At 33.4% G+C, this 62,085-nt stretch overlaps 7 protein-coding genes across 10 annotated transcripts in view; 3 read left to right on the top strand and 4 right to left on the bottom strand.

The window, feature by feature from the left end:
* LOC108812668 (protein argonaute 5) overlaps positions 1–1,811 on the top strand; it is a 5,155-nt gene extending 3,344 nt beyond the window's left edge. Inside the window, exons 14-20 of the mRNA XM_018584993.2 lie at positions 28–165; positions 251–393; positions 489–551; positions 631–830; positions 931–1,004; positions 1,092–1,186; positions 1,270–1,811. Of these exons, the coding sequence (XP_018440495.1) occupies positions 28–165; positions 251–393; positions 489–551; positions 631–830; positions 931–1,004; positions 1,092–1,186; positions 1,270–1,477 (921 nt within the window). The 3' untranslated portion in view covers positions 1,478–1,811. The remainder of the gene's footprint in view (positions 1–27; positions 166–250; positions 394–488; positions 552–630; positions 831–930; positions 1,005–1,091; positions 1,187–1,269) is intronic.
* A 5,337-nt stretch (positions 1,812–7,148) lies between these two features.
* LOC108810305 (protein RGF1 INDUCIBLE TRANSCRIPTION FACTOR 1-like) lies at positions 7,149–8,695 on the top strand. 2 transcript variants are annotated; one of them, XM_018582424.2, is made up of 4 exons: positions 7,149–7,347; positions 7,466–7,649; positions 7,729–7,971; positions 8,332–8,695. In XM_018582424.2, the coding sequence occupies exons 2-4, from the start codon at positions 7,476–7,478 to the stop codon at positions 8,482–8,484; spliced, it is 570 nt and encodes a 189-aa protein (XP_018437926.1). In that variant the 5' UTR covers positions 7,149–7,347; positions 7,466–7,475; the 3' UTR covers positions 8,485–8,695. The 2 variants fall into 2 exon arrangements, with proteins under 2 accessions (XP_018437926.1, XP_018437925.1); XM_018582423.2 differs by having other exon boundaries at positions 7,150–7,347; positions 7,456–7,649.
* Positions 8,696–12,463: 3,768 nt separating this feature from the next.
* On the bottom strand, positions 12,464–16,678 carry LOC108811610 (uncharacterized). Of its 2 annotated transcripts, none has more exons than XM_018583674.2 (8): positions 16,520–16,678; positions 15,058–16,104; positions 14,769–14,887; positions 13,706–14,623; positions 13,316–13,625; positions 13,067–13,232; positions 12,869–12,974; positions 12,464–12,785 (listed from the first exon to the last, which is right to left on the bottom strand). In XM_018583674.2, exons 2-8 carry the CDS (start codon positions 15,829–15,831, stop codon positions 12,668–12,670), a joined length of 2,511 nt encoding a protein of 836 aa, XP_018439176.1. In that variant the 5' UTR covers positions 15,832–16,104; positions 16,520–16,678; the 3' UTR covers positions 12,464–12,667. The 2 variants fall into 2 exon arrangements, with proteins under 2 accessions (XP_018439176.1, XP_018439177.1); XM_018583675.2 differs by having other exon boundaries at positions 16,516–16,672.
* A 6,555-nt stretch (positions 16,679–23,233) lies between these two features.
* Positions 23,234–24,043, bottom strand: LOC108811611 (cyclin-dependent kinases regulatory subunit 2). Its single transcript, XM_018583677.2, has 3 exons — positions 23,823–24,043; positions 23,662–23,722; positions 23,234–23,548 (listed from the first exon to the last, which is right to left on the bottom strand). The coding sequence occupies exons 1-3, from the start codon at positions 23,873–23,875 to the stop codon at positions 23,414–23,416; spliced, it is 249 nt and encodes an 82-aa protein (XP_018439179.1). The 5' UTR covers positions 23,876–24,043; the 3' UTR covers positions 23,234–23,413.
* A 267-nt stretch (positions 24,044–24,310) lies between these two features.
* LOC108811609 (uncharacterized) lies at positions 24,311–30,192 on the bottom strand. 2 transcript variants are annotated; one of them, XM_018583673.2, is made up of 19 exons: positions 29,028–30,192; positions 28,848–28,934; positions 28,567–28,768; positions 28,366–28,480; positions 27,992–28,042; positions 27,760–27,843; positions 27,548–27,629; positions 27,407–27,466; positions 27,267–27,319; positions 26,708–26,874; positions 26,374–26,587; positions 26,060–26,117; positions 25,912–25,968; positions 25,555–25,815; positions 25,393–25,457; positions 25,249–25,305; positions 25,058–25,151; positions 24,832–24,972; positions 24,311–24,736 (listed from the first exon to the last, which is right to left on the bottom strand). In XM_018583673.2, exons 1-19 carry the CDS (start codon positions 30,021–30,023, stop codon positions 24,626–24,628), a joined length of 2,955 nt encoding a protein of 984 aa, XP_018439175.1. In that variant the 5' UTR covers positions 30,024–30,192; the 3' UTR covers positions 24,311–24,625. The 2 variants fall into 2 exon arrangements, with proteins under 2 accessions (XP_018439175.1, XP_018439174.1); XM_018583672.2 differs by having other exon boundaries at positions 27,992–28,084; positions 29,028–30,191.
* A 998-nt stretch (positions 30,193–31,190) lies between these two features.
* On the bottom strand, positions 31,191–39,432 carry LOC108813280 (uncharacterized). The gene is made up of 38 exons (XM_018585798.2): positions 39,168–39,432; positions 38,808–38,936; positions 38,563–38,670; positions 37,946–38,062; positions 37,699–37,849; positions 37,360–37,607; positions 37,105–37,269; positions 36,948–37,021; positions 36,748–36,865; positions 36,567–36,650; positions 36,381–36,476; positions 36,177–36,278; positions 36,011–36,079; positions 35,815–35,910; positions 35,621–35,728; positions 35,420–35,533; positions 35,202–35,285; positions 34,988–35,116; positions 34,708–34,906; positions 34,476–34,619; positions 34,350–34,393; positions 34,183–34,266; positions 34,033–34,101; positions 33,869–33,945; positions 33,710–33,779; positions 33,435–33,584; positions 33,256–33,321; positions 33,002–33,146; positions 32,823–32,887; positions 32,686–32,751; positions 32,452–32,545; positions 32,306–32,342; positions 32,158–32,215; positions 31,922–32,032; positions 31,756–31,823; positions 31,610–31,676; positions 31,463–31,531; positions 31,191–31,373 (listed from the first exon to the last, which is right to left on the bottom strand). The coding sequence occupies exons 1-38, from the start codon at positions 39,201–39,203 to the stop codon at positions 31,284–31,286; spliced, it is 3,801 nt and encodes a 1,266-aa protein (XP_018441300.1). The 5' UTR covers positions 39,204–39,432; the 3' UTR covers positions 31,191–31,283.
* Positions 39,433–44,965: 5,533 nt separating this feature from the next.
* Positions 44,966–47,461, top strand: LOC108812666 (ruBisCO large subunit-binding protein subunit alpha, chloroplastic). The gene is made up of 5 exons (XM_018584991.2): positions 44,966–45,124; positions 45,345–45,525; positions 45,607–45,728; positions 45,798–46,910; positions 46,994–47,461. Exons 1-5 carry the CDS (start codon positions 45,071–45,073, stop codon positions 47,279–47,281), a joined length of 1,758 nt encoding a protein of 585 aa, XP_018440493.1. The 5' UTR covers positions 44,966–45,070; the 3' UTR covers positions 47,282–47,461.
* Positions 47,462–62,085: the final 14,624 nt, after the last annotated feature.

Consider the following 62,085-nt stretch of genomic DNA (forward strand, 5'->3'; position numbering starts at 1 on the left):
TTTAAAAGGGTTATTACTGTATTACAGACTGGGGGTCGGAACACAGTTCTTGATGATGCTATAAGAAGAAGAATTCCCCTGATCAGTGACCGACCGACCATAATCTTTGGTGCTGACGTGACTCACCCTCAAGCGGGAGAGGACTCAAGTCCTTCTATTGCTGCGGTATATCTTTCATTACTTTTACTTTTATCTCACTATCTTTGCTGATTCAGCTTATAAGTTTGTCTTTGTAATCTTGTAACCAAAGGTTGTGGCATCGATGGACTGGCCTGAGATAACCAAGTATCGTGGACTGGTGTCTGCTCAGACCCATAGGGAAGAAATCATCGAGGACCTGTATAAGCTGGTGCAGGATCCTCAGCGAGGGCTAGTCCACGCTGGCATGATAAGGTAAGAACTGAAGCTCTCCCATCTTGTTCTTGTTTGCTTCGATTTTCCAGCTCCACAAAACAACACTAAAGGAACATTGTATTTTCTGAATGCAGGGAACATCTCATCGCATTCAAGAATGCGACAGGTCAAAAACCTCAGAGGATCATATTCTATCGGTAAGTCTGTATTGATTGGGTTTCGGATGTTAATAATCTATATATGTATTTTGATAATCGTTTTTATCTTTCTATGCAGCGATGGTGTAAGTGAAGGACAGTTTAGTCAGGTGCTGTTGCATGAGATGACTGCTATACGCAAGGCCTGTGCCTCTCTCGAAAATGGCTATCTTCCGCGTGTAACGTTTGTGGTGGTCCAGAAAAGACACCACACACGTTTGTTTCCTGCTCAACACGGAAACCGTGATACTACTGATAGAAGTGGCAACATTCAGCCAGGTTTCTCACCATACTCTGCTCTTTATCAGCTTTTATTCGTTTTGATCATGTCAACATATACAATATTGAAACGTTTTTTTTTTTTTGCATCTTCTTATAGGGACCGTCGTGGATACTAAAATCTGTCATCCAACTGAATTCGATTTCTTTTTAAACAGCCACGCTGGCATTCAGGTAACCGAGACTTTCCGCTGCTAGTGAAATTATCTTTAGCCCAGTCTTCATCGTTAGGAACTATAAGTTGCTTTTGTTTGGTTTTAGGGAACAAGCAGGCCTGCACATTACCATGTGCTTGTGGACGAAAACGGTTTCACTGCCGATGGTTTACAAATGCTCACCAACAACCTTTGTTACACGTAAGGAACAACAACATGCATTTTGCCTTTGACATAATAATAATAGTAGAGACATTGTCTAAAAGATTGGTCTCAAACCGCAGGTTTGCGAGGTGCACGAGATCTGTCTCGATTGTGCCACCGGCTTACTATGCCCACCTGGCTGCGTTCAGGGCTCGTTACTACATGGAAAGTGAGACCTCTGATGGGGGTTCAAGCAAGAGCAGGAACACAACCGCAAGCACGAGTGCTGTTGTCTCGCGTCTACCAGCCATCAAAGATAACGTCAAGGATGTTATGTTCTACTGCTGATGAAGCACCACTTTCTTGGCTACTAGCCCAACCGAAAGGAATGATAAATAATGAACTCTCTTACCTTTCGGTTTTGGTTTTTTTAACTCGTCTTTTGGGGTTTAGCTGTGAATATTTTGAATTATGCGGCTAATATTTTCTCTCGGAACTTTTATGCGTTTTGGTTCCACGACAATGATCTGACTTCAAGTTTGTCGTTGTGGAAAAAAAGGAAAAGGGTTTAGCTATGGTTTTTCTGACTCGGAAGTTTCATGTGCTTTGTTCTGCGTTAGTTTTCTACTAAACTATTAATCCGAGATATCAGTTTATAATCAGTGAATCACCTTTATTTTAAGTATGCTTGTTTTGTTCCCGTTGTCCTCTAAAGCTCTTAAATTTGTTGGTAATCTGATTTTGAATAAAATCAGGGTCTGATTAGCAGAGTTTAATGATTAAATTCAGGATCGGTTAATTGGTTTGGTGGCTCCTTTACGATGGCTACTATCTCTTATTAATCATTCTGTTTTTGTTCGAACATGTTCTTAAGACGTGTAAACTTTTGCAAAGTGAGTGACAACATGCCTAATTCTATTGTTGAATAATCCTCTAATCTTATACTCATGTAACTGACCTCAAAAGTTATTTTCTTTAGTTACACAGGAAGATGATCAACATTTTTTCCTTCAGTTTATATGCAAGACTCCTATCCTCCGCTAGCTTCTTCTTTCTTTTCTCAGCGAACTAAAATTGGGACAACCAAGTGGACCACGTGATGAACATATTTAAGACACAAGTATTTACACTGATAATCACTCATAGGATAGGTAAATATAAGAGATAGACTTTGTGACATTAACATTAATAAAATCACACATCGGTAGTTGGAAAAATAATTAAGTAATATATAAAGGGTTAGGGCCAATCCAATAATTGCCAATTGATTTTAAGTTAGAATCCTATAATTAACCCGAATCTAATATGGTATTAGAGCGGTCGATCCTTGTGGATCAAAATTAAATTAAAAAGAACCCACTCGATGTTGGGCCACTTCGTGGATGGTATTCCCACAATTGTCCACGCATGTGCGTGAGGGGGAGTTGATGAATAAAGTCTCATATCGGTAGTTGGAGAAATAATTAAGTGATATCCCTGTTTTAAAATGCGCCGCCTAAAGTCGCCTACTCGCCGGAAATTCGCTGGGCGGACTGAAGCTGCCGGGATTAGGTTGAAATCGGCTAAAAAATCGGGTAGTGTGAAAAAAAAATTGTTTTTCTTCGCTTAAACTGTACATATCGAAAAATATTGCATAGGTTTATCAATATTTAATATAGATATCTGTTTTGCCCTTCATTAAAACTGAATAAAAAAAATGACAAAAAATAAGGAGTGGAGATTTGAACCCAGGCATACAACAAGGATTACAAAGACGCTGGCCACTGGACCACTTTAGGCTTTTGATATTCTCTCAAGTTATGCTATATTTATACCGATAATTTAAATAAAACTGTAAAAATTCTGTCCCGCGTAATTTTTGCATACTCTCCGATTTTCTCGTTAGGCACTAGACCCGATCCGACCGCCCGACTAGTGCCTAACGAGTTTTTGAACAAGGAGTAATATATAAAAGGTTAGGGTCAATCTACTAATTGCCAATTGGTTTTAAGTTGAAAACTCATAATTAACCTGAATCTAATATGACACGGACACCGAACATGTCAACAAACGTTAAAACTACTATATAAACACTTATGTATTAAAACAAATATTAGATAATTACGTTTTACAAATAATAATAATAAACCAGTATATTCTTGATCATTAACACTATCCAAATATTTGTTGTTTTACGGATGCAGAGATGGCGGAAGCTTGTAATGATGGTATAGCATTTAACAAAGGTAATTATGAATATTGTCGTATATCATATCGGTAACTATCACATTAGCTTCAGTCAAAACTATCACATTACCTCGGATGATATTTACTAGTATTGATTTTAATTTTTGACTATACAAAATAATGGTAATCAAATGCCAGAGGATTCAACTTCTCCAACTGATAAATTTGTAACTAGAGAATATATTTAAAGATTGAATAAGCTGAGCTGTTCTGCATTCATTCTTAATCCCAAATAGAGCAGAATTTCTAAAAGAGTTGAGCTGGTATGAGATAACTACAGGGATCAAAATTTGGAAAGAGTAGAGCTGGTAGGGATCGAATAGCAATAATAGAATTGTTGTTAACAAATTAATTACGAAGTAGGGACCCATGAGAAAGTAGAAGATACTCTACGACCAAAGCGACAAGTGCATAATCGTCAATTCGCATGATGTTTTGAATTGTTAGTATTTTACAAAACTGTGAAAAAATAATTGAGCATCCACCGTCCCCTTTGGTTCCTATAAAAAATAGTAAGTCTCCTCACTCCACTCTTAGGTTGTACAATTTATATATGAATAAATTCTATAATAAAATTGCTAATATAAGGAAAATATTATTTTTGTTACTAAAATTCTTTTTAAGTTTTTTTTATAAATTTAATGAAAACCAAATTTTGACTAAAAATAATTAAATAAGTAAATAAAAATTAAAATATTTTTTTTGAATAGGACTCCGAAAATCTCAGGATCGGCTCTACCAACAAGTAACGAGTTTACAAACACACCCATTGGGTTTACAGTTACTTTATAATTAATTATGTAATCATTCGAAACTCAATTATTATAAACAATACTCTTCCGTAATTGAGTTTCGGTCTTACTTCAGTAATCCCTTTTTGTTCTTCATAACTTAACTTGGTGCTCAAACTTTTTTTTTCTAGGTTTTGCGACTTTTTTTCTCTTCTTTGTCGTTGTTGCTTCATCTTTGTTTTTTCTTTGGTTTTAATCTTCTTTGATCATCATTTGTTCACCATAGTCCTTTTTGTGTTCTCTTGACCATCAACTCGTTCTTCTCTAACCTCAGTCTTCTTGGTTTTCCAAAACCTTAACCGTTGTCTTTTTTGCCTTTGTTTGTTTGATTTTATCTAACCATCAACTTGGCCTAAACCGTAGTGTCTTTGGTTTCTCGATATCAACTAGCACAAATTTGATTTTAAATTCTCCTTAGTCAAATCCTTAAAGCATCAGTTTCATAACTAACTTTCTTAATTTTTCTTTTGATGGAAACTCGGTCCATTCTCCTTCTCAACCTCTACACTTTTTTTGGTGACTCTCGTTCACCATACAAGCAATTCTCTTACTTTCTTTTTTGTTGCAACTGACACTTTCTTGTCAATTGTTTCTTTTTTGATATAGAAACTCTTAGGATTCTTTTTCCCGCTAGTCTTCTACATGTCTCCTTCAAATTTCATGTGACTAATACAAGACATGTTAAAATAATAGATTGGCTATTTTTATAGAACATTAAAAATAAACTAAAGTTAATGCGAACCGAATCAAAAAAAAAATCGTCTTATTTTAATTTCATATATTCATAAAATATTTAATAAGAAAAATATTTCAAAACATAAATAATTTTCCTAAAAGAAATACTGTTTTTAAAAATTATAAATATTCTAAACCAAAGCAATATAGACTAAATATACATTAATCACTTTGAAAAGATTTATTATTAATAATAAAATATTACAAACTTTTTTAAAGAAAAACAGGATCTTATATATATATATATATATATATATATATCTATATATATCATGGGTGAAAGTGTGAATAAATCATTCGACTGCGTATATTCAAAATTACTTACATCACCAACACTGAATATATTTGATATCTAAAAATCTGTCCATAACCGCAATAAGAATCTAATTTAATTTGTTACATCATAATATATTTAGAGGAGAACAATAGTTTTAGTATACTTAGAAAGATACCGTAGACAAGAATGGAAAACTTTTTTCATAAGCCAAAAGATCAATAAATTTACAAAGAATGCAACAAGAATCACTTACAAGAAAAAAAGATTTGATTGTATAAGTTAGATAGTTTTCTAATGGATATTACATGTATCTAAAAGAAAAGTTTGGTCTTTGGATACATGTAAATGCAATCTCCAAAAGCCGAACTCTATCTTTCTCTGATATGTTTAGATCAAGATTACATGTATCCAAAGAAACAATCTCTATATATCTTTCTCTCCAGTTTAGAAAGTGCTAGTATAGAATCCAATAGAAATATCAATCGACAATAGGCAAAAGAACTCTGTTACTAAATGATGTTGAACATACCCAAGATCAATCTATAAGAAAGTGAATGGATAGATCCCCAGATAAAAAAAAACGCCAAGCACAAACATTGGTTGAATTAAACTCAAAGTTCAATATTCTCAGAAAACAGAAACTTTCAAGTATGCTTTGAATAATCAGAGAGACATACTCATCTTTTGTATATACTCCTTCCGTTCGGTAATATATACTTGAAGTTTAAGTGTTTTCTTTGTATCAATATATTTGACGTTTACAGAATTTCAAACAAATAATGACAACATATTACTTTGTTTACTGATAATGATATGAAATCAATTTTAACATTAAACACCAATTGAAAAAGGTTAAATAGAGATTTCATCATTTTTGCGACTGGTGATCTTTTTGGAAATATGAAGAACTAATAGGAAATGAACGTATATGAATAAAATGGTAGGAATGAAAAGGAATGTTTGTTCTTTATCAAATTTAACAAAAAATGATTTTGTTATATATTTCTGTTCTAAAAAGGAATAAGGTAGAATAAGAAAGAAAAATTATTCCTTGTGAATGGTGATTTTTTATGAATGGTAAATGATTCAATGTTCCCCTTCGTTCTTTGACCACCATCTTGGACTAGTGATTTTTTTAGGAACAAGAAGAACGAAAAGAAAAGAATATATAGGAAAAAAATATTAGGAATGAAAAAGAATGCTTGTTTCTTATCAAATTTAACAAATAATAATTTTGTTCTATATTCTTCGACAAAACAAAAGACTGAGAATGAATGAATAGAAAAAAAATATTCATTGTGAAAGGTGGATTTTGTTTAGGAATGATAAGGAGTTCAATATTCTTCTTCATTTAACGGTCATCATTCGAAGCCAATATTCATTTACGTGCAACGATGTGGAACGTCAAATCGTCAGATAATAACGAGCATAGAGTATAATTTATATAGTTATTTATATGTATTAAGTTTTCATCACTGCACCATTTTAATTAATTTTTAAAATTCTATGTACTTTTAAAACTTACTATCAAAATTTATTAAATTGTGCATATAATAACCATAATTTTATTATCTATATACATGTTAATTTTTAGCTTGTTAATATTACTTATCTACTTATTTATATATTAAGCTTTCAGTAATATCATTATAATAATTTAATTATATATAAAAATTAGTTATTGCAAAAGTCCAACTTGGGACAAAATTTAATCATTTTCTGAACTAAATGATTTTTTTTATTTAACTAAAACTGTTACATGTACTGTATCATTATTGTGGAAAAAAGAGATAATTTTCTAAGCATGGCATTAGACTCATTTCTTAATGTTTTCAAACCAACTGTTTTTTTGTCAATCAATCCAACAGTTTAAAATCAACTTTAACCTAATATAGGCTCTATCCTTTCTTCCTCTCCCCCCAAAACTATTACTTTTTAATATATATAAAAATTAATAAGCAAAAGATGCAGAGTATCTGCCACTCCTAAATAAGAAGAAATAAAAAAATCTTCATTTCCAATAATACTATAAAATGATATCTTTTTTTCTCTTTTTTTTTTGAGATCTTTTTTTTCTCTTTTAGTCTTAAAATCTGATTTTCCCTGCTCTTGTCGCTAAAACAAATGATCGACCATCTTTCTTTCTCTCTCTCTACATCTTTTCTTCTCTCCTGATCATTTTCATTAAGGTAATGCAAAATAGCACGAGTATATACATGTTCCTCGTTAGTTATTACATTGCTCATAGAATGTTGTCTGGATCTTCCCATTTACTTTAACCTATTTTTTATTTGAAGAACTAAACAGGAGAGATAAAATGGAGGAGCCGAAATGGTTGGAAGCTCTCTTAAGAACAAACTACTTCAACATTTGCCCTCGACACTGCGAGACACCGCGAAATGAATGCAACATGTTCTGTCTCTCCTGTCAAAACGCTGCGTTTTGCATCTACTGCCGAACCTCCCTCCACATTGATCATCCCGTCCTTCAGGTTCACCACATTGCATACCTATATCATTATCCACTCTTCACCATTGTTATTAATGATTGAGCTAACGATGATTCTACAGATAAGAAGATCGTCGTATCATAATGTGGTTAGAGTATCGGAGATAGAGAAGGTATTGGACATAAGAGGAGTCCAAAATTATGTCATCAATAGCGCGAGGGTTCTCTTCCTGAACGAGAGACCTCAGCCTAAGAATTCTTCTCATGGCGCCACGTCATCCACCACCAAAACCATTTCCTACTTCTGCGAGACTTGTTGCAGAACGCTTCTTGATCCAGTTCGCTTCTGTTCCTTGGGTTGCAAGGTATGTTTACCAACAATTTTGCTGTATATGCACAAATTTCATTTTTATAACCGGGTAAATCATGAACCGGAAAACCTATCAATTGGCATATCTATAGAAAACGGGATGCATGGTTATTATTTTTTGCCAATACAGAGTCAACAAATGTAACTGACACTCTACCAACTAGACACAACTACTAATGTTTTAAAATTTATTTGTTGTCTCGGGAATGAGATATGATATAACGTTTAATTACTGGTGCGGTAAATTGATAGTTTATGTTCGAACTTCAAGCATATTAGATAAGGTATCTTAAGATATATGTATACGTTACATTTTGAACAAGGTAAATGTATAATGTGATCATAAAAATGTCAGGCTGAAGGAATGAGGAAGAATAAGGAAGAGGAAGAAGAGAGATTGCGTAAAGAAAGACAACAAGAAACGCACAAAGGCACGCATCCTCCAACTCATACTTCTAATTCTAGGCGACGTAAAGGCACTCCACATAGAGCTCCTTTTGCCTCCTAATTTAATCACTCTTTTTCAAGAAATAAAAAACATAAACTTTCCTTTGATTTTAATTTATCTAATACAATTTAATGGTCCACCCAAATTAGCATAGCATATGCGTATTGGGTGGGTGTTTATATATTCTCCAATTTGTACAAAGTCCAGCTCACTTCTCACAATCATCTCACATGGGAACAACAATTTGTATAAAATAAAATCGTAAAACTCACCTTTTTGTCAACAATTTTATTTACCATATTTCGGATGAGTTGATATATTATTTTTATAATCCATCCTAAGTCTTTACTTTAAATAAGATTATATAAATGGAGAGTTAAACCCAATAACTCTTTGATAAAGGAAGGAATAACATGAAAATCAGGCAAACCAACTAGCTAGATTATTCGATAGGAGAATGTCGGTGGAGAACTGGAGATATTTGTACTATTTGTCGGAGTAATGATGATAAAATTACTAATAAATGTGGTAGTTTGAAGTTACCTGTCGCTATTTGCGTTGCTACTAATTTTACTTTAGCCTAAATTTTGTTAACTTGTATGTTTTATAGAAGAGTCACTATTTGTGGAGTTTGGGGCTCAATAATTGTGTATTTAAAAAGCTGTTAAGAGGGACATGAATGTGTATATGTTTTGTATAGACACATGAAATGTCTCTCTGCTTGTTTCTGAACATTGATGTTCTAAGCTGCTATATAATTAAAATAATTTGTTGTATGCGTTAGTTATTCGAAAGGTACAGTTACTTAAAAAGATATGAAACATATACTTAAAATTAAACAATTTTTATTGACAAAATTAGGGATGGGCGTTCAAGAGCTTCAATTCGGTTTGACTGAAACATTTGAAAGTGATTTGTTTGGGTTGAGGAAAATATTCCTGAACTGAACCAAACAGAATTTTAGATGGGTTAGCCAAAACTCAAAAGCTTAATTAATCTGGTTAATTTTCTATAAAGTACTGGTGTCAAAATGAAACAGCTTTTCAGTTACAAGAACTGTGACAAAAAAAAAGTTACAAGAATTTTCTTACCTTTTCAGTGACAAGAGTTGTGACATCTCAAGTTTAAAAATTTGTGACAAAAAAAGTTTAAAAGGATTTTCTTACCTTTTCAGTTACTTATTCAAAACCTTTGAGAGTTAAACATAACTAAACTAGAATAGTTGAAGATATCTATTAAGAAATTTTCATTATCTTCTAGCTACAAACATAAACAAACAAACTTTCAGTTGATTAATTTTAATATTAAATATTTTATTATTTATTTAATTGCAAAACTGACTTACACTGATGGTCATTTACAATAAAGTTTCTTCTCCTCTCCTACTTCTTGTCATATTTTGGTGAATTCATGTGACCGTCAAAAGATTTCCAGAGAAGTTTATTATAAGTAGACTTCACAAGAAATATTTATAAAAAAATAAATTACTGCAAAAATTTTGGTCAAATAAAAAGTAATTTGTTTATCATAAGAAACTTTTAGAAAATAAGTACTCAATTTTTTGGCTACAAAGAAAAATTAGCATATTTCTATAAAAATCTTTTAAAAACACATAAAACTAACATATGCATTGTACATAAAACTTTTAAAGAAGGTTTTTATGTAAACATACCTGAAAAACATTGAATATCATATTTAAATCTGGTAAGATTTGTTTCTTAACTTCTTCAATCAATCACACAAAACTTCTCTACTAGGTTTATAATTTTAATGATTCTAATAACCTTATAAATTTTTAAATAGAAGGACTTTTGGGAGGAAATGAAAGATAAATAATTGTATGATAAAATTAAGATATAAAGAGTAGATGTCGATTTTAAATACATTTAGAGCTTGAAATTTAGTGTTCATGTTAGTTGGTATGTTGTTAATAATAGCAAAGCAATATTGTGAATAAAAGATGAAAATGTGGATGATTTAGTAAAATAAACATTTTCAAAAAGTAATATTAAATAACTTGAACTTTACTGTGAACAAGACAAATCAAAGAAATTGAAAATAGGTCAATTTAGTGTTTAACCACAAATTTTATGTCATCTGTGTAAGAAGCACCAAAATTAAACGATATCTTAAAAATATAAATATACAAATTATATTATAGTTTTATCAAAATATTTTTTAAACTATTATTAAATAATTATTATAAATTAATATTAATTTGATTTGGTTTATCTATAAAATAAAAAAAAATATAATAATATGCAATTTAGCATTATTAAAATGAAAGTAAATAAATATAGTTAAACAAATTAATTTATTGATTAATTTGTAAATTATATAAATAATTAAAGTATACATACACACGAATAGAAAAAAATGTTTTATAAAAAAATTTTATAACAAGAAATATTTGATTAACGATATAATAAGTATGATTTATTAAGTATATTTAAAATTAGACATTGATATTAAATAAATATATTTATTTGGTAAAATTAAAATATTAAAATTAGCTAATATTTATGTTATTTTATAATATACAGGAACGAGTTACTATTGTTATTTTTACGATTATAAAATTTACGGTTTATTTCTTTAACTATGGAACATATTATTTGAATGTGTGACCATTTTACCAAACATATTAATCTATCTTTTAAAAAAAATTGTTAAGAAAACACATTTTATCTTGGTCACATTTTATGTGATGTTTTAGGTTATTTCACATAGATTAAGAAAACACATGTTCTTTTATCTTGGTAACATAAAAATACATTAAATAAAACTACTTTAACCAATAATAAAAAATACAGTATTTTGTAATTGGTCATAAAATTCAAATCATATTAAATTCTACCTAGATTAGTGAGAACATCATTTAAAATGGGACAAAATAAAAATCCTAAAACATCACTTAAAGTGAGATGGAGGGAGTATATTTTTTTACATTTTCAATACATGTTTTATCAAATAATTGTAAATTTTTAAAAAAATAATTGTAATTATTGAAATTTTGTTGGTTTAAAACTGTGGAAAAAAATAATTTCAAAAAACTATGCAAATTTAGTGTATTTTTTTAATATCTGTAAAAATCCTAGAATATGTACGAGGGAGTAAAATTTATAAAAACAGTCTCGTTTTTTTTTAATGCTTCCCTTCGTCCTAGTAATGGAGAGCAAGAAGCAACTCCCCAATATCCTTCAGCTCATAACAACCATCCAAAACGCCACGTCATATCTATCACCATCATCATCTACGCCACCGTCACAGTTGGCGTCACGGCCGCGTTGGTCACTTGACTCCTCCATGGCTCTCACTATCTTCTCTTTGATTGCTCTCTTATTCATGGCTGTCTTCTCCGTCTTCATCCTCCACGATGTCGCGACGTCGGCATTTTAATCTCCGGAGGGGACTTGATTCTGAGACCCTACGATCACTGCGGGTGTACCGTTACACGAAATGAGAGAAGCACTGGATCGAGGATTGCATCATCTGCTTGAGTAACTACGAAGAAGGTGAAACCGTTAAAGTGATACCACGCTGTGGTCGTGGCTTCGCTCACACGTCACTTGTCCTTTCTGCCGCAGCAGCTAGGTGTTGCCGGATCAGGAATCGGCAGAGAGCAGCTGTAGATCAACGGCTGAAGATGATGACACGTGTACTGGTATCGGCTCTTGTGTAAGGAGGCGTAGTGGCTATTCGAGTTTGGGACCGGACTGGAACGGTCGTTGAGTCTCTGACATGTGTGTGTTTCCAAGCGTGTTGATATTTATTGTCGGTTTATCCTTTTATTATTTTCCTTTCATTTTGTTTTTTTTTTAAGTGTGAGTTCGTATTTACACCAGCAACACGACAGTTATTTTTAACTCGTCGCAGTAACTTCATATGTTTGGATGCCATATTTCTTCATAAGGTATTTTTCCTACCTAACGTTTGGCTTTGCTTCGAGGCAATGTTGCTGTAAATTAAAGGCACTATATATTCTTTTCGATTTTGTAAGCAAATGAGTTTGAGAATGAAACTAAGGCTATATGACATATACGCTGTAACAATATCTATTGAATCTTGTGTATAAACATAGTTAAGAAGTGTGTGAGCCAAGTGAATCAGAGTTATATCTAAAGCTATATAAATCACGAGAAAGATAAAAGACATTTGGTATCAGTAAAACCCAGAATCTGATAAGCAATCTGAAGCAGAGTTTGGAGCCAAATGCTAGGACCGAAAGAGAGAGAGAAAGAGGTCAGAGTATAGAGTAAGCACGAACTGCCTCAACCACAGGGGCTTGACACATGGGACATTTTCCTCCAGCCTCCACTAGCTTCTTTGCACACTTCTCGCAAGTGTTCATATGTCCGCATCTGTTATTTTTTTTATTCATTGAAAAAAAAATCAAATAGGGAAGATGCATATTAAAAAAAAAAAAAGATGGTGGTAAACGTACCTGTACAATAAGGAATCAATGTTACTCTCGCAGCAAATGCAGCAGATCCCTTTCCTTACGTATTCCCATTTTGACTCGTAGCTCTCAGCCTCCTTGGATGATGAACCTGTGAATTGATTTTGGAACATTATTTAACAATTTAGATCAATGTTGTACTGTGAATATATATATGTAAAAATCATAGGACGGATAGAAAACCTGATGAGTCTGCTGAGCGGTGCATCGCCGCAGAGACCTCTTGTCTTATAGACCGTTGTAGCTCGAGTTGCATTTCCATGCAAGCCTCCAGCATCCTCTGCAGGTTATCCATCCTTTGATGTATCCTTCCCATGTCGATCCTCAGATCGTTGATCGAGTCCCAATCCTGCAGAACGAGATAAATTGTTTGTTTTGATCAAGTTAATTGGATCAACAAGTAGGATGATCCACTTAGGAAATAATCTTTACCATTCCAATGCGCTCATGCATATCACGTGCCGGCCAGCTTGAATTGGATCGATCATGGTCCCAGAAATCCTGAACAGGAATCACTGGAGAGGGTAGAGATAAAGGAGGAGATTCAACAGCATCGATTTCTTGACCACCACCACCATCACTCTGAGCATCAGCTTGCTGTTCTGTGTGTTCATCTACTAATGAAGGGTCCTCGTGTTCTTCCCAGTCGACAGGATCTCGGCTTCGCCTGTCCACGTAAGATTGTATCAACTGGTCAAGATTTTCCCTAAACCCGCTTTGAAGAAGATTTGAAACACGTCTCCTGTATAGTGGAAACAGCAAAGTCATCAGATTCAGAAACTTCGGTTGAGATATGAGAGGCCATTACAGCGGAAATAGTACCTGCTCGAGAGTTCTCTGAGTTCCATGTTCTCATTATCATCGTCCGGAGGAAAAAATGTGGCAGCCCTTCCAATTGAGACCGTATCCTCATCAGAATGTTCCTCCTCAGACCAGTCTTGTAGTGTGCTCTGAAGATCAGAATCATCAGCCTGCATCTCCGTGGGTTGTAGTGGACCATGGGCTTCTCCGTCTTCATCCACGGATGATACCTGGGACAACTGATTTGGAAAACTCTCGGAAACGTTTGTACCTGCCTCCTCTTCAGCATCATCTCTCCATTCACCGTTGATAAGTTGCCAATCGGCTTCTTCATTTTCCAGAATCTCCTCCTCAGACTGTTCCTCTAGGGTGAAAGTTAGATTGATGTTCTCAGGCAGATGCTCCTGGAGATCTATTGTCGGTCCGGTAGTGGCAATTTCTTCTGGACTTTGCAGAGACTGTTCATAAAATATCTCGCTAGTTTCTTGCAAATGGCCGCCATGTCTGTTCTCACCTCCCAGAATAGAAGAAGATGAGCAGCTAGTAGCGTCCTCCCTTTGATGGCTACTCAGGTCTGCTTCAGCATCATTTCTCCTTTGAGAAAATTCATCACCTTCCGACCGTTGCCATTCGCTTTGAATAATATTCTCAGGAAGCTGCCCCTGCCAGCCTTCTACACGTGCGGTCCTTTCTTCCAGACTTGTACTCCGATTATTAGAGCGTCTAGAATCAGTTACTTCATCCAGCGAATTATGGCTGTCAGCCTCTCTGCGATTATGATCTGAACCGCCGTCTGCATCATTGATGTTATCTTGACAATTTAAATTGTTTTCTTCTTCACCTCTACTATCATCTGTTTCAGTGTCCGATGAGGTTTCCGAGTGACTAGTGCTCGCTTGACCAGAGACTGACCGGTCTAGTCTGGATATAAATTCCTCCCTGTCATGGAAAAATCGCTTAATATATAAAGATCATAAAGGTCTGAACTCATAGATCAGCACAAGATATTAAGCCACATATGGAAGGACACAAAATAAAACCACACAGAGATGCATGAGTTGTTGAATACAAAGGAATTAGCTACCTCAGCTCAGATACAGTCTGCCTCTCTCTCAGAAAGCCCAACTCAGTAGCTGCAGATGATGTTGGTTTCTCTTTATCATCCTTGACACCATTTCGCAAGAACCTTCCCCTTAGCAATGCCTGCAATGGCAATTAAAGATCATGATTCAGGCTACGCAACCGAAACGTAAACGACAGAGTTGAGACAGATACAACTATCAGTTTCTAGAACATCAAACAACCTTAAATCTGACTTGAAATGGTACACAAAAACATAACGTAAGGAAATAAAAAAAATATATATAACCGACCTGAATGCGGTTGCGATGAGCAAAGTTCGAAACAGCATGATGCTGCATCAACCCCTGCAGCTCTCTTTGCCTTTCCCTCTCAGCCATTTTCAACATATCCACCCACACTTGCCGACCACATAACTTGCGTATGCCTCTTCTAGCATGCTCGTTCTGAACGCAGTTCGCATTCACAACCATCCCTCCATCAAGCACTCTTTCAATCTGGTTAGCAACTTCAGCAGGAGTTTGATCTTCCCTGGAATCACCACCAATCACAGGCCTCTGCTGGCTATTCATCTGAACCATCTCCCTAATGATCCTCACCCTTTCCTGCTCAGTTTCACCAAGCCATTCCGCTCTCGCGCCGTTAGTGGTAGGCGAAGGAGCAGACGATTGCTCACCCGTCCCAGAGCTCATCCACTCACGAAAGATCTGTCTAACTCTTTCTCTCTCAACCATCCCCAGATCTGAAGAGTGCTCGCTGTGATCCTCGCTCGAGTTATGACTCCGGGTAGGGGAGCATCCACCAAGCTCACTCTCACCCAAATTAACATCATGTGAACTAATATTACTGTCGTTTCCCCTCAGAGTATTAGAAGAAGGGGAAGAAGGGCGACTCCTTCTGTCACGGGGATGACCCGTCGTCACGTGGTCATCCTCGAGTTCCCTCCACATCTGGAGGAGGGAGGATGCACGGACGCCGCCCGGTCTTCCTTCGGTTTCCATTTGTCTAGTGTCCCGAGGGAAGGATGAATTGATGGCCAAAATGTTTTGCAGGCCAGCAATAGCCATTATGATCGACCAATCAATCAAATCAAATCAAATCCCTTTTAAAAAAAGCCTAATTATCTACAAAAATATACACAAACGTCGGCTTTTCTTTTGCTCCAGATTAGATTAGATTAGATCATCTCCCAATCATCAGTTTCCATACCTCTGACCACCACGGTCCATAGACCAAATTTGCACTGGAATCAACATCTTTTTTTTCACTAAATGAGGATACTCTCTTTGCAGTGATTGCAACCTCCACGAGATTTATAAAACTCAGGTCCAAACGTGCCCCTGAAATCAATCAATCAATCATTGATCACATCTACACAAGTCTTCATGGAGACATAAAATACGATTAACGCCCAAATAAATGTAAATAAGAACCCTAAAATCAAAATCAAATTCTTAGGGAATTGAGCAGCAACAAAATCAACCGATCACATATGTACAAGTCTTAGTTGAATTCAAATCGATTAAATAAGAACCCTAAATCTCACATTCTCATCTGTTTTTTTCCATTATTAGAAGCTCGAATCGGATCCGAAGATCCAAAAAAAAATCCGATCGAGATCCAAAAAAATCGAAAATTAAATTTCCATGGAGAAGGAGAGTCCGAGAAATCAAAGACCTAAATCAAATCCGCCATTATCGAAAATTGAACACAAGAACGAGAGAGAGAGGGAGAGGAGAAGCATCGTATACCTACCAGTGAATCTCTTCGCTTCGATTTATGAGTGAAGAAACGGTCAGATGGTAGAGAGAATTTAACCACCACAAGAGGAGAAGGAGAAGAGGCGAGCGAAGAGAGAGAGAGAGAGAGAGAGAGAATTGTAGATGTGGACCAGCTTGCTGCGAAGAAAATCTTACCGTAACACGGACGTCTGGACAAAATTGACAAGCGCCTAATACCTGCCTGACACGTAGCTCACTTCCCTGCTTCCCAAAGTTGGTTTTTTCTTTTTGGATTATTCTACTATCTCCATTATTAATTTAATCAAAAGAAAAAGGAAAAAAAAAATAAATCAAATTTGGCTGAATTTATATCATAAACCTTCAATTTTTATCTACTCCGAAACTCTTTATGTGATACAAATATTTACTAACGTATAAATTTTGAGAATGTGTTAATATAAATGTAGGTATTTTTAAGTTTTTAGTAGGTATATTATCCTTAAAGTATATAATGCCTAAAATTGACACGATATTTCTGAAACATCATTGTTTTTTGTTAAAAATTATAAAATTGATTATATATTATAAGTATATTTAAAATATATTAACCAAGTTGTTTTGGTCTAATGGTAAAGGGATTCCGGTTGGAGCTTTTGCCTTGGGTTCGATTTTACTTGGCCACCAGGACTAGCGTTAAATCGCAAGAATACGTGGATTGCCGTCGGCCTCAGGAGAATTAGTCTTACGCCTAGAAAGCCTTTGGATCAATCTCTGGTTAATCAAAGAAAATATTTAAAATATTATGTACCATGATATATCACAATATCCTAACGTGCGATGTGGATCAGAATGAATCTTGAATTCAGCTTAATAATTTCATCAGTGATTACAACCAATTAGTTAGAGGTCCAACATTGAGAAATGATTACTCGAATATGGGATGATTACTCGAATATGAAATAGTAAATTGTTAAAACAAAGAGAAAATCAAAACTATACTAAGTAGCATGTTCAAGATTCTTGAACATTACTACTCATTCTACAAAGATAGAGTTTTAGTATTTTACACATATTAAAATACATTGTATCATTATAACAAATTTACTTTTCTTTAGTTATCAACTTTTAATAAATTTTAACCAGTAATAACTCAATAAAATCAATTAATTTTCTTACATATTGTTACATCTTTAAAAAACACAAAAACTCTATTTCTGCAAAACAATTTTTATTTCTAAAATATCTATCTTAACGGATAACAAAGAGTATTTGTTTTTTTTTCTTAAATCTCCTTTTAAGGAAAAGATATGGAAATTTAGTCTTACGACCGTAGTTAAATTGAATGGTGTAGAAATCTATTAATATTAAGTAGAATATATTCAATTTATAGTTTGAAGTGATTTGAAATTTTTAATCATTATAAATTTTAGACGAACTAGAGAATTTAATATGATTTATGTCAAAAACACTAAAATATCATTTTAACTAAAAAACTTGAGCAATTATATCAAAACACTCTAAAATCACTCACAACTTGAAAAACTTACAATTTAAAAAATATCAATAACAATAAATTTTACATTAGCTTATAAAATATGAAGTTCGATAAGATTGGATTTTAAATGGATTTTTTAAAATCCATAGTTGATTAGTCATCGATTTAAATGGATTTTTAATCCAAATCACTTTAAGCTTTCCTTTAAATACACTCTCTTAAGTGTTTTTGTTTTTATCATATATATATATAGATCTCTCAAGCTTTAAAAAGATATTAAATTTGATATTAGTATAATCATATTGTATTTTAAGATATCTTAAAAACTATTTTGAAATGTCTAACTACAATTCGTGTTTTTCATTATATGCAGTTATATACACAGTTCTTTAAATAATTTTGATAATGCCCCCCCCCCCCCCCCAAAAATATCCATTTCTACATCCGCTGCTGGGTACAAGAACAAAAAAATGTAATGGTTTTTGGGCAAATATACAACAGTTTCCACCTTAAAAGGAAAGCCGGAAGAAAATTAGAACTAAAAATAAATACTAACAAGTGGATTTTGGTATTGATGATTTGTAACTTTTTTAGTAATAACTTTTTTTCAATACCATTAAAAGGGGATCATTCCCAAATTATACTCTTAATGAATATTTTAAAATTTTCAAAAATGTCCTTAATGATATGAACAAACTAAAAATTCATTAATGGTATTAGTGTCATTTGGTTTTGTATACCTATTTTAACATTTAGATGGATTTGATTTCGTATGACCCAAATCTATTAACTAACTAAATGAGTTATGTTTTTATATAATTAATTTCATATCCCATAAACTGTTTAATATCAATAGCATAAATTAAAGTTTGCAATAATTTTAAAAAATGGATATTAAAGATTGAAATTTTGTAACTACACGAAGATAACACTTAATCAAAAATATTATTGGCCACTTAATATGTTTAGCAATATTTTATATAATTTATAATTCTTTAATTATATAATAGTCCAAGTACGAATTTCGGATACAACCATTGTTAAACTTATTTACAAATGTGACGTATTTTAAATTTTTATCATATTCTACACACTATAACAAACGCGCATAATTAAAACTTGATCATGTCACAGTTTAAATAATTAAAACGAAGAATTATCAATTTTTATATTGAAAAAACAACAAAAAAATACCCGCTCTTTCAAGAACGGGTCAGAATCTAGTTTACTTTAAAGTCGACATATATACTGCTTGGATTTGATTGTGCCCTTCATTCCGTAATTTCTACATTTCTAAGCATATATTACACTCCAGTAATTGCTCATAAGTTATTCATTTCATCAAAGTCTCCGTTGTTGGTAAGTATCTAACGTAACTCTTTTTAAACCTTATTGATTAATTATCTTGAATATAAAGAAAAAAAGCATCAACATCTAAGTTGTTGTTGGGGATTTGTAGGAATAGATTTTCTTGTCGTAATTAAAATAAATGAATATCATGATTGCAGTAAAAAAATTAGTAATATAAACCTTTTTGTTAAAAAAAGGGGCTTTATGAACCTAAATTTTAATCATTATAACTGGTCAAGTTTTACTTAATCCATTTCATAATATTTTAATATAGTTGCCTTTCTTCAAACTTTTCTTCTCTTTAACTTCATACCGAAAGTGATGCATTTAGAATTTTATGCAAATGTGTTGTATCCATCATTATTGTTCTGGTTTTCTTTTCTTAATATAATTTGACAATTACTTTTTGTCTTTAAAATTTTTAATTTGCTTAGACACTGAGTTTGTAAAAGCAACCAAAAACATGCATCTTACATTAGGAGAAAGAATAAGCAGTGCATGCATCTCGCTCTAAACACTAATCTAAAGTTCAAAATGAGTTGATATTCATATCTAACAAAAGAAAAGAAGACGAACGACAAACTGAGAAGATGAGATATGGCGTGACCACATAGAATGAGAGATTCAAAATAATGATTACAATAGAAAAGGGAATACCACTAAAGATTCAGAAATAAACTAATAGCGTGTTTTTAAATTGGTACGCACTATTAAAACCAAACATGACTAAAGCTTAGTCTCAAATTCCCGGAAAGTTTTATAAACTATATTCGAAGTTGTGATTAATTTGAATGGCTTTTTGATCTGCCGCCGGAATTTGTTAGCGGCCTTAATCATGGTATTATATAGTCTTCTATATTTTTTTGGTCATAGTCTAATAGTCAAGTTAATGGGATTACATATATTTTCATGAACCATTCCATAGTGGTTGAATTGAAACTCAATCATATTATGCGTTAGATAAACTATAGTGTTGCTTCACAGCCCGACCATTCGCTTATATGGCCAATGTTAATGGAACCTTAGATATCATTAGGCACATTGGCTAAATCATATGGGGCCATGCTTTCAAACTTTATTTTATTTTCACTCAAGGATAATATTATTCCCACTTTTTAAAAGCACCTATTGAACTTTATTAGTTGATAGCATATTTCTAAGAATATTGGTATGAGTTAATATTGTTTAATTTACTTGCGGAAAACAAAAAGCAAAAAAGAGTGGATTTCTAAAAAGATACTTATAGAAATCCTCAACTAATTACACTATGAAACAAAACATTTTACATTACATCCATATTTAAATTTTCTAAATATTATTTATACTCAAGTATCGATATTCAAAGTCTGAAGTCATATAACTAAAACTAAAATTTTCAAGGCGATGTTTTAAATTTAGAAATCTAACTAAATAGTAATTTCTCTCACCTAATCGCCGTCGATCTTCATAATTTTTGGTATTTATGTTAATTGTAGATTGATGATAATCATGATAGGACCTTATGTTTTCAATTTCTATGGATCCTTTTTAAAGTCACATTTTAGATGAGCGTGTTAATCATGTTAACACCACCTATACACATACTGGAGGGCCCTAATGGAGGAAGTATATTTAATATTTATGGACTATGTTTATGTAATATTAAAAGTTAAAATTAATATCAGTTCGCAGTCCCAACTAATTTGGAGGAAGCATAATTCGCTTTTAATATAGTACTAAGGGATTGACTTGTTCTGCCTCTTATCATCTGTAAATGTAGTGTTTGCGTGGTAACAGTCGTTGCCGTTTCTAAATTAAGAAGAATATTTTTAAAAAAATTAAGCTCAAAATTTGATTTATAAATAAATACAAATATATGAATATAATTATATTTTCTGATTTATATTCAATAAACATTATCATAAAATTTTTCTTAACGAGTAATATATATACATTTATATACACAAATCAAATAAAAACTTATTTTAAAATATAATAGTAATCTTTACAAATATTATTTTGAAAAATTAGAACTTTCATCAAAATTAACATTATATTATTATTAATTATATTAAACTAATATTTTATATATTTTTTGTTTAATATTTTTGCTATTATTATAAATATATAATATTTGAATATTATTACTTTATTATTAAATTATCGTTACTTTTGCTAGAAAAATCAGTTGTAAGTATTCCAGAAATACAATCATTTTTATTGCGTGAGTTGTAGAAGTTTTTCAATAACACTTGAAATTGCAGTACCCCATATCTGCAAATTCTCACAGTTATATCCACAACAGCTGCATTTAACGAAAGCCGGTTTACAAAAAAAAAAAACAGCTGCATTTAAACGGTTCGAGCCCTAAACTATAGCATCGATCCACATATAGCAAAATCAAGCCAGTCTCTAAATATCTCGATCACCTGTTTGATTAAGAAATTAAATAGGTATGGAATATCATATCCCCTTCCACTATGATAATATCTTATTAGACTTTTCGTACATATTAAAAATGATTAATGTATAGTAATTAATATCTTGATTTGTTATTAAACAACTTACCAGAACTTTAATCAAAACTTCATGAGCTTAACAATTTATTCTTTTAACTCATCAAAATATGCATAAAAATCTAAAAACTAATTTTGTAAAATAATGTTTTTCTTAATAGTTTACCTGAACTGAGGGAGTATTAGTAATGACTGTCTCTAATTTTTTTTTATCATCTCCCTCTTATTTATTCTCCTTTTTTAATTTTGACTTTACATTCCAAAAGCATTATTTATGGTCCTAATTCACAAAATCGTAGAGAATTAGTTTCAAAAATATATTCACTATGTTTCTATATACAAGTAGTTTGAAGGTTTTTATTGGTTTCACAATGTAAGTTGTTTTCAAAATTCAATGCAAAAAATAATATGATAAAAATATTTAAATAAATTGTTAAAAGCAAAGTCAGAGGGAGTATGTAACTTTTAGATGGAAAATGGGTGATATCAAAAAAAACTGGAGAGAAAAGATAGGCACAATAAAACTAGTGTTACAAAAGAATATAAAACAAACGAATAGAAAAGCACATGTTTACCACAAAACAAGGAAGAAAGATGCATGTGTTAGGTGTAAGGCCTTGAGGAAACACTGAGCTGTCTATGTTTGGTGTGGTCTTTTGAGTCTAATCACATCAAAGAGCAAAAATAAGCGTCAAATGAATAAGAACATCAAGTAGAGGTTTGTCATATAACTTTGATTTGTCTTCTTTCTTTACATGCACTTTCCTTTTTCTCCATGTGTTTGAACACTACATCTTACTTTTTGTAGGGCAAAATAAAGCATCTTATCAGTATCCTCAGTCGATTTGATATCATTTTTGGTTACTCTCCTCCAATTAGAATATTGGTTTGGATTTTTCTTTTATGGATTTTCAACTTTAGAAAAATAGGAATTTAATAAAACCTAAAATCAAATCTATAATAGATTGGTTTGATCTTTCTTTTTGTTGCTTTTTGATTAGAATATATGAACTAAATAACTAATTTAGAAGTTTGATTTAGTTTGACAAAAAAAAAAGTGTGTTTTAGTTTGACCAAAAAAAAAAGGTTTGTTTACAAAATGACGTTAGCCTCTGCTGCAGAACAAACCATGGAGTGAGATTATAAGTTCATCCAAATGGTTAAAGATCATTTATGTATCAAACAAATACCAACATGTCCTTTTTGTGTAGATCGTCAATAATTTGCAATCTGAGACTGCATGTCGGTACACACACACACACACACACACACACACACAACCGAGTTCCTTTGAAAAGAAACCTATCAACATGGTGTTATCGTCTCGAGTCTTCACTTCCGTGCACATCCAACCATATATTCCCGAAAAATGGCTTCAGTTGGGAATACAAAACCACCACAAAATGCGTAGAGAGAAACGAGACTGGGTATAAAATGATAAAAGTGGTTCATAACGTGAATCCAAACAAAGCCTAGCAAAGAGCATTTAGAGTCTTACATAACGTGGTTCATAGAGTGTGTTCATAAAAGCTTAATGTTTACGAGAGAGACATATAAACTATGGGGAGGGGGGGAAGCATAATTCCTACTAATTAGCCCCATGGCTTGGGTTGTGCTGGTAGTTGAGAGTCCTCCTGAAGAGCATGATGTGCGGCTCAGGACGATGAATGGCGTAATGGACCCATCCACGGCTTTGCTGCACTCCTATGCCACGCCACTCATTCTGTAAACACAATTATAGAACAAACTCTCATAACTCTAAACGTCTAAACAAGTTTGAGATCTCAGTTACATGAATGAATAGAGGAATGTCCTTAATGATGATAGAAAATTTACTTCGGAGAGAATACGATTCTTGGGGAGAAGCTTAGCAACCTCAGGAGGAAGTACCACGTGCCTGTCACATCAGAATCAGATATTAAAAATATAAAAACCAGATATCGAATCCAATTTTTTTTTTTTTTAAATGGGAGGAGAAGGAATCATCAAAAACAGACCTGTACTCAAAAGTATCATCAGAGTATTTGTCAGAGTACTGGATCTGACCCATCTCTCTCACAACAAAAGCAATCTGAAACCCTAACAACGAAGAGAAAAGACGTAAACCTTGATAAGCAGTGCGATCGGCACAAATAATAAAAGTAGATTTGGGGAGGGGCAGAGGTGTAGTTTATAAGGATCTAGATGATGATGAAGAGGGCCAGCGTCTGTTTTTGCTTTCTGGTGTTTGAAATTCCTTTAGAGGCGCTCCTTCCCGCTCATTCTATTGGAATTGGAATTTCAAATTGTTAACCGAACCGGTTTGCTGTCCTTGGTTCAGTGTATCCAATTCCCTCACTCTATAACCGGAAACTATTAAATATTAACATTATTTTGTGATAGTTGTAACTTGTAATATGTTGATGAATTTCTACTTCTTCGGTTTGCTTTGATTATCCTACCAACAAATGGTGGAAATATAGTTACTGGGAGTGGACGGGGGAAGAGGCAAAGAAATATTTTTTTTTTTCATTTTCGTCTTGGCACTACAAAAAATTAGCTACTTATACAATCGCCACTAATAAGACCCCAGAAGACGAGAGTTAGGAAAATAGCTTGCCTCGTCTCTCTAACTATTCTACAACATGACCCAACCCTTTTGTGCATCTCTTTCAGTTGCCAAAGACGACACATTAGGTGGGAAAAAAACCTGTACACTACTAATACGCGTCTACTACTAACCAAAGAAATACAAAGCATAAAGAGAGGCATCATCGAAACCTATATCGATTCACCTACTTCCAAAAGAAACCCAAAAATATTAACCTTCAGCTTTACTCACGTCAGCACTGCTCGTTCCAGGTACCTTCTTTCTCAACATAGATGTTCCATGAAAGACCATCACCGAGTAGTCTTTTCTGCATTCGTTCACCTAAAACACACACACACACACACACAGTTGTGTATCAGAGATATTGGGATGGGTTTATATATATGTTTATTGACTTCTGTTTTACTCATATATACCTCCTCTTCCGTCATCTTGGTGAAACCGAATTTGTCAGTCCATATGGATTTGGCTTCATCTGCTGCTGGCAGCACCAGTTGTTTCACGTTTAGGGATCCAAGCACCCTCTCTATGCAATCAAACAGGCACTGAAAGTAACCCTTTTTCCAAAAAAAAAAAGAACATAAACTCCCCAAGAACACAAAAAAAAAATGAAGGTTCATCAACATCAAAGCTAATAATTACCTGTCCTTGATAATCTCTAGTGGTAGCAACCAGAGGGAGTTCCGCAAGTTCAGGTCCTAAAACCCTAAAGATTCCAACGGAAACAATCACTTCACTGCACAAGCAAGAGACAAAAAGAAAACATAAATTAACAAGATGAAATAGGTAGGCTTCACAAAATAATATAAACTGGAAAGATGAAGAATCTTAACTCCACAGTCAACATGGTGCAGTACATGCCACTGAAATCATGGCCTTTTGCTTTCTTTCTGTTTCACACAAACCCAACGTAGTTTTATCAGCTAAGGCATAATAATGCACTAAAGAGATATGACATTACAATCATCTGCACTTACCCATACACCATGGCTGGAATGAGATCTCCTCTGGTCCCAGATTCACAGATGGGATCAAACCGCTCCTGAGGCAGACCATGACAAAAAAAAGAGTTAAACCATTCATACAAAAATAGAAGGGAACAAAGTACGGATGAGTCTGAATTGTAGCCCGGGAGTTACATGAAGAATCGAAAGGGCCTTCTTAAGAAACTCCTTTGTATCATCCGAAGAGGCCAACTTTCCACTAAGGATCCTCCATCTTATGTTTGGAGTGGAATTGTCATTTGGACAGCTTTCTTCATTAGGTTTTTGCTTCTTCCGTATAAAATTCAGGAAATTGTTACTAAGCTTCTTCTCTTCTCCTTGAACTATCAGATCGCCTAATGAAGTGTTGATCTTTTTGCACCCAGGGGAACAAAACCATTTATCTTTAGGTAGCTCCTGTTAAAGCATAAACAAGGATGGAAGAGATTAATAATGAGGTATCATCCAAGAGGAAATAATAAGAGAGAAAAAAGAGCCAAAGAAGTTGAGCACCTTGAGATCAGCAATGTTATGGTCTTTCAAACAGCCAACATGGAACTCCTTTTCACACTGACGAGAAAACAGAGAAACGGAATAAGGTGAAAACCAAATGCAGAATTAAGAGGCAGAGATCGCAATATAACAATGACCAACAAAACACCTGATCACAGAGTATCACAGTGCGAGAACTGAAGCCCAACCTGCAAAAACTATGGCCTCTGCAAGAGCAAAGAAATTAAGAAAGGTCAAGCTCGCAAGGAAACGGTTTCAACTAGGAGAAAGCAGCCCTTGTATACGCATCTCTGAACCTCACATACTCAAGTAACTTTAAATTAAAAAACATGAGATAAAACGCTATCCAAATACGAACTCATTACAATTTCAATAAGGTCGCCAGGAAATTAGATAACTCATTAACGGGACACAAGACGGGCAAATAGAGTTATACATGACATAAGAGAAAATATCGATCACCTGCACAACACGCACACACTTGGGAGTTCACTCACAAGAGAGCTGACAATTCGAATGCATCTTGTGGCTATCTGAGCAATTGCATCAACTCCACGAACTCTACCAGCTGCAACGGCGTTACGATTGCTCTCCACGCACTTCTCTCTCTCAATCATATTCACACAATATTGGCAGGACCACCTCTCACTGGGAAGGCTTGATAAACCAGCACATGCTAGATACAACCAAAACAGGAAATTAGGAACCATCAAGTTAACACTCCAAAAAAATACACTCTTTAAGATAGCAATAGAAGAACTACAACAAAGAAATGGAAAGTTGCAAAAAAAGGAACCTATATGATATGATCTTGGACAGGTATCACAACACAAGAGTTCACCCCCGTCCTGACAGATACGGCAAATGTCATCATTTTCACGGATGGAAAACTTCTCGTCCTTTGATAGTGCTACTGATAGTTCATGAAGAGACACGCCATTGGTTGTATAAATGTGCTGAAACCTGAACATCAATTGAAGAACAACTAGTTATTTCAACACCTTTTTCTGTAAAATTACACAATCAATTATCTCAGGGATCCACGGCTTTTACTACTACGTAGTTTTAAGTACCAAGGTTTAATGTATAATTCTGTCACGTATGGGTATAAGTGTGTATGTTCTTTGTCTATACAGTGTGCAACCACAGAGAAGAAAGAATGGTTCTTGTTTTCAGGTTTCCGAAGTAGTTTCACTATAACAATCATCAGTCTCTTGTATTTGTAGCAGATTATTATATGAAGTTACTATAGTATGATTATAACAGGAAAATGGAGAAAAAACAAGAAGCAGTGCAACTGGCACAAATACATTACTACTAGGGCATAGATATGGAAATAGTTACAAGGAACTTACGGCTTCCGACGACTTGCACAGCCAGCATGGGCCTCAAACGCGGAAGGACTGACCTGGTCTCATAAAAATTATAAAGGCTGACCCAGAGCCCTATACTTCACCCCAGGAAAGAACATATGACGACATTAAAGAGAGCTTACCACTTTGTTGCAACAAGAACAATGTATCCCAAATCCCTTCTTGTAGCCGACAAGCAGTTTCTGCATAATGAAAGAAATGGTTGGAGTAGATAAAGTTACACTGACGCGCTTGAGAAAAGCCATTTTTCATGGAAATCTAACCTTTCCAGCAACAAAATAAGCCACTTCGGTCCCATCTGGCAGTACATCATCCTCAAAAACAAGTTTGTGCAGCCGCAAATCCCTTTCAAAAGGACAAAAGATGGACTGAGACCTAAAACTAGTATGACAGACAGCTAGGAAAGACGACAATCTAGAACTTGACCATAGATAGATCGAATAAGTGCTGTCACACTTATAACCACACAACTCACTTTCTGGTTAGTTTCCTATGGCTGTTGCTTTTGATGGAGCTGGATTTTGACTCATTCGCAATAGTTCCTGAAGGCTCAGGTGACCTGTAAAAACCCAAGATAAATTTAAGCCAATAGAAAATATGATGTAACCGATATATGCATCTTAGTCAAAAAAACGAAACGCATTAAATATAACAAGAACGCAAAACCATCACATATTTGGCGCCATACATGTAAAAACACTACTCACTTTTGGGTTTGTAGTTCACGCATGTTACTTTGGCGAGCACTGGATATTGACCTATCAAGGATAGTTTTTGGAACCACACTTGGGTTAGACGATCTGTACGAAATCGAGGTCAGATTAGGAATCAATCAAATAGATAAAGGTTAGCATAACTTATGGCTTTACCTAAAACAAAGTTATGCATATTAGTGATAACAAAATTCTACATAAGCAACCATATAATAGAGGCGTATACATGCATACAGCTCGTAATCCTTTTTTCCGAAAGAAATTTTACTAATTTTTCATTTTACCTTCAGCACAGGATAAATGTATGTTCATCTTACTTTCATATGATTGAGTTGCAAAGAAAATAAAGAAAGATGAGACGTACATACCCCTTATGAGCACCAGTTGCTTGAGAAGGACTGGTAGGGAGTTCTGGCTCCTTTCTCTCCAAACACGATTTGCACAAAAATAACGACTTTGTTTCACGAGGCTCAATCATTGGACCTGCAATCAATTAGATGTAACCAGTCTGAATACTTTTAGTTACAGGTAAAGAGAAAGTGAAAACAGTCTTTGTACCAATCAGCAACCTTGGCAACTGAAACACAGGCTAGATTTCTTTAAATCTGGTCCAACTACCCCACGAAGTTTTTCTTCTAGTGTATCAAAGGGAGTTTCCTTGCATGCATTCATGACATCACGAAGCGTGAATCCAGATTCCAGCAAAATATATTCAGTCGAGCGCTTATTTATGCTAGAAGCATGATGCTCGTACACTGCGGGGCTAACCACCTGAGGAAATAAAAATTGAAAAAGTTACAAGAACCGGGCCAACTACAAGATCTTCAAGAACAGTAAGTGAGTCACTAACTTGAGTTCCTTTGCAGGCACAACAAAAGCACAAAACGCCAGATCCTTTGATTACTCCTTTAAGCCCTCTAGCCCCAGCCTCTCTCATCTACGATGGTGATATCCACATTAGCACAAAACGCCAGATCCTTTTACTACTACTTTACAAGAACAGAAACAAAAAGAAAGGCATAAAATGTACCTTTGCACATCGAAGATAGTACACAGTTAGCCCCTCAAGAATTCTAGAATCGAAAAGTTCTTTCAGCTTCGCTGGGAAGTTCCTCATAAATTTTCTAGGCCTTCCACGTTTGCTAGGAGTTGTAACCGAAGGATTTTGAAAATCATCCATGTCGACATCATTGGCGGCATGCACATCTACCTTGCCCAAGTCAGAAGATTCGGTGTTATTTTCCAAATCACTCTCTTGTTTGACTACTAATGACCTAGTTAACCTACTCAAAGGCTTATCTACTCTGTCCTTCACTGCCTTGCTAACACCACAAGGTCTAAGACCACTCGTCAGCGACAATCCAATCGGATCATCCTCCCGAGTCCCACATGCCACTAAAGTAGCCGCATCAACACAACTTTCTTCACTAACTTTAGCATCTTTCTCTGAACTTCTATGATCTTCATCACCCTTAGCCTCAGATTTGCAACTAACTTTAGCTTCCCTTTCCGGATCCATACCATCATCAACGTTAGGCTCAGATTTAATACACCCAGGCTTCAACATGGATCGGGTCAACCTTGTACCGGGCTTTCCATAACCACCAAGAAGACCACCACTTTTCAACTTAACACGACAAGAAGTTCTTGAAGTCAGCTTCGCCAGGTCACTAGAACTAGCAGGACATGCCAGCACAACCGAACGTTCCTTTACAGATTCACAGAAAGATCCCTTCCCTTCGTCAACAACCTCGTCGACAACGTCGCTCTTTTCTTCTTCGACAACAGAATCAGACATTGCAACACCCTCGTCTTCTTTTGTAATGAGACGCATCTTCTTTATCCCAGCAGACCTAAGGACCCGACTGGTGGTGGGATCCGTACTCGTTGTGGAGTGGCGGTGGCGGGTAATCGAGCTTTTGCTTCCACGGGTCCGACCTAGAGACTCTCCTCCGCAGATCTCCGACTGAGATTTCAACATGAATTGCAATTCCCTTTTGCAACCTGTGGCTGTGCCTTTCGCCATAGATTCGATTTCGAGATTTACAATGTCGGAAACCTAACAATTAGGGATTCATAAGAAAGAAAGAGGGGAGATTTAGGGCTCCGTAGTTTAACTAGAATAAAGAGAGAAAGAGGGAGAAATCTGAAAAGAAGCTGTATTGTTGTTGTGGCAACAAAAACACTATTTTATGTTTCTCTAATAATTTTTATCATAATCTACTTAATTCATTTTTTTTATTAGGTATGGGATGATAATCATCGTCTCGGATGGTTAATACGATCAGTTTGTTCTCGAGTGTTGTTGTTCTTTAGTGTTGATGTGTTGGGTGAAGATCAGTTTTGTCTTGGACATCATCATCATCAGATTCAGTAAGCTTAGTTTTTTCATGAAATATTTGTTGCAATGTTGATTGTTTATTTGTTGTCGCAGAATATACAAATTGGTTGAAACGTTGAACGGAACGAAAACATTTGCTTGATCCACTTAAGTTTTAAAGGACACTGACCCTTGGCATATATTATATATACAATATTCTCGATGATCAAAATCCCACTAGCATGGCCAAGTTATTCCAGGTATTCAAGGATGGTTCCAAATTTTCAAGATCATGAAATTCATGTACTAAGACAATAGACGCTTAAGCCAAAACCGTCTGAATTTTTCATAGGAATCTAATCTTCTGTTTTATTTGGGTCTTTGATTCTTAGACAACTTTAAGTTTGAGTGACAGAACAGCCATTGATGTCAAAAAAAAAAAAAAAAAAAAACTGTATAACTTGCGGTGTTTTGTCCCAATGATCTTTAAAGAACCAAAAAATTATATTGAAAGTTTAAAATGACATTTTGTTGAAACAAAAAATAAACTTAAAGTGACAAAAGGGAGTATTGAACATGGATTAGCTCCGTAAACATAAAATGCATTGACATCTTACCCTTAAAATGTTTGAAGTTTTGTGGCAAATTAGTTCCACAAAGACGAGATTAGTTTTTCTTCTTCTCCCCTAATTCATTTGGGGTCTGAGTTTTTTTGTTTTGCTTCGTTCACATTCCTAGCTAAACCTAGATTTTTCATTCATCAGTTTTCTTTTAATACCGTTTTTATCTTCCTGCAGATTCTCCACATCCTAATGTGATTCTCTTATTAAAAAATTTCTGCTACGCACTGAACTTAGCTTTTCTATGTGGCTATGGGTGAAACAAATCTTTAACCATTTACAAATAGAAGATGTATCCAAAACAAAACCTTTGTAAATAAAGAATCAAAAACCCCTAATTGAGCCTCTACGGCAGCGATGAAACCGAAGGTTGAGGATCTTGCTTATTATCCCCTTCTACATGTCTTGGAGCTGGGCCAAACATGCTCAAGAACACCTTCATAGTCCCAAATCATCTCTCATGTCAGAACAATCATAACAAAACCATTTAACATTGAAAGAGTGTTTTGCATGATCATGACTTACCGGTAAGAATACAAGGCCGTGCAAGAAACCGAGGAGGACTAGTGCCAAATACATCTTGAAGTAGTAGACCTGTAAGAAAATATGAAAATGGTTAAAACGAGGAAACAAAAGGACTTCAAGAAATCTATCACAAGAAGCACATCATACCACAAACACTTCCGACTTTGAGAAGCCAAGCACAATCACTCCAACTAGCTTTGTCAATGTAATTCCACTGCAAAACAGTATCCAGAACATATGTTTACTAATTTTAAGCTAATGAGTCAAGAGTTGAAGAGAGACGACGAATATACCTGAAAACTGAAGCTCCCATCCCACCAAGCGCCTCTTTCATCCTTTGGTTCCTGTTCCCAGAGCTTGTCTGAGCGTTTAGAAAAGTCTTGTCAGGATTTTCTTAAAAAAAAGAAAAATATCATGTTGTGAATACTGATAACTACAGACAAGAAGGGGGAAGCTGACCGAGAAAGCATGTGTTATGTGTACACAGAACTCAACCGCTATGCCCACTGACATGATTAGATTTACAACAGATAGTGCGTTTAGCTGGATATGAAAGACTGCCATTACTCCCTGTGCACGTTTCAAATCAAAAGGGCTCATAAGAATATAAAAACATCAGTAACCTCATTTGAGTATATATGAAAATCAGTGTTATGGATTTTATTCGTAAATTGAAAATTAGAGTATTGACTTACCAGGAGATCAATGATGAGCATTGCAATCACCAGCAGGATAATAGCAGAGCTCCAAAAACTGAGTTAGAAAGCAGACACAAGTTTTCAATCATATTTAGACTTGTAAGTGAACTGCATTGGAAATGAGCTTAAATAGTGTGATACCTACCTGCATGTGATGATTAAACACACCGCAAAGACGGCAGCTGTAACATGAAAACAACATTCAATATGTGAACTCAAAATGTAAAGATCAATACTTAAAAACTAGAAACTCAAACTAAAGATCTCTAGGACTGGAAGAGAGTTACAAACCGATGGCAATGGAGAGGTTGATTAATGCAGTTTTCCATATGTCGAGATATTGCTCAAAGAACATATAGAACACTGAGTATGGATATATCTCCATCTGAAAGAGAAATCATTCACAAGTTAGCCATCACTAAGAAGAAACTATGGCAGAGACCATGGTGATGATGAATCATTAGGGAAAATGAAAGGACGATACCAAGAAGCTGAACATGAATCAATCAGAGTATATTATTGTACCTTTAAAGAACGAGAAACTTTGGAACTAAACTCTTGAGCAGCTCTCATTGAATTAACAAAGTCAGCCTGAAAGAACAAAACTTATATCAGACGTGGGCTACATACATACTTTGAGATGAGATAAGAAAAGAAAATACCTGCTTGTTAAGAGGTGTGTGATAAGTGCGGAACGATGAAGCTTGGATGATACCATTTTTATATCCTGCATTATAGAAAAAAAAAGAGAGCATAAATATCACACATTTCGTTATCGATACAATGACATAATCCATAAGATTAAGAAAAAAATAAAGAGGGGGACAGCGTGAAAACTGACCTTGCAAATCAACACTAGTAGAATAAGCACCATGGCCACCTTTAGCACAATCAGCAGAAGGAAGTGCGCTAAGGAACCAAGGAAGCTTCTCTCTGAATTGGACTGTGGATGGGCGGTCACTACTTAAATCTGCATGACGAAAGCACTGCACAACCACCACACATGAAATAGATAAATTACAGAAGTTGCAAAAGAGTAAATGAACACATAGCACGGACAATGGTAATTAGACCATCATAATGAATAAAAATTACCGTTGTGCAGTCTTTGCAAACTTCACTTAGGCCACAGCTCCCTTGATCAGCAGGGCAACAAGGAGGCTACAAATGCAACACAATTAGTACAAAGGGAATTAGCCATCAGTAAGTCATCAATTGCTCTAACACATTTTTTATCATAATGATGTTTTGTAACACCAAAACTGAACTCTTACCTGGTCATCAGGGGGACAAAAGGTACCGTTTGTAAACTTCCGGCAGCAGCCAAATGCCTCGGGAGATAACCACACAAGAAAGTCATCGACCCATGAAGCAGCTGGCTTAGCTATGTAGCTTAGTTCTGGGGTCAAAGAAGCCTTTGCAATCTACGGATACAAGAATCAGCTTTAGAACCATTTTAAAATGGGATTATGAAAGACATACTGTGAATGTGCAAGAAAACAAAAGAGGATGAATTAAAAAGAATAAATGATGCAGATGAGATATGTACCTCGTTCATAAGAGAATTAGAATCACACTTGTTAATGGAACAAAGTTGATTTGTCTGGCTTGATTCCGAGCTGAGAACATAAAAGGAAAATTGAGATTTTTAATAACACATGTTGGACTAAAACTCTTACATCTAAGAAAACACAAAAAGTGATATTACCTGTAGTTATAATTCTTCAGAACAAAGTAAAGAGGTGGACCTATTCGAAGATATGTTTCAATATTATTGAAGTAATCCTAAATGAAAAGAAAAAAGAGAGAGGAACTTGTTAGAGATATTCTAGATTGGGTACGTTTTATGATTTGGTAACATCAATGCAAAACCTGAAGATACGAGTCCTGAGGAAGAACAATCTGTTGCTCCAAACCAGGCTCAATCCGAGTGGACAATGCCTACATGGTCACAACACACAATATATTATAAATGATAATTTCAACGGCTAATGAAAAAAAAAATATAGGTCAGAAACTCACGATTCCAGCCATAGCTAAGCCAAAGAAGAAGGCAATAACCACTATTTTAACTGCCCAATGGCTGAGAATGGGTGCATGGACTTCCTGAATGTGTTAGAATCAAGTTATCACTATTTATGTAGGACACAAACCATCTCCTAAGGTATATAAGTTGACTTATGAAATACCTTCATATATCGAGTCAAAGGTCCAGGTTTTTTCTGACCTACCCCTGAAGTATGATACAAAGACAACTCCAATGAGAATTTGATTTCACACAAGTCTAGAATGAATCCTAAGAGTGATTTTATTACCTTTGTTATCACCATCTGATGATTGTGGTCTCTTAATACATGGGAAGCAATCAACTCGCTTATCCTCAGTCCTTCGGAAGTCAAATACTATCAAGGCAACAAAAGCAGTAATCTGGAGAATGAAGTCCAAAAGGACAGCCAATGCTGCAAACATGAAGCATAGAATCGTTAAAAAGGAACAGACACAAGGAAGAACATGAAAGCATTCACGTGCTGAAAAGTTTTTACTGACCAGCAAACAAGGAGAACACTCGAACAGCTGGCATCTTAATATAAGCACCAACAGCAAAAGCTAGAATCTCGGCTAGACTCGCAAGAGTAATCGATGGTCCAACTTCCATAAGGGCATTGCTTACTCGTCTCTCCAGAGGCAGCTCTTGCTCTTGCCTCTTAACGGAGTGAACCAGTATGCACATATTATCAACACCGACCTGTAAGGTTTAGATATTAAGAACAATATGGGCCACAACATCAGGCTATAGATATTTTAGCAGAACCAGACACAAACTTACAGCCAAAACAAGAAAAGGTATAACTTCCATTATGATTAGAGTCGATTTCATTCCAATGGCACTGAAAAATCCTACGGAGCCGAGGACAGACAGCATGACAAGAAGAACACCAGAAAGACCAAGGCAAACCTGTAATTAATAATGCATAAGTAAATATATTATTTTTGAAGTTTAAAAAGTAGCTTCACTACGAGGATCAGAATCATTATCATACCTTGGATGTAATATAAAAGGAATTCAAACGAGGTGTATCCCCAAGTGTCAGTGATATATATGCAAACATGACAAGATAACTTATCTGAACCAAAGAAACAGAACAAGTACAAGACGTATTAGAAACCAAACAGAGTAGGAACAGAAGACAAGATTCGAAGCAAAAAAAAGAAGAAGATAATATATGTATAGACTAGAGAACAAAACAAGGGAACTCACGGCTATAGTCATGATATCTGCTGTGCTTTCTCTTTTCAGCTCTTCTTCAATAGAACTTTCCGAAGAGAAAGCAAGAGTCAAACCTTTTGATTTAACCATTGGCAACAACTCATCCTGTCACAATAAACGTCAACAGAACAAATGATATAAAACATAGCATTTTAAGATATCAATTTGTTTTTGTATTCAAAGACTCCAAACCTTGGCGAGCTGGATGAATGCTTTCTCCCAAGCCACAGCTCTCTCAGTTTTGTTACCTTTGTTGTCAACAGCATTGTCCACAGGATAAGTCACAATGAAAGCAGAAGCCTGTCAATTAAAAAGGTATTAGATATTTCATGTAAAATTGAAATAAACTCTATGTGGTTACTCTTAACAAACTTGAAGACTATTACCTCACTATAACTGTTCCCTGAGAAACCTCCTAGTGCGACTGTTGGATCAAGGGGACCTTTAAATGCACTCAGACATGATTCTGACGAGGTGAAATGCTGAAGAGAAGTGTGGGTGAGCATATAACAAAATGGCTATAAATCGCAACTAAGACAGAGTTATTAAAATGGAATACTACATAGATTTATGAGGTATTACCTCAAAGCAATATTTAACATGATCGACGCCTCCAAACTCATCATAATTTTTTGGTATCATCTTGAAATACTGCCACAAGAAGAAAATAAATCCACAAGATACGTTAAGGACTAGTAAACCTAATCTCAAGTACTATTTAAAAAAAAAGGAAGGAAGGCTAACTAACCTGCAGAAGACTCTGTGTGGCACAGTCTTCTCCAAGTGGTTTCATGCAAATGTCTGTCAGAGAAACCATTGAACCTGAGTGATTTGCCCGGAGTCCATCAACCTAACATATTTAAAACAAACATTATTTTACATGAAACATTATGTTGGTGATCAGATGGAATTTAAAAATAAAAAACAGTGAGAAATGAGTAAGAAGAGATACCTTCTTCTGTATGTCAAAAAGTAACTTAATATTGTCATCAGTCAAAATTTCCGGGGCATTTTCGTGAGAAGATGTTGGAACTGTTGCTATTATTAGCTGCAGAATTTTCCATGCTTGATAACTTAGTTAAGGCCTTCAAAAAAAATTGTAACAGAGAGAAGAAAAGTTTGATAGAGGAAGTGAAACCTGTTCAATTCTGTAGAAAGGAGCAAGATGGGTGTCAAAGAATCGTTTCTCTTCAGCGGCTCTGCTCCCTGCACCTACCCATAGCTGCAACATACATACAGTAACATAAGAACGCTTACTAGAAAAGTTTTAAACAGGCTGCATATGCCTGAAAGAAGAAGAAAAAGGTTACAGTAGCTACCTTATCAGGCCGTGTCTCAACTTTGAATCGGATCAGACCCACACAAAGTAGAAGAACTACAAAGACTGACACACTCAAAACGAGAGCTGGGTGTCTTGCTACCCAGATCCCATACTTGCTGGAGAAGAAAAAAACAGATAACAAGACAAAAATGTCAGTTAACTCCTAATTTTGAAGCTAAAGCTACACAGAGTATGAACCTGTAAAATCTGGCCAAGTATCCTTGTACTGTTGACAGCTGAGACCAATTTCTCTGTGGTGTGTTTTGTAGCATCTAAGAGAAACATAAAATAAAGCAATGAGAAACTTCAACTGTAATAGTGCTGCTGCAAAGGCTAAGCACAAAATTAAGTAAACCTGTGCTTGAATAGTGTCTGGTTTGACAGAACTTTGTTCTCCTTTGGGCTCTGAGGACGGTGAGCTCTTTTTCTTACTCTTTGCTCGGTGAATCAAACCTCCTCCAAGAAACAACGAAACCAAGACAATATACAAAATGGCTAGCACGAAATCAACACATTTAACCTGCATTATTATAAAAAAAAAACAACAACCAGGAAACATGTTATTCATTAAGCATTAGCAAAAAAATAAACAAAATCTACAGTCAATTACCTCAAGCGATCCAATCTTGATTGAGCAAGAACGTTTTATCGGAGTAGGAGGTGCTGATGTACTGGAACAAGCAGCTGCAGAAGGGCAATCACCACAAGAGCATCCAAGAGTATCGTCATGGCATGAATAAGAAGACACATTCATAGGCTTCATTCCAGATGACACTGGTGGGCTCGGCAAAAACTTGATCCCATAGGGCGAGCCTGGCACATTAACATCAGCTTTCTGGCCGATAAATGCAAACCACTCTGAATGACAGAACAGGACATACGTGAGTTATGTTCCTAGACGCAACAATGATTATGAAGTAGTTAAGAAAAGGAAAAGCTTAGCCTCTACCCTTAAAGTTCGTTGCACCTCCACCGAGAAAATCTAAAGCTAGGCTATTCGAGCTACCGAACTTCACATTCTTGCAAGATTCATACATCCCTTCTCCGAAAGCATCGGTTATGTAGTACTGAATCGCATCCACAGTCGAGTTACTCTTGATCTGCCACCAAAACACAGCAGCACTTTGGACATAAGCTACTTGATGTTTGAAGCAATCAGAATCTTTTTTAAAAAAAATGTGTGTTTATATGAGTACCTTTGCGGTGGAAGTGACGTTGATAAATAGACTTTGATCAGGAGAGCAAGTAAGTTCACAAAAAAGATTCAGAAAGTTCCTCAAGCATGCTGGGCAGCCTACAACAAAGGGAATAGCCTGACACACACACACAAAAAACGACAGTCATTTTTCACATAAAAAATATATTTATAATTAAGATAAAAGGGTTTAAACACGAAGATATAACCCATAGTCATCACATTAATAACTCACAAAGTCACAACCACAACCACTTGAACAATAAAACATTTTTTTTTCAAATAAACATTCCTAGTAATATGTGTTGTAGTCCTTATCAACAGAAATGAGAGAGGTTTAGAAAATTAATACTGTACTTACTGAACTATAGCTATGAAATATTTAACTATTGTCATCACATTAATAACTGTACTAAAAGTCACAACCACTTTAACAATAAAACATTTTTTTTCAAATAAACATTCCTAGTAATTGTAGTCCTTGTCAACAGCATCAAAGAGGTTTAGAAAATTAATAGTACTTACTGAACTATAGCTATCACATTAAAAGCTTTTGGGTGAAAGTTAAAACATCAATATCAAAAGTAAATAGGTTTGTTGTTGAGATGTTGTTTTTACCTGTTGTACTTGTGAACGTAGCGTGTCGAATTGAGTCTCAGTACAACAAACGTTGCCTGTGATGGTTGGGCACAAGCTCTGTATCTTTGATGAGAACAAATCATCGGGCTGTGAAACATTTTTATGAAACCAAACAACATCATTAATTACTGTACAAACAAAAAAAATCATTTGGAATTTGCTCTGTCAAAAAAAAAAATATCAAAATTAAATCAGCAAGAAGCAATAAATGAAAGGTCGCGCACCTTCACAGCAGGAACGTTAAAAGGGCAATTAAGTACTTTCCCGTCGGTCCGTGCTCCACAGATATCATACATAGCACAATATCCTGCTGATTTTCTTGCTTCTACTCCATACAGAATATTACACAGAATCTGCATCGGTAAATTCAAACCAAAAAAACAACAAAAAAACAATTCAGATAATTAAAACATTTTGTGTACTTCGAAAAAAAGAAGAAAAAAAACAATTCAGAGAAAATGAAAGAAATAAAATTAGGATAAACAAATGTAGCTAATGCATTGAATTACAATCTCGTAATAGAAACAAATCAACCATTAGAGTAGAGAAGCATATGAATCGAAAGACAGAGAGGGAGGACTTACCAGGAGGAGAAGGATAAGAGATGGAACAATCTTCATGGTTTCCTTTCTCCGATTTTGATTTTCTTTGACAGAGAAATCGAGAGCGAAGGAAGAAGTTTGGTGAGGATCCTCAAGATATCATGAGAAGGAATGAAACAAGCGTGGAAGGAATATAACTGAGAGAAAGGGGGTGAGAGGTGTGAATGATCTGTTCCAGATTTCAAGGGAGAGAGAGAGAGTCAAACGACGAAGAGGTTTTATAGTTGTGTTGTTATGTTTTTGAGACATGTGTGCTAGCGTGTTTTATATATAGAGTGTTTTATACTAATACAGTCTGTGTTTAGCTTCCGTTTCCTCTGTGACCAAAAAAAAAAAAACTTCCGTTTCCAGTCCCTATTTTCTATATGAAAAGATTGCAAAAAATAACTGATTGCTAATTAAAAATACAAACAATTTTTTAAAATGTTTAAATTTAATCTCAGCATATTTGATAATAAGGAATTGTCATAATTCTATAAGATAGTAAGGAGTTAATCTGATCCTGTTTTGATAATAAAAGGACCGCAACAAAAATACAAAGAAAAATATATCTGATAGTTGATGAAAATTACAAACGCTAATTATTTTTTATATTTAATGTAAGCATATATTTTTAATAATTTAAATTTTCACAAAATATGCTGATAATCTTGAAACTCTGAAAATCCCGAGAGTTCTATGTGTTGGCTAACATGATTAGAAAATAAATTATTTATAAGTATAGGTGACAATGATTATAGTTATCAACCTTCTGTGTTTAAATTTGAAATGTGAAATGTGAAGCATTGCAAGCAAACATTTGTTGGTATGTATCACTGAACCACTAATTAGAACTGATTTTTTTCTCTGAGAGTGGGGATAATGATGAGAGTGTGTGATCACATGGAAACCGAAAGGGAATGCGTTTAAAAAAGACAAAATTCCTCTGTGTGGGCCAAAGTCCCATTTGCTTTTCGAGCTACTTCCGTTTCACACACTTAGCAAAGTAATTTTAGTAAAAACAAAAAAAATACAGAAGAAAGTATCGATTGCTTCCAGAACAGATTTTAGCGCAATACTTGGGAGTCGGGAGGAGAAGGACTAAGAGCATCTCTAATAGTTTTCTATTTATTTTTACAGTGTAAATTATAGAGGAATAAATAGAGAACCATTAGAGATGCTTTTAGCGGGTTTTTCAAACAAAAATAAAAGTAAATTTAAAAATAAATTGAATACATTTATGTGTTCAAAATTAAGGTATTATACGTATAAAAGTACAGAAAATTGTGTCTTACATATTTTCAACTTTTTCCGATTTTCCAATAAATTGCTAGACCGTATCACGTGTAATGTCTAGCGAGTTTCCGAACAAATATCTCTAGTAAAGCGTTAAAATTGATGACCAAAAGAGTGACAATCCTCTTTAATACCTCTATATGCAAGAATGATCCATGCGAGTGTGTGACTATGACTATATCACCTAGCTTTTATTATTTATTTGTTTACTTTTGTAGTTTGTATTTAGAGAGTTTCAGGTATAAAACAGGTAAATTAAAAAGTTTGGTTTATGTATCAAACAAAAACAAACGGATATGTATTAAACTAAAAAGTTTGGTTGCGGCTTTTGTTCTTATGCTTTCTATCTATATCATTCCGGTGTGGGTTTTAGCTGCATGTTGTTTAGGATTTTGTTTCTGGGGATGTCTTATTATTCGCCAGATTGTGTAAAAACATGTGTTTTTTTTTGAATGAAATTTTATCAGACGGAAAAAAAAAGTATTGTATAACTCAACTTTCGGAAATTGAAATCCGCCTAAAACACCAACCCATCGATTCTGGGAAATAAGATAGTATGAGTGGATTTGCATATGTGGCATGTGAACTTCTTTGCTATCTTCCATCGTCGCTATCACACATCATACACGATTTGACTATCTTATAATATCCACATATTTTGACACAACCACCATAAGACAATATTAAGTAGCTGATCTGATAAATTACAGTATATGTGTGACTTCATTTCCAATTACATAAAGTATATGAAATCCCCGATTTCTAGGGATTATTTCTTTATTATCCATTTAACTATACATACACATATTTATATTATTATTCATGTTTAATTTAAGGGCAAAAGTAATACTAAGGTTTTGTGGTAGTAACTCTAATTTCTCCTCTGATTTGGCGAGAAATGGTTAGAATTTGCATCGAAGTCGGATAATCACAGATTCAGTGATTCACAGGGAACTCATACATCCATGTCTCTTTCCAACACAATCCCTTAATATTTGGTTCACTTTTTTGCTGATAAATTAAGTTTATTTAATTTTCATTAATGACATACAAAAAACTTCTATGATATATTTTCATATATAATTAATAAAGATAACTAAAATAATAAATAACATAATTAATTAATTTGACCAACTATTTTATAAATTATAAATTAAATTTAAGTAAGTATACTCAAATTTATAAATGGACTATTATAAAAATAAATATTTAAATAATATTAAATATCTAAAATTTTATAAATAAATATTTGAAAGTTTTGATACTAAAATTGTAGTGATAAATTTTAACTTGATAAAAATATATTATTAAAATTATTAAATAATCATATTATTTTAATTATGGTTGGTTGAGCAATGTTATTATTTACAATAATAGTTTTTCAAATTATTATATTAAGCATATAAAGTATTTAAAAAATAAGTATAATTTATCCAAAAAGAACTAAAAATGATAAGAAATTATAATTTTAGATTAGAAGTTAGTAATACTAATTTCAAATAAAAATAAATAAATTACCCATGACTACGGATGTATTGTAATCTCGTCTAATACCAAGTATATTGAGCCAAACAGACACATAGTTATTTCTTTGTTTGTTTTATAATAATGATCCCTGACAAATAAAATATAAAATGTATAAAACTGAATTCTTGAAAAACTATGAAAAAGCCTATAGTATGGCGGCTTGATGGTCAACCGTATAACGGTATATGTCATACACTAGGTTCGGACGTCGAAGTAGAATAATAGTCGTGACGAGTCTGGTGACCATAAGGCAAAAAGAAAGAGAGACCTATAGTATTAAATACTTGCTATATACTTGTTACGTTTGAAACATATATAGACAGGTGTTTGGTGGAGCCTGGAGAGGTGTTTAAGGGGTTGTTGTAGTGTGGCTAATGATGAGAGTGTGATCACATGCGATCGAAAAGGAATGGATTTATAACAAAGTCTCTTTTATATGTGGATTTCAGATTCAAATCTTATGGTATATAAAAGTAATTCACGGCAGACTTGCATGTTTAAGAAATAGTGATTAGTGATATAAGCAATAGAAGCCCTTCTTCTTCAAAAAAAAAAAGATTAAGCAATAGTAGTGTGGTGTTTGTGGTGATTGGTTGGGGCTGTAACTTTAAATATTTTGTTTTAGAAAATAGGTCGTGATTTTTTTTATTTGATTTTAATTTGTTTTGCTGTAAAATTATTTTCAAAGCACATAATAAAAACGGTATAAAACTTGATTTTGAAAGCTAATATATTTTTCTTTTTAACTTTTTTGCTATAATTTTATTTTTTAAAAGTAAATCATGACTACTTTATAAAAATGGTTTAGAAAAAAATGGTTATCCAAAATACTTACAGTCATTGCCAATCATTAAATTTCTTGATTACTAATATGAATCTAGTTTTACAAGATAACTAGAGCATTAATAATTGTAGATGTCAATATTAGTTCTCAATTTAATATACTATTATTACTATGATTTTTACTTGTTTATGTAAAATTTATTTAGCCAATAACAGTGTGATAATGATTCTCTTAAAATATAGGAAGATTCTCATTGGAGAGACCTTTTTCTCATTTCTCTTCCAACTTTACTTCCTTTTTCCATTATTTTAAAAATATTAATTGTGGTTTTAGTACAATTTTTTTTTTAATATCATATAAATGAAGGTTTAGATTTTACAAAGAAAAAATGATTTAAATTGTGTTATACCTTGGCAAAAAAACTAAAACACAAGGTAGCAACCCGAATGAAGAAAAGCTGGACGAGTTTCCACGTTCAGCGCATCCACTTAGCCATAAGTTTGAGGAATTGCTTCCTATCTCTTCTAGCAGTGATGGTGTTTCACATCTCCTTGTCAATGAATCTGAAAATTGTTTCAGTGGTTGGACAAGGTTGTTGTGCTAGACATTGTTTCTTTGTTTCCAAAGATGATATAAGATCGATTGAACCTCCAATCCTCAACAGAGAGGGAGCATCCCATGAGTTACCTTGTATCCAGGAGAGAAGTTCAGATCAATTAGTGAACATCGTAGCTGGCGGGTTGAGGTGTTGAGATGCAAAGGCACCAGACCCTAGTGTTGTAGTCGCAAGTCAAGAGCAGATGATCTCTAATTTTATCATAAGCACAGCCTTGCTCTAGTTGGCAATCTGTTCATGTTCGCAACCCACATATTGAAGCTTTTTCTCGAGATGGTTCCTTTAAAGCAGATAACATTAGCCGTAGCTTGTGTTGTTGCCGATGGTCTAAGGTCCTAAACTTTGGTTCCTAGTTGTAGTAGACCAGATATATAAGTCAGCATCCACACAGAAAATAGGGCAGGTGATGGATGTAAGATAAATATGAAGCTATGTTGCCTTGTCAGATCGTGGTGAAGCAATATACCACCCAAAATTGTTGCACGCATTAGCAACAGAGCTGTGAAGAGGAACCGAAGCTGACAGGGACCGAAGGGACCTGAAAAATTATCAGCTTGCCAAAAGGTGATCAAACCAAAAACTTACCATGTGACCATTACTAAGGATTGGCTTAATAATCCTTATTCTCAATTCTCTAAGTTTTAGCAGCTGTCTCTATACCTAAGAATTTGGTATATATAAATTACCAAGTGAATTGAAGTTCAATGAGTGAGTATCTGTAATACATATATCACATTTTTAAGGTTTTTCCGTCGGTAGAAATGTGTATTTTTAAATAAAATAGCTGGAGAATACATGGGTAGGTGTTCCTCAAGGCTTTTACTATAAGATGATGAGTCATCTCAGATGAATGCTAAACGGGATAGCTCCATGTGTTGGATTGGGTGTGAGTTCCTCTTTTTTCAATGTATATATTTTTCTAAAACATGGTGTGAGTTCTTCTTGTACATGGAAAATATGACCTTCAATCTGTTTTTGGAAAGAAAAAAGTGTTCTTTCCAAAAACTATCTGACAATAAGTCAAGATTCGAACAAACGAAAGTTCTCATTCAATAAGTATGTAAGGTTATATGACCACATGTCATTATGTCGACTGGAAAGGATCCTGGCTATTGTGTCAGTGGTCTCTAGTTTGAATGACTACTAGAACGAAATTACATGATGTGGTTTCAAATTTAGAAAGAATAAGATTTCGGTCCGAATCTATTGATAACTCAAAAAGAAAAAAGTTATATAAAAAGTTTTGTCCATGGTTTATTTTTTTTCTATGATTGCCTAACATATTTTCTATTAACCAGCATTTTTTTAATTTATTTTACATTTTTTTTTGAGCAAATTTATTTTACTCTTACATTTTCCCATAAATTCCGGGAAGAAAGTACTTACTCGAAATGTAAAAGAAAAAGAGGAGAGGACGTACGCGACAATTCGAAGTACTACATGTTATGCATTTTGGGCCATAAACAGTTAAAACAAAACAGGCCCTTTAGGTGAAGCCTTTTTTCTCAAATCAACGGTTCTCGTTACGAAATGAAAAAGAATCTTCTGGATCCTCTCTCTCTCTCTCACCTGCTCTCTATCTATCTAAACCCTAACCCAATCCCCTCACTTTCATTTTTAAGTGTCAAAACCATTTCCTTATCCACACGCCCAGAAACGTTCTCCTCCGGTCTGAAAAAAAAAATGGCGACTGCAAACGCTCTCACTTCCGCCTCTGTCCTCTGCTCCCCACGACAGGTAAAGAAGGGCTCTGTCTGAAACTTTTAACCATTACTTTATTCTGTCTGTATGCTTTATTGGTTTCTGGGTTGTTGAAAGTTGGTTACTTTCTCAGTTTCAGCTTCTTGAATTGCTTTATTGGTTTCTGGGTTGTTGAAAAAAAAAATGGTTACTTTGATTGTTAAGAGATTGAATCTGTGGCTTAACGGATAAATCGTATCTATGTGGGTGTGTGCAGGGAAAGCTGAGTGGTGGAAGTCAGCAGAAAGGTCAAAGAGTAAGCTACAGGAAAGCAAACAGACGTTTCAGCGTTAGAGCTAACGTCAAGGAGATTGCTTTCGACCAGAGCTCCAGAGCTGCTCTTCAAGCTGGTATCGACAAGCTTGCTGATGCTGTTGGTCTCACTCTTGGCCCTAGAGGTATTATTAATATTATTACTGGCTGTTCCATGTGTTGTTGTGATGTAATGTGTTGTGATGTGATGTGATGATGTTTTGAAGGGAGGAATGTTGTGTTGGATGAGTTTGGAAGTCCCAAGGTTGTGAACGATGGAGTCACCATTGCTAGGGCTATCGAGTTACCTGACGCCATGGAGAATGCTGGTGCTGCACTTATCCGTGAGGTTAGTGCTTTTATCTTTTATTGTTATTCCTCCTGACAATGTGATTGATTTGTTGTTGTTATGATAAAGGTTGCGAGTAAGACTAATGACTCCGCTGGTGATGGAACAACCACTGCCTCTGTCCTGGCTCGTGAAATCATCAAACACGGATTGTTGAGCGTCACTTCTGGCGCCAATCCCGTCTCCCTCAAGCGAGGAATCGACAAGACTGTTCAAGGTTTGATCGAAGAGCTCGAGAAGAGAGCTAGACCCGTCAAAGGCGGTAGCGACATCAGAGCCGTGGCTACAATCTCAGCTGGAAACGACGAGCTTGTGGGAGCGATGATCGCTGACGCCATCGACAAAGTTGGACCTGACGGTGTTCTGTCCATCGAGTCTTCGTCCTCTTTCGAGACCACCGTCGAAGTCGAAGAAGGGATGGAGATTGACAGAGGCTACATCTCGCCTCAGTTCGTTACAAACCCCGAGAAGCTGCTGGTTGAGTTCGAGAACGCGAGAGTGTTGATCACTGATCAGAAGATCACTGCCATCAAAGACATCATCCCAATCTTGGAGAAGACCACTCAGCTTCGTGCTCCGCTGCTGATCATCGCAGAGGATGTTACAGGGGAGGCCTTAGCAACTCTCGTTGTTAACAAACTCCGCGGTGTTCTCAACGTTGTTGCCGTGAAAGCTCCAGGGTTTGGAGAAAGGAGGAAAGCTATGCTTCAAGATATCGCAATCTTGACAGGAGCTGAGTACCAAGCCCTTGACATGGGCCTGCTGGTGGAAAACACAACCATAGATCAGTTGGGTATTGCACGTAAAGTGACCATAAGCAAAGACTCGACTACGCTGATCGCAGATGCGGCTTCCAAGGACGAGTTGCAAGCTCGTATCTCCCAGCTGAAGAAGGAACTGTTCGAGACTGACTCTGTGTACGACTCGGAGAAGCTCGCTGAGAGAATAGCCAAACTCTCTGGTGGTGTTGCCGTCATTAAAGTCGGAGCAGCGACTGAAACCGAGCTGGAGGACCGTAAGCTTCGTATCGAGGACGCGAAGAACGCTACCTTTGCTGCTATCGAGGAAGGGATAGTCCCCGGTGGTGGTGCGACTCTGGTGCATCTCTCCACTGTTATCCCTGCCATTAAGGAGACGTTTGAGGACGCTGATGAACGTCTTGGAGCTGATATAGTACAGAAGGTAAGAAGACACTCCTTAGTTTTTTAATATTCGGTTTAAAGTTCAGTCTCATGAGGGGGTTATGTGTGGTTTCAATGGGACAGGCATTGGTGGCACCAGCAGCACTTATTGCGCAGAACGCTGGGATTGAAGGAGAAGTTGTGGTGGAGAAGATTATGTTCAGTGAATGGGAGCTAGGGTACAACGCCATGACTGATACCTATGAGAATCTGTTGGAAGCTGGAGTGATTGATCCGGCTAAAGTGACCAGATGTGCGCTTCAGAACGCTGCTTCGGTTGCAGGGATGGTGCTGACCACTCAGGCTATCGTTGTTGATAAGCCTAAACCTAAGGCTGCTGCTGCTGCTGCACCTGAGGGCCTCATGGTGTAATGAAGTTGCACATGTCACATGTGTATCTCTTGTCCCCCATCTATCTATCTGCGATGTTTTTAAGTTATTTTCTTCTCTTGGGGAAATGACTCAATGAGTAGCTTTGTTTAAATGAGAAATAATTATCTTTTTTTGAGTAAGGATCGTTCTGATTGCATAATAAAAGTTTTGTATTAAGAATGCTGGAGATTGTGGAGATTGGCTCTCAACACTCTCCCTGCTTTGCATAGTCCATTCATCGACCCCCGATACGTATCCTTGTCCGAAACAACATCTCCAGAAATCATCTCGCTATGTAACTCAAACGCTTTCTCCACTAATCCTAATCGAGAGTGCCCGTTAATGATCAGATTATACAGATAAGTCTCCACCTTAAGCTTCTCATCATGCATCGTCGAAACAAACCATGCATCGTCGAAACAAACCTCTCTGCTTCTTCAACCTTGCCATAACTAGTGAACCCATCAATCAAAATCTTGTAAGCATCGAGATCAAGAACCACGCTTTTCTTCTCCATCAACTCAAGAACCAAATCCAACTCCTCAAAATCCCACCTATTGACTGGTGGAAAACACAACCATAGAGATGAAACATTCGCTTAGGACCCCCAAAATTTTTACAAAAATTAGTATGGAAAAAGGCCCCCGATTTGTAAAAAAAAAAATTTTTTGAAAATTTCTTACTAAATTGTTTAGGGTCTCCTCCATATCAGGAACGCCCCTGTATATTTGATGTCTTCATTTGCACCCTAATACATCATTTATGAAATTATATTGGCGTCTTAGACTAAAATATTTCATAAAAGTGTTCTGTTTTTTCGTCTTTTATAGATTATGATCACTTTTAATTTTCATTTAAACTATATAGTCATTTTTAATTTATCTCGAAACGTATTCTTTACATAGATGAATTCTTTTATACCATCTAATATATCATAAAATCGTTTTGCATCGACTTTAGATTTTTCTCTACTATTATCAGGAATTGCATTTGCATCTTCATGAATTTGTAATCATCATGAAATCTAATTTTCTATTCATACCCATCACTCGCATTTCCAAATATATATTGTCCATGATCTAATAATAGTTAGTAATTTAGTATTACGACTAGTTGCTCAACTCTCTGATCTGTACTAGTACTTGATACACTTTCTTCGTATAAAAACTATATGTAGTAATTTGGTCTAAATTATCTATTATATATAGTCTTTGCAATATAAAATTATGTGGAACCACCGTAGCTTACTTGTTAAGGTCTAAAGATTTTACATTCAGGTGTATGGTTCGAATTTTAGACTATACAAATTTTAAGAAATTCAGATTTTAAATTTCAGAAAGAACAATTTATTAATGCAGACTCCCGAAGAAAGACTAGCTTACACGTATTTTATAAAAAAATATAAAATTCTAAAATGATTCGTTTTAACATTTTCTTTTCTTTTGAACAAATTACATTTTCTATATAAATAAAATATTTTACCATGTTCATTTGCGAACAAAGGCAGACCCACTAAGGCAAATGAAGCCCTAAAATACGCTAAAAAACTTTAAATGTAAGAAAAATTTTAAAAGATTCGACAGCATTGTTGGTTCAAAGTGTCTCTTGAGTCTTGACCCCCAGAAAAAGCGTTTGATTCTCATATTGACTTCCAGATAATATTTTTTTCTTTTTATTATTAGTCTGACCCCGTTTAAGATGATCCATAGGCCCCCCACTATTCGCGATGGCTGGTTTTGCATGGTGTAAGAATTTGTAATCTGGCACGATACTCTTACGTTACTTTCCCGATCTCCAAATCTCTGTGATTTTACATCCCACCCATAATGCATTTTTTTTTGTCAGCTCCCACCCATAATGCATATATTTCATGTTTTCATCAATTTTAGAAAAAGTTAAAATACAAACTGCTGGTCTTAGTCTAAAAATTTTGGGGGTCCTAAGCGAATGTTTCATCTCTATGGTTGTGTTTTCGCCCAGCCATTCCCACCTATTGACAGCCAAATCAAATTGAATTATTGATTGATAGGGGAATGGCTATTTGTTGAACAAACTGTTTGAATTTTATAAAATCGTAGACATGACTTCCGAAAATTACTAGCCGTTCAATATACTTGAAAAAAATATCATCAAAATTCAAAAGTTATAAACAGTAAAAAAAATGCCAGTTTGGTGATACAAACACATTAAGTGCCATAAGTTTTAGAAATTTGCGAATAATATGTACAACTACAGAGAAATGGTCCTCACATACTGAGCGTTGCGTTTGGTTTCAATGTGAATGGACCACACACATATTCATCGCCTCAAGCCATTGTATACCTTCTCACTTTTGTCGGATCTAGATATGTAAATCTTTAGAGATTTAATACGTTTGTATTCTTTGCATTTATATGTATATAGATCTAGTGCATAATTTTTTTTAAAGAAGATGAATGCATAACAGTAATTATATCTATGCGAAGACAATCAGAACACATATATAAGATTCACCCACGAAGTTCTCCAATTTAAAAACATTTTAAACTCATCCATGTCTCTATGACTCATAAACCTTCATTTAGGTACAAGTTCGAGATAGATATTAGATATCAAAAAGGCAAAAACTCTAGGATTACTTTTCGTAATTCATTTGCCATACTAGAAAAGAGATGTAAAAAATTTGTTATTGTCGTAACTATTAGGGATCATCATGATCTGGAAAAAAAATAGTTGTCATTGTCCATTACAGGAACGAAATAGAATGATTTCGCTTCCACTTATATACCGTGGTCACTGGATGAAGTTTAGGTCATCCAATGCAGAATGATAGCTATAATATAAAATATGATTCATTTCTTCAAATAAATATCTATGCTGTGTTTAAAAAATATATATCTATGTACGTACGGAGACACAAAAATCTCCATGGCATAATCAATACATTATGCCGTAAGTTTATCAAAAAAAGAAAAATTATTCAAAAGTTTTATTTGGAAACGATGTCATGTTTGGTTTGACTAGTAACTCTTTACCGAAGCAGAAAGGGGGTGCACTCATGATCAAAACATGAAACTCATAACAATGAATTGGTTCTGTTCAAATGATCTGATTCATCATGCAACAAATATAGATTAAAAAAATAGTAATACCCTATTACAAAATAAGAAAAAAGAGATTAGTATGTTTCATCAGTAGTACTGCAGTCACAAAAACATCTAAATATGTATATAGAGGGGACACAAACAGGTGGTACTGAATAAGCCTAGCCTACAATGTGTAAGGTCCACCAACAAGTTCCTGATTGATTCTAATTTTGAATGTAATAGCCAACAACAACCAACAAAAAAAGAACTGACAGTGTGTCCTGGAAACCTTTTCTTTGCTAGACATCAATAGTTCCATATAGACCCTTTTATAATCTCAACTTAAATATAATTATTTACTTTCTTGAGAAATAATATTTCTTGATGTGGAAATGCAAGATTAGATTTTTAACAAAAGAAATCACATATATTAATTACCTTAATTAGATCCATTAATGATAGTATGACCCTTGTTAACCTATTGATAGAGAAGCTAGTGGATCCCTTCGTGTTTTGTTTGAGAGGAAGCAACATGAAAATGACTGCAAATAAACTTTAGATCCTAAATCAAATTCAAGGTTACCACATGAAACAAAATACCCACAAGAGTTCTTGGTGAAATCCGTATCATGTATTTAGAAATTAATCCTTAGATGTATTAAGAAATTATAAACGGGAGAATCCGTTACCATAAACGTGAAACAAAGGGAAAGAAATTTCAAGCAGAAACAAACCTGAAGAAGATCTGGCTCGAATAAAGTATATATTAACCTATATATAGGAGGGAGGGAAAGAATAGCCGTTGATTGCCGATGCAGCATCATCAAGATTCTCATTTTCATCAGAGAACTTTGGGGAGAGTGAATCACCACCGTTCATCTAGCGATGTGAATCTTGATGATGCCACAGCAGCAAAGAACGACCGTGACTCCGGAGACTGGTCTTCCGTTTCGTTTAACAATCTTCTTGTAGTAATCTTGATTTGTCTCACAAACTCAAAACTCAAACTCAATCTTTGTGACTAACTACTTACATATCTCATCTAAATAGTAAAATACTTAGCCGCCTTATGTATAGACCATAGAGACTCGCAAAATATATAGTTATACATATACAATATATATATATAAACATATGAGAGGAGAAACATGACGATTTATTCGACATGGCTTGATATGATTAGATGAGAAGTAAAGAAACCATGGAATTTTACTCTCTTCTACTTAATTGGAACCAAACAAATAAAAACACAGAAGAAGCGAAACCCTAAGATATAGAGATAGAGATAAGAGAGGGGGATGTAAAAAATACTCTCTGAATGTTGTATATATACAGCCAAAACAGTAAAATAAGATAAAACAATACAAAACTTTGATTTGCAAAAAAGGGAATGACATATACTACATGTAACCAGATCGTGGAAGCCAGTTACTATATAAGCAGAGAAGACCTGATGAGATTGAGATCTAAAGCAGAGAGATAGAGAGAGAGGAGAGAGAGAGAAGGGAAAGAGGAAAAAAAATACATGTTTGTGTGTGTATGTGTGCATATATATGGAAAGTATGAGATGTTTGTGATTAAATGTTTAATATATTGTCATTGGTTTAATGTTTCTCTTAGCATCCATTAATAATAAATAAATTGTTGGATAGAGGGTTGTTTGGCAGGAGGTGAGCTGTGGGTAAACAGAGTTGGGCCAATGGAGTTTAGGCGCTGCCGTCTTGGACTCCACATCGTGATGGAATATCTCAGTTCCCCACTTCACATGTCCAGCTTCTTATTTTCCTGCACAACTATTATTGGATTTAGCTAAAAGTTTTTACAAGTTCAGTATAAATATATTTAATATTTTACGTTTTGGGTGCATAGATAGTAAATAAACTAGTAAAAAACTACATTTGAATAATAGCAAACTATTATTATATTTAGGAGACTACAAGGTAAAAATAGGGTAGGAATAATATCCGTAGCATGAAACTACATTTGACTGCTCAGTGAAAAACATTTAACGGTTAAAAAGTACATATCACAATTTGAGATAATAATAGGGTAGGAATAATATCCGTAAAGCATGATTCAACCGTTGTTCGATGCAAAAATCTGAATATCAGTAATTTCATGAATCAAACCAAATAATTTAATATTTAGTATCCATCAAAATGATGTAAATTACAAATAGTAAAATTCTAAAAAGATAAATATCCTCTCTGATCCAACATATACATGCATATATAAAATATATATTTATAGTCATTTTATCTCTAAAAACAACATTCTTATTCAAAAATAAATATTTAATTGCTAAATTATATTTTTAATAAATTTTTATTTTTAAATAAATTTTTATTTTTATATTGAAATATTAGTATTTATACTAAATTTTGATATTATTTACAGATATTTAAAAAAAAAATCAAATCGAATATCCAATTAAAATAGAAATTGTCTACAATATCCAAACATCAGATTTTGATAAGCAAAGCAAATCAAATAATAAAAGTGTGTAGACAAAGCGAATCAGATTATATATTTCTTTAGAATACCATATATCAGTTCCTTGTCTACTCCTTATAAGAAAAAAAAATATATAGTTGTTTCTATATGACACATTCTAAGATTTTTTTCACTTTTAGTAGTAACTATTAATTAGAAAAGTATTACGGTTTAACTTGGGTCTGTAGCATCTATTGGGAATAACTAATCCAAGAAGCAAGACTTCCTGTGTAGAGCAGGACGTTATTTTTTTCTTCTGTATAAACGCTTTGCGGCTTTCGGATCATGTTTTTCTTGTTTTGGGGTTAGCCGAAAAACTTTTACTAAATAGAGATATCTTTATATTCAGGATATTGGAAGATGTAATCAAGATTTCAATTTTGATGACATATAAAATTTTCAAAACCTTAAAAGAAGAAGATCACCGATTATTCACTTTCGACTAAGCATGTAAAATTAGGGTTTACGTACGAACTAATATGTTAAACTTCTGCTATAATAATCAACTAGATTTTGACCCGCACGTCCGTGCGGGTGTATATTTCAAAAACATATTGCTATTTATTTATCATTTCAATATCAAAGCTGAATAAAAAATTTAAATCTGAAGAACTGAACCGATCACGATCCGAAAGATAATACCAAACCCGAACCAAAATTGACTAAATGTCCAAATTATTCAAAATTTTGTTATTTAGACAACTGAAACCATAACCAATTCGAACCGAAGTATTTAGATATCAAAATGTATCCGAAAAAAATTATAAATATATACATATTAATTATTTTTAGTTTTATTGTATATAAAAACATACAGAATATATATGATACTTATAGGTTGGTTTAAATACTTGAATATATATATATATATATTATTTTTTTTTGTCATCAACAAACACAGACTCATATAGACTCTGCGAACCAATCTGGGAACTCTGCATCCATGTGAACGACGAAAGACGATTGCTGTCTGGCACTGCGTGTTAAACGGTCCGCCTTTGAATTCTCCGTTCTTGGTACATGGATAATCTGTGAGCTCGAGAAATACTTGAAAATATATAAAATAGTCAAATCTAAATATCTAACATAGTGGAAGTACACTCAAAACACCAAAAATATTTAAAATAATTTTTGATTTTTGATCCAAAATTTAAACCAAATCAGTTTATATGTTAAGTTTAGATATTATGACATATGTTATTCAAATTTATATACAATATATTATTTTATTTATAGATTTTAAGAAATTAAAATATATAATGAATTTAAAAAAAAAAAAATTAAATGGGCTATCCAAACCTGAACTGAACCCGAAAAAATCAGAATATAATTTGAACTAAAATTTAGAAATATCTGAATGGGGCTGAAATCTTTGACCCCGGAAACCCAGAACCCAAATAGATTCGAAACCAACCTGAATGGATACCTGAATACCCAGTCCTAGTCATAATTCAAACTGAAATTTAGAAATATATGAATGGGGCTGAAATCTTTGACCCCAGAAACCCGAAACCCAAACAAATCTTAAACGAACCGGAATTGATATCTGAACGCCCAGCCCTAGTTAGTATTATGTATCATATATATGTCATCATATAATTAATTGTATTGGTCCATCATATAAATAATCATATAATTAATAGTATTTTATATGTACCATCTTATAAATAATTACATATATTATATTCTTAAAGTTTAATGTAAAATATAAAAACTATTATTTAAGTTGGTATATGAAATTAATCGTTTTGTTGTATTTTTCTTATATATATTGAAAACATTTTTTTTAAATGGTTATTGGAAAATATTTGAATATATGCATATTTTAAATCAATTTTTGATATAAATCAACTTTTAAATTATTATTTTGATTTGAAATATGTATATAAATTTAAATTTTATTTTATGATTATTTTAGACAAAACAATGTTTTTAGGTAATTAGATTAGTCCATTTTGTATATTTTAAAACTGATATACTTTTATTCATGTTTTCAAAATTTTAATTTTTGCATTAGTTTTTGAGAAAAATACAAAATAGCACAAAACCAAGTTTTTGTCACAAAAATAGCATCACAAGGAGGAAAATGACCAAAATAAGTTTTATTGACGTGTAAATATGCATTTATAACCATTGGGTTAATTAATTTATGACTTATGGTTTAGAGTTAAAGGGTGAGATTTTAGTAATGTGTTCAAATATTTAAAAATAAAAAAATTAAAATTAAAATTTACAAAACAAAAAGGTGCTATTTTGGTCATTTTATTTTTTGAGTCTATTTTTGTGACAAAAACTTAAAATGTGCTATTTTAGAGATTTGCCCTTAGTTTTTCATGAATTATTATTAATTTCATGATATTTCTTTTTTGAAAATTGAACTTTTGAAATTTTTATATTTGACTAAACTAAGTAAGGTAGTAATAATGTTTTTAAAAATTGTTTTAGATAATATACTATTTATATTTCAGTTTGTATTTTTATTTTGACCATAAAAATTTGTAAGTATAGTGACATAATTGTAAATAAAAAGAAATATAGAATTAAGGTTATTTAATTTATTGTAAAAACAACGGTTACATGTTTAAATAAAAAGAAGTATTAAATATGTTATTTATGTTTCTAAACATTTCTCGTTTGTTATTAATTTATTGAAAATACAATGACTAAATGTGTAAATAAAATAAAGTACACATCTCTATTATCCATGTTTCTAAACATATCTCATTTATTCTATTATCCATGTTTCCAAACATATCTCATTTATTTTAATATCCTTGTTTCCAAACAATCCAATTGTGTAATTCAACTTTAATAATATAGTTATATAGATTAATAAATTACAAACTTGATGAGCAAGGTGAGTGTAAAACGGAATGATAGGATTTATTCAAAGAATCTTGTGTTTAATTTTGTGATTAGTTAGATTTTTTTGACGACTTTGATTAGTTAGGTATGAATGCGTAATCAGTTTAAAATGTGAAAGCTAAAATTTAGGCGATTAGTATGTTAAGAAAATTTAAATTTAGTTGTTAATTGCTATGTATTTGCCATGAAATCATACCACCTAGATATTTGCCATCAAATATACATTACTCGATTTTATATAGATATGGGTAAATATTAATCAATATATAGGCTAACCAAATGGTTTTTAATTGTAGGTGATTTGAAAATAAACCAAACAAACCGTCTGGTACAAACACTTGTTACAAAGTACAAACAATTGTTACAATTTTGTTTTAACGATTTTATGTGTATATTTGAAAGCACTTGTTACAATGTCCTTTTTTAAAAAAATCATGAGCAAACTAAATTATGGTTAGATAGAAGATAAATACTCTAACCATAGCACGGCCAATAAAAATGTCTTTTAAAAACGTATTGGGCTTTGAAAATGAGAGACCCGTGAATGCAAGATGAATATATATTTAATTAAAATTCTGTGTTTAATGACAGTGGCATTTTGTTGTAAATAATGAGAAAAAGTGAGGGTAAATTCTCATTTGTACTTCACTTTTAATAGGATAGATAAAACAAGATTTTTCACTAACACACGACATCACAAAAGCGACCCATATCCTACGTATGTAAATTTACCTTCACATTGGTCCTGATTATCGTTCTCTTGGAAAGTTAAAAACGTATACAAACGCATATACCAAGCACTTGTACACCAAAATACGTATTCACCATGAAGATATCTACCATTCACTTGTAATAGAATTTAATGTCTGGTTTAGAGAAATGTTTGGCAAAGATATATAATGTTCGATTTAGAGAAATAATAAGATGTGAAATTTATACTGGAGAAAAATCCAATGTGTTTTTTTTGTCGGAAACCACAACAATGACAACGATTAAGTAATAGATACTTATTTTATGTAAGTAAATTTATTTTAAGTACTTATTGTGATCTGAAGGATTTTGGATATTTATCCGGGATAAAGTCTGTATTTGGTATGATTCTTTTTGGAATTTTTTAAAATTCATATTTTTTGAATATTCGTTTGGATTCAGGTTCAGTAAAACTCAAAAAAATCAAATAAAATCAAATTAAATCGATTCAAATATTTGCCCGGTTAGTTCGGATTTATTTTTCAAATCGATTCAGTTGAAATTTTTTAGTTCAATATTTTGCCCATCCTTCGTTTTCTAGGCATTTATATAAGTATAAGATCTTATGAACCATGAGATATAACTTAAACGTTCTTTGATTCATATAACTTTCAAATAGAAAATATATATATTGAAAATATATACAAAAATATAGGAGGTGATTGGTTAGGTTGTAACTAGTGACTTTATCTTTAAATTTTATCTACAACCATTTAAGGTACCAATCGTGTATTAAGTAGTTTTTAAAGTTAAAGTCAATAAAATAAAAAAATAATTGTAAAAACCTTATTTTCTAAAAGGAAAAAAATATGGCTATAGAAAACTATTTTATTTTTAAAATATTAATGTAGAAATATTTTTTTTCATCATTTCTCTTATTTAATTTTTATAACTACGTTAGATACATTTACATCAAAAAATTATATAGTCTAAGTTTTCTACTAAATTTTCTACGGTTACTACTCAACCAATCTGGCCCCATACTTACGATCATCTATAGTAACCAATTTTTTTTATTGTTATTGCTTAAGAATATAGACTGACGTAGGACTTGTGCATATGCTAATAGTATCTTCACCGATAAAATCGTCGTAATATAAAGAGAGTGGATTTGGATAGATTTTCATTACATTAAAGAAAAAGGGGCATCTTTATTGAACCAAATCGCATGTAGATAACATACCCACTAATCATATATTATTAGAAAAAGCTAACCCATTCACTACGAATATTAATTTCTGAAAAATCAACTAGTATACTTTAACCCAGATTAGTATTCTTGTTTAATCAATTACTGGGATTTTAGAACCTATAATTTATATTTGATGCTCTTTTGATCAAAACAATTTTTGACCTTGATCCATACTTCTCCTTCTTAATGTTTTGATTCCTTTCATAGTATCACAGAAATCATGTTTTCTTCTACTCTAACAATATATATTTGGTAATTTATTTTAGTTAATCTGGCCTAGAAAACCTAATTATATCATTAGTTTTAAGAATGTGAGCTTTAATTTTAATTCGCTAACCTATTTTGAATGTTTAATATCTTTTAGAAATGTCATTCATTTAGGAGAAACTATTAATATTTAAAATGTTTTTTTCTTGTTCAAAAAGCTTTTTGTGCAGTTTAAAGAAGGTGAAAGTGATAATATGAATGTTCCATGCAAACTAAAAATGTTAACTTATAGTGTTTAGTTTTCAAAAAATACTAATTTAATTAATACGTAGAAGTATATGTATATTCATATGTCATATATATTGGTATGGTAGTAAATATATTTATGAAGAAGTTAACAAAATTTCGTTTGATCATAATTTATTGTGGAGATTTTCAATGCATATAATAGTAAATTTATTTTAACCATAGTGTATCTTTGATTCATTATAAGCAAATATGATTTGGTAGTTATCAAAACCAAAATCTAATCTGTTAAACCATATAATATACTCCCTCTGTTTTTTAAAGATCCATGTTCTAGAAAAAAAATTTGTTTTAAAAAGATACATTTTTTACTTTTTCAATGTATTATTTAATGAAAATCTGTTAACTTCAAGAAAATTAATTGTGTTTATTGGATTTTTATTGGTTAAAGATTATGGAAAATTGTTATTCACAAAAATCAATGCATTTTTAATGTGATTTCTTAATATATGTGAAAAGTCTAGAATATGTATCTTTAAAAAACAGAGGGAGTATTTGATAAATATTTATTGGTATAGAATTTTTTAGATACTTATGATATATTTAAATATTTATAGATATTTGGTATAATTTTGTGTAAAAATATATTTTGATAAGATTATACTATTGTACTAAACTATAGAAAATACACAATGAATACTTTTAGATGTAGGATTTTTTTAGATCTTCAAGAGGTACATTAGTAAATGTAGTTAAAATAAAATTAAATCATATGCTATTGTCTAACTAATGAATTGATCCAACAATAGATGTTTGTATAATAGATTTTTTTTTTTTACAGTTCAAAAAAAAATAATAGATTTTTTTACTGATTTGTTAATAGACTAGATATACAACGCGTGTACATAGAGATGATATTATTAGATAATTAAAAAGTATCGTCTTTAGTATTCAGGTGGGTTTCCTTTAAAAAAATGTTCAGGTTGGTTGAAGTCTCTAAATATTACTATTGTTTAATTAGTTACATACATCGTATAGATAAATAGAAAGTAATTATGGTGTTCAGTATTCAGGTGGTTTGAAGTACTTTGTTTACCCCAATGTACTCTCTGATGCTGTCACGAGGATCTGGTTTCTATTTTTTTTTCGTTTTGTTTTTGTAACAAGGATCTGGTTTCTATTTATATTTTCTTTAGTTTAAGTGCTTGGTTTTTATTTATTTTTCTGAAATAAATCGTCCACTGTTTTTCTTTTTCTTCAGAAAATCGTCCACTATCTTTCCGATAAAAACGTACTTTTCTTGTTTTAGAGTAAAGATAAATAGCATTGGAGAAAAAAGATATATAGCATTTGAAAACTTTAGGAAAAAAAGATTACCACAATTATTGTTAGACTACTAACACTATTATATAGCATCATGTACTCATCATACCAAAGCACACTTGCTAGATACTTCATTCTGTTTTAAACTGAAGAGAAAAAGTAACAGTTACTTAGTCAAAAAAAAAGTAACAGTTATAAAACCTTTTTAGCAACAAAAAAGGTAATAAATTTAAGAACTATTTATTACCACATAAATCACATATTTATTAAATCAGTTATTGCCAATAAATTTTACATGGTTCACGAACCATGGCATATAATTGCTTTGTTTGAAATGCTTGAAATCAAATGTTTTTTTTTTCGGTAAACTTCGGAGCCAATGGTTGGTAAATAGCGAATTTATCTATGATGGTGGTGTCACTGGTGTGCCTCTGATCAGGCCTTTTCATAGATTTTTCGTTATATAAACATGGAAGATATGTGGATTATGTATTTCTATATATTCCATCCAGTTTAGCATTATTTCTATATTTTTTATAGAAACAAGACATTACTCTAAACTAAAAAGACCCCGAGTTGGACAAACGTTAGCATTTTCATAGGTTTAAAAAACATCAGTGATATATTTCTGTTAGCATTATTGGTCTTTTTGTATAATAAACTAACCGTTTGATTTTTGGGAAATTTGATCTTATAATAAAAATATATATATTTCACCAGCTAAGAGCATCTCCAATAAATTCTATTAGAATTCTAAATGTGTATATATATATATATATATATTATATGCGTATGTAATTATGAGGTTCATCACTTTACGGAAAGTCCAACTTAAAATTTCTTAAAATTCTTTTTCAAAAACTTTAGAACTTCAATGGGCAAAAACCTATGTTGGAAGTGCTATGACAATATCATCTTCCTTCTCTTCTTTTCTTTCTACTCTCTTACTACAAATTTTTAATATTTTTTTCAATGTGTTCATTCATCAAATTAACCCTTGATTGTTTTGTGGTCTGAAAAAATGTAGCTTTTACCCAAAATATACAAATTTAAAGGAACAATATCTTATCTACTGGATATGCGCATGGTATGACATTTATTGTGGAACCCGAGACTAAAGAAAAATGCTTGTCGACAATAATATTAGAAAGTATCGACGGGGAGATTCGCATTAGGCCCAGTCCACCTGAAAGAGACCCCAAGTCCGTACAGCCTGACGTAAATAGGTGTAGATCTTGTGAGCAAGTTGATGTCCAAATGGTGTTGTCTAGCCAATGGTATTGGTAGGCCACGGTGACACCTCGTGGTTAGGCCTATCGTGTTGGTTTCAATAAAAGTGCACCCAAGGGACACTCCTTGCCACGTGACAAGTGGGATCAAAGGACAGAGCCCTGGACCAGCCCTAAACCCCATTTCCTGTATGGTCTCTTTAAATTTTCTTCTATTTAATAAAAATGTAAATATCAGTTTCATTTCATCACCCACTATTATATTTTACAAATCCAAAGTCTATATTATTTTATTTTATTTTTGTAGCTGAAATTCGATATTTGTTTCTTTTTGTTTTCAGTTTCTTTGGATAGTTTCCCTCTGACACGAGAGATAGAGAGTACGTGTGTGTGTGCGCGTTACTTTGGAATTTTAAAGTTACTACAATGTGTGTGTGTGATGTGATTTAGTTTTTAATGGAATTTTAGATGATTTTAATAAGTTGCAGAGATTTAGGTGATTTTTGTTAAACTACTCTAGAATATCACCTAAGTGGGATGTATTCAATTTAGCATTTGATGTGATTTGATTTTTAATGGAGTTTTAGATGATTTTAATAAGTTGTAGAGATTTAGGTGATTTTTGTTAGACTACTCTTGAATATCACCTAAAATAATGGGATTTGAGTTTTATTTTTTTAACTAAGAAACTCCACCCAAACACCCTAAAATCACCTCAAAACTTTAAAATCCCACAACTTAAAATATTTTCAATAACAGTGGATTTCAGAGTACTTTACGAAATGTCAAGTTCAATAACAGTGGATTTTAAATGAGTTTTTAAAATTCATGTTTGAATAACAGTGAATTTGTCATTTTAATACAAATCACCTGAAACTCTCAGTTGAATACACCCCCCTAAAACAATGGGATTTGAGTTTTATTTTTTTTAACTAAGAAACTCCACCCAAACACCCTAAAATCACCTCAAAACTTTAAAATCCCACAACTTAAAATATTTCCAATAACATTGGATTTCAGAGTACTTTACGAAATGTCAAGTTCAATAACAGTGGATTTTAAATGAGTTTTTAAAATTCATGTTTGAATAACAGTGAATTTGTCATTTTAATACAAATCACCTAAAACTCTCAGTTGAATACACCCCCCTAATGTCAGCAAATCAAATGATATTCACATCTATTTTTGAAAAAAAAACCACGCAAAGAAAACGAAAAAAGTGGCAACTCATGAAAAGTATACAATTTAGTTAATATATCAAGTTGTTCAAAAAAAGAAAAACTTATGAAAAATATAAAACTAGATAGTTTACTTTTCAAAAAAGAATAATAATAACATTTCAATAAAACTAGATCGAGTAATTTTAGTCAGTTCATCACAGAGCTTTTGAAAAAAAAAAGAGGGTCTGGCCTTGTATCCACTATCAACTATCAA

The sequence above is a fragment of the Raphanus sativus genome, chromosome 6 (genome assembly GCF_000801105.2).
Source record: "Raphanus sativus cultivar WK10039 chromosome 6, ASM80110v3, whole genome shotgun sequence".
NCBI classification, from domain to species: Eukaryota; Viridiplantae; Streptophyta; class Magnoliopsida; order Brassicales; family Brassicaceae; genus Raphanus; species Raphanus sativus.

Bases quoted from the DNA above. Each gene is read 5' to 3' on its own strand.
- LOC108810305 (XM_018582424.2), top strand. From the start codon at position 7,476: ATGGAGGAGCCGAAATGGTTGGAAGCTCTCTTAAGAACAAACTACTTC. The intron at 7,650-7,728 runs GTTCACCACATT...ATGATTCTACAG, and splicing joins TTGATCATCCCGTCCTTCAG to ATAAGAAGATCGTCGTATCA. The intron at 7,972-8,331 runs GTATGTTTACCA...TAAAAATGTCAG, and splicing joins TCTGTTCCTTGGGTTGCAAG to GCTGAAGGAATGAGGAAGAA.
- LOC108811610 (XM_018583674.2), bottom strand. From the start codon at position 15,831: ATGGCTATTGCTGGCCTGCAAAACATTTTGGCCATCAATTCATCCTTC. The intron at 12,975-13,066 runs GTTTTCTATCCG...ATCAATTCACAG, and splicing joins CCGCTCAGCAGACTCATCAG to GTTCATCATCCAAGGAGGCT. The intron at 12,786-12,868 runs GTACGTTTACCA...AAAAAATAACAG, and splicing joins ATTGATTCCTTATTGTACAG to ATGCGGACATATGAACACTT.
- LOC108811611 (XM_018583677.2), bottom strand. From the start codon at position 23,875: ATGGGTCAGATCCAGTACTCTGACAAATACTCTGATGATACTTTTGAG. The intron at 23,723-23,822 runs GTCTGTTTTTGA...CTGATGTGACAG, and splicing joins GATGATACTTTTGAGTACAG to GCACGTGGTACTTCCTCCTG. The intron at 23,549-23,661 runs GTAAATTTTCTA...TTGTGTTTACAG, and splicing joins AGAATCGTATTCTCTCCGAA to AATGAGTGGCGTGGCATAGG.
- LOC108811609 (XM_018583672.2), bottom strand. From the start codon at position 30,023: ATGGCGAAAGGCACAGCCACAGGTTGCAAAAGGGAATTGCAATTCATG. The intron at 26,118-26,373 runs GTGATCGATATT...TTGCTCTTGCAG, and splicing joins AGTGTGTGCGTGTTGTGCAG to AGGCCATAGTTTTTGCAGGT. The intron at 24,973-25,057 runs GTAATTATTAGC...TTTTGGAAAAAG, and splicing joins CTAGAGATTATCAAGGACAG to GGTTACTTTCAGTGCCTGTT.
- LOC108813280 (XM_018585798.2), bottom strand. From the start codon at position 39,203: ATGAAGATTGTTCCATCTCTTATCCTTCTCCTCCTG. The intron at 34,267-34,349 runs GTATTTCATAAG...TAACACATTCAG, and splicing joins CTTTGACTCGATATATGAAG to GAAGTCCATGCACCCATTCT. The intron at 33,780-33,868 runs GTAATATCACTT...TTATGTTCTCAG, and splicing joins CTGAAGAATTATAACTACAG to CTCGGAATCAAGCCAGACAA.
- LOC108812666 (XM_018584991.2), top strand. From the start codon at position 45,071: ATGGCGACTGCAAACGCTCTCACTTCCGCCTCTGTCCTCTGCTCCCCA. The intron at 45,526-45,606 runs GTATTATTAATA...GATGTTTTGAAG, and splicing joins TCTCACTCTTGGCCCTAGAG to GGAGGAATGTTGTGTTGGAT. The intron at 46,911-46,993 runs GTAAGAAGACAC...TCAATGGGACAG, and splicing joins GAGCTGATATAGTACAGAAG to GCATTGGTGGCACCAGCAGC.